The sequence below is a fragment of the Triticum aestivum genome, chromosome 5D, assembly GCF_018294505.1.
Source record: "Triticum aestivum cultivar Chinese Spring chromosome 5D, IWGSC CS RefSeq v2.1, whole genome shotgun sequence".
Taxonomy (NCBI): Eukaryota; Viridiplantae; Streptophyta; class Magnoliopsida; order Poales; family Poaceae; genus Triticum; species Triticum aestivum.
The window spans coordinates 398,666,366-398,738,454 of record NC_057808.1 but is presented as its reverse complement, the minus strand read 5'-3'; the positions used below and the strand labels follow the sequence as shown (position 1 = coordinate 398,738,454).

The window sequence follows — 72,089 nt, the reverse complement described above, 5'->3', positions numbered from 1 at the left end:
GGAAGTGACCGTGTAGGGATTGACAACCCCTTATCGCGTTGGTTACGAGGATTTATTTGTTTGTGTAGGTGCGAGGGACTCGCGCGTAGCCTCCTACTGGATTGATACCTTGGTTCTGAAAAACTGAGGGGAATACTTACGCTACTTTGATGCATCACCCTTTCCTCTTCAAGGGAAAACCAACGCAGTGCTCAAGAGGTAGCAGGTTCGCACGCTTAACGTTCTGTGACGATCGATATTATGAGTTTATGTGTTTTGATGTACCGAAGGTTTTTCCGAGTCCCGGATGTGATCACGGACATGACGAGGAGTCTCTAAATGGTCGAGACATAAAGATCGATATATTGGATGGCTATGTTTGGACATCGGAATGGTTGCGGGTGAGTTCAGACATTTATCGGAGTACCGGGAGGTTACCGGAACCCCCCGGGGAGTGTATGGGCCTTATTGGGCCTTAGTGTGAGAGAGGAGGCGTCGGCCTAGGAGGGGGCGCCCCCAAGCCCAATCCGAATTGGGAGGGGGCCGTGATACGTCTCCAACGTATCTACAAATTTTTATTGTTCCATGCTATTATATTATCTGTTTTGGATGTTTAATGGGCTTTACTAAGCACTTATATATTATTTTTGGGACTAACCTATTAACCGAAGGCCCAGTGCAAATTGTTGTTTTTTGCCTATTTCAGTGTTTCGCAGAAAAGGAATATCAAACGGAGTCCAAACGGAATGAAAACTTCGGGAGAGTTATTTTTGGAACAAACGTGATCCAGAGGACTTGGAGTGGACGTCAAGAAAGAAGCAAGGAGGCCACGAGGCAGGGATGCGCGCCTGCCCCCCTGGGCGCGCCCCCCCACCCTCGTGGGCCCCTCGCAGCTCCACCGACCTACTTCTTCCTCCTATATATACCCATGCACCCCGAAAACATCCAGGAGCACCACAAAACCCTATTTCCACCGCCGCAACCTTCTGTACCCGTGAGATCCCATCTTGGGGCCTTTTCCGGCACTCCGCCGGAGGGGGAATCGATCATGGAGGGCTTCTACATCAACACCATGGCCTCTCCGATGATGTGTGAGTAGTTTACCACAGACCTTCGGGTCCATAGTTATTAGCTAGATGGCTTCTTCTCTCTCTTTGGATCTCAATACAAAGTTCTCCTCAATTCTCCATGAGATCTATTCGATGTAATTCTTTTTGCGATGTGTTTGTCGAGATCTGATGAATTGTGGGTTTATGATCAAGATTATCTATGAACAATATTTGAATCTTCTCTGAATTCTTTTATGTATGATTGGTTATCTTTGCAAGTCTCTTCGAATTATCAGTTTGGTTTGGCGTACTAGATTGATCTTTCTTGCAATGGGAGAAGTGCTTAGCTTTGGGTTTGCGGTGTCCTTTCCCAGTGACAGCAGGGGCAGCAGTGCACGTATTGTATTGTTGCCATCGAGGATAAAAGATGGAGTTTATATCATATTGCTTGAGTTTATCCCTCTACATCATGTCATCTTGCCTAATGCGTTACTCTGTTCTTATGAACTTAATACTCTAGATGCATGCTGGATAGTGGTCGATGTGTGGAGTAATAGTAGTAGATGCAGAATCGTTTCGGTCTACTTGTCGCGGACCTGATGCCTATATACATGATCATGCCTAGATATTCTCATAATTATGCACTTTTCTATCAATTGCTCGACAGTACTTTGTTCACCCACCGTAATACTTATGCTATCTTGAGAGAAGCCACTAGTTAAACCTATGCCCCCGGGTTTATTTTCCATCATATAAGTTTCCAATCTATTTTTACTTTGCATTCTTTACTTTCAATTTATATCATAAAAATACCAAAAATATTTATCTTATTATCTCTATCAGATCTCACTTTTGCAAGTGGCCGTGAAGGGATTGACAACCCCTTTATCGCATTGGTTGCAAGGTTCTTATTTGTTTGTGCAGGTATAAGGCGACTTGTGTGTAACCTCCTACTGGATTGATACCTTGGTTCTTAAAAACTGAGGGAAATACTTTTGCTACTTTGCTGCATCACCCTTTCCTCTTCAAGGGAAAAACCAACGCAAGCTCAAGAGGTAGCAAGAAGGATTTCTGGCGCCGTTGCCGGGGAGGCTTACGCCAAGTCAAGTCAAGATTTGATCTCCCAGCATCTAGCCATCTCTGGCGCAGTTGCCAAGTCAAGTCAAGACATACCAAGTACCCATCACAACTCTTCTCCCTCGCATTACATTATTTGCCATTTGCCTCTTGTTGTCCTCTCCCCCACTTCACCTTTGCTTTTTCTTCGCCCTCCTTCCGTTCAATCTTGTGTTACCATGTGCCTTCTATTTGCTTGCATCTTTCCTTGCTAAAAATCTATTGATATGGATCCACTTAAAGTGTTCTACTTGGATCATCTTCGATCTATATGTGCTCGTGCTGAAACCCCAACTAGTTTAGTTGAGGGAAAATCTTTAGATGAACATGCTCATTTTGTGCGTCATCGTTTGTCTAAAAAGGGGAAGCTCTTATAGTATCAAATAAATAGTTTGCTATGCTATGCTTGGAATCTTTGTGAAATTTATGATTTTACTTGTTGCTCTAAGAACCCTAAAAAACACCTTCCCTACCTATGTGAGTTTAATGATAATGAAATCTTATCTTCTTATGGAAAGGGTGTTTATAGTTACTATGATATTGAACAAATTTAGGAATTTTTCTTTTTTAAGGGTGCTCATGAAGTTGCTTCTTTGATTGAAAAGTATGATATTACTCTCTACGAATCTGAAAATTCTGACATACTTAAATATTGCTATGAAAACTATGCTCATAATGTCTATGTCAAAGAATTTACTGAGAGAATGACCGTTGCTTTGGAAGAAAATAATGATATGCATGAATCTATAGATAATGATGATTCTGATGATTTGATTGAAATTTCCCTTGATGAACATGATGCTTGCTATTCTTGTGGCCATGATGCCAATATTTTTGAAGACGAATTTGCTATAGTTCCTTATGTTAAAATGAGATTGTTGCTATTGCACCCATACTTGATAGTTCCTTTGATGAAAAGCATGATTGCAATAATGTTATTATAAATTCTCTTGATGTCAATTGTGCTAATAATATGCAAAACCCTAAGCTTGGGGATGCTAGTTTTGCTATGACTACTATTTGTTGCAATGATCATGATTGGGGTGATTCTTCTTTTGATCTTGAAAATTTATTTAAGCCCCATGATGAATATGAGATTGATAATAGTGTTTGCAATATTATTGAAAGTGGGTTTGGAAGAGTGTCAACTTTAGATCCCACATATTTGGAGAATGTTCAATCTTATGAAATTTTTGATAAAAGTGGGTTTGGAGAGGTCATAACTTTAGTTAATGTTAATCCCACTATTTTGGAAGAGTGTCAACTTTGCATACATGTGGATCGTGTAAACAATATGTTTTGTGATAGCTATATTGTTGAATTTGCTTATGATCCTACATGTTATTATTATGAGAGAGGAAAATATGGTTGTAGAAATTTTCATGTTACTAAATTACCTCTCTTTATCTTGAGATTGCTATTGCTTCTTTCCGCTTCCTTGCATATGCTAGTTTTTGCTTGCCTTGATAATTTGCTTGCATATAAGATGCCTATGCATAGGAAGTATGTTAGACTTATATGTGTTTGTCACGTGTTTTATGATGCTCTATTTGTGCTTCAATTCTTGTCTTTCATGTGAGCATCATTGAAATCTCAATGCCTAGCTAGGGGTGTTAAACGATAGTGCTTGTTGGGAGGCAACCCAATTTTATTTTTGTATCTTTCTTTTTATTTCTATTTAGTAATAAATAATTCATCTAGCCTCTGTTTAGATGTGGTTTTGTGTTTTAATTAGTGTTTGTGCCAAGTAGAACCTTTGGGAAGACTTGGGTGAAGTCTTTATGATCTTGCTGTAAAAAACAGAAACTTTAGCGCTCACGAGATTAGCTACAACTTTTTACTGGAGAGTGATATTTAGTTGATTATTTTTTCAGATGATTAATAGACAAATTTCTCACGTCCAGAAATTTATTTTAGAATTTTTAGAGTTACAGAAGTATACGTTTGATACAGATTACTACAGAATGTTCTGTTTTTGACAGATTCTGTTTTTCGTGTGTTGTTTGCTTATTTTGATGAATCTATGGCTAGTATCGGAGGGTATAAACCATAGATAAGTTGGAATACAGTAGGTTTAACACCAATATAAATAAATAATGAGTTCATTACAGTACCTTATGATGGTGATTTGTTTTCTTATACTAACGGAGCTCATAAGATTTTCTGTTGAGTTTTGTGTTGTGAAGTTTTCAAGTTTTGGGTAAAGATTTGATGGATTATGGAATAAGGAGTGGAAAGACCCTAAGCTTGGGGATGCCCAAGGCACCCCAAGGTAAAATTCAAGGACAACCAAAAGCCTAAGCTTTGGGATGCCCCGGAAGGCATCCCCTCTTTCGTCTTCGTCTATCGGTAACTTTACTTGAGGCTATATTTTTATTCACCACATGATATGTGTTTTGCTTGGAGAGTCTTGTATGATTTGAGTCTTTGATTTTTATTTTACCACAATAATCCTTGCTGTACACACCTTTTGGGAGAGACACACATGAATCGGAATTCATTAGAATACTCTATGTGCTTCACTTATATCTTTCGAGCTAGATAATCTTGCTCTAGTGCTTCACTTATATCTTTTAGAGCACGGTGGTGGTTTTATTTTATAGAAATTATTGATCTCTCATGCTTCACTTATATTATTTTTATATTCTTTTATAACAGCATGGTAGTTTGCTTTGGCTATAAAATTAGTCCTAATATGATGAACATCCAAGATGGGTATAATAAAAACTATCATATAAAGTGCATTGAATACTATGAGAAGTTTGATACTTGATAATTGTTTTGAGATATGAAGATGGTGATATTAGAGTCATGCTAGTTGAGTAGTTGTGAATTTTACAAATACTTGTTCTAAAGTTTGTGATTCCCGTAGCATGTGAACCATTATGTGATGAAGTCGGAGCATGATTTATTTATTGATTGTCTTCCTTATGAGTGGCGATCGGGGACGAGCGATGGTCTTTTCCTACCAATCTATCCCCTAGGAGCATGCGCGTAGTACTTTGTTTCGATAACTAATAGATTTTTGCAATAAGTATATAAGTTCTTTATGACTAATGTTGAGTCCATGGATTATACGCACTCTCACCCTTCCACCATTGCTAGCCTCTCTAATACCGCGCACCTTTTGCCGGTATCATACACCCACCATATACCTTCCTCAAAACAGCCACCATACCTACCTATTATGGCATTTCCATAGCCATTCCGAGATATATTGCCATGCAACTTACCACCGTTCCATTTATTATGACATGCTTCATCATTGTCATATTGCTTTGCATGATCATGTAGTTGACATCGTATTTGTGGCAAAGCCACCATTCATAATTCTTTCATACATGTCACTCTTGATTCATTGCATATGCCGGTGCACCGCCGGAGGCATTCACATAGAGTCAAATTTTGTTTTAAGTATTGAGTTGTAAGTAAATAAAAGTGTGATGATCATCATTATTAGAGCATTGTCCCAAGTGAGGAAAGGGTGATGGAGACTATGATTCCCCCACAAGTCGGGATGAGACTCCGGACGAAAAGAAAAAAAGAAAGAAAAAAGAGGCCATAAAAAAGAGAGAGAAAAGGCCCAAATAAAAAAGAAAAAAAAAGAAAAAAAATGAGAGAAAAAGAGAGAAGGGACAATGTTACTATCCTTTTACCACACTTGTGCTTCAAAGTAGCACCATGATCTTCATGATAGAGAGTCTCCTATGTTGTCACTTTCATATACTAGTGGGAATTTTACATTATAGAACTTGGCTTGTATATTCCAATGATGGGCTTCCTCAAAATGCCCTAGGTCTTCATGATCAAGCGAGTTGGATGCACACCCACTTAGTTTCTTTTGTTGAGCTTTCATACACTTATAGCTCTAGTGCATCCGTTGCGTGGCAATCCCTAATCACTCACATTGATATCTATTGATGGGCATCTCCATAGCCCGTTGATACGCCTAGTTGATGTGAGACTATCTTCTCCTTTTTGTCTTCTCCACAACAACCATTCTATTCCACATATAGTGCTATTTCCATGGCTCACGCTCATGTATTGCGTGAAGATTGAAAAAGTTTGAGAACATCAAAAGTATGAAACAATTGCTTGGCTTGTCATCGGGGTTGTGCATGATTAAATACTTTGTGTGATGAAGATAGAGCATAGCCAGACTATATGATTTGTAGGGATAACTTTCTTTGGCCATGTTATTTTGAGAAGACATGATTGCTTTGTTAGTATGCTTGAAGTATTATTATTTTCATGTCAATATTAAACTTTTGTCTTGAATCTTTCGGATCTGAACATTCATGCCACAGTAAAGGAAATTACATTGAGAAATATGCTAGGTAGCATTCCACATCAAAAATTCTCTTTTTATCATTTACCTACTCGAGGACGAGAAGGAATTAAGCTTGGGGATGCTTGATACGTCTCCAACGTATCTATAATTTTTTATTGTTCCATGCTATTATATTATCTGTTTTGGATGTTTAATGGGCTTTACTAAGCACTTTTATATTATTTTTGGGACTAACCTATTAACCGAAGGCCCAGTGCAAATTGTTGTTTTTTTTGCCTTTTTCAGTGTTTCGCGGAAAAGGAATATCAAACGGAGTCCAAACGGAATGAAACCTTCGGGAGAGTTATTTTTGGAACAAACGTGATCCAGAGGACTTGGAGTGGACGTCAAGAAAGAAGCAAAAAGGCCACGAGGCAGGGAGGCGTGCCTGCCCCCCTAGGCGTGCCCCCCACCCTCGTGGGCCCCTCGCAGCTCCACCGACCTACTTCTTCCTCCTATATATATACCCATGTACCCCGAAAACATCCAGGAGCACCACAAAACCCTATTTCCACCACCGCAGCCTTATTAGCATAAAAATACCAAAAATATTTCTCTTATTATCTCTATCAGATCTCACTTTTGCAAGTGGCCGTGAAGGGATTGACAACCCCTTTATCGCGTTGGTTGCAAGGTTCTTATTTGTTTGTGCAGGTATAAGGCGATTTGTGTGTAACCTCCTCCTACTGGATTGATACATTGGTTCTCAAAAACTGACGGAAATACTTATGCTACTTTGCTGCATCATCCTTTCCTCTTCAAGGAAAAAACCAATGCAAGCTCAAGAGGTAGTAGGCCGGTCCCCTTTCCTTCCTCCCTCTCTCCTCCTTCCTTCCTCTCCTACTCCTACTTCGAAGGGGGGAATCCTACTCCCGGTGGGAGTAGGACTCCCCTAGGGCGCGCCATAGAGAGGGCCGGCCCTCCCCCTCCTCCACTCCGTTATATACGGGGGAGGGGGGCACCCCATAGACACACAAGTTGATCATTGTCTCAGCCGTGTGCGGTGCCCCCCTCCACCATAATCCACCTCGGTCATATCGTCGTAGTGCTTAGGCGAAGCCCTGCGCAGGTAGCTTCATCATCACTGTATCACGCCGTCGTGCTGATGAAGCTCTCCCTCGACACTCAGCTGGATAGAGAGTTCGTGGGACGTCACCGAGCTGAACGTGTGCAGATCACGGAGGTGTCATACTTTCGGTACTAGGATCAGTCGGATCGTGAAGACGTACGACTACATCAACCGCGTTGTCATAAAGCTTCCGCTTACGGTCTACAAGGGTACGTCGACTACACTATCCCCTCTCGTTGCTATGCATCACCATGATAGATCTTGCGTGTGCATAGGAATTTTTTTGAAATTACTGCGTTCCCCAACAGTAGCATCCGAGCCAGGTCTATGCATAGATGTTATATGCACGAATAGAACACAAATGAGTTGTGGGCGATAATAGTCATACTGCTTACCAGCATGTCATACTTTGATTCTGCGGTATTGTTGGATGAAGCGGCCCGGACCAACATTACGCGTATGCATACGCGAGACTGGTTCTACCGACGTGCTTCGCACACAGGTGGCTGGCGGGTGTCAGTTTCTCCAACTTTATTTGAATCGAGTGTGGCTACGCCTGGTCCTTGTTGAAGGTTAAAACAGCACACTTAGCGAAGAATCGTTGTGGTTTTGATGCGTAGGTAAGAACGGTTCTTGCTCAGCCCGTAGCAGCCACGTAAAACTTGCAACAACAAATTAGAGGACGTCTAACTTGTTTTTGCAGGGCATGTTGTGATGTGATATGGTCAAGACATGATGCTAAATTTTATTGTATGAGATGATCATGTTTTGTAACAAAGTTATCCGCAACTGGCAGGAGCCATATGGTTGTCGCTTTATTGTATGAAATGCAATCGCCATGTAATTGCTTTACTTTATCACTAAGCGGTAGCGATAGTCGTACAAGCAATATTTGGCGAGACGACAACGATGCTATGATGGAGATCAAGGTGTCGCGCCGGTGACGATGGTGATCATGACGGTGCTTTGGAGATGGAGATCAAAGGCACAAGATGATGATGGCCATATCATATCACTTATATTGATTGCATGTGATGTTTATCCTTTATGCATCTTATTTTGCTTAGTTCGGCGCTAGCATTATAAGATGATCTCTCACTAAATTTCAAGGTACAAGTGTTCTCCCTGAGTATGCACCATTGTGAAAGTTTGTTGTGCCGAGACACCACGTGATGATTGGGTGTGATATGCTCTACGTTCACATACAACGGGTGCAAGCCAGTTTTGCACACGCAGAATACTCGGGTTAAACTTGACGAGCCTAGCATATGCAGATATGGCCTCGGAACACTGAGACCGAAAGGTCGAGCGTGAATCATATAGTAGATATGATCAACATAGTGATGTTCACCATTGAAAGCTACTCCATCTCACGTTATGATTGGAAGCCTATATTTGGATATCGAAAGTGTTCCGGGTGAAATCGGGATTTTACCGGAGTACCGGGGGTTACCGGACCCCCCCTAGGGGGGGGTTAATGGGCCAAGATGGGCCTTAGTGGAGAAGAGGAGGGGCTGCCAGGGCAGGCCACGCGCCCCCTCCCCCTCTTGTCCGAATTGGACAAGGAGGGGGGGCGGCGCCCCCCTTTCCTTCCTCTCTCCCTCCTCCTTCCCCCTTCTCCTACTCCAACTAGGAAAGGAGGGAGTCCTACTCCCAGTGGGAGTAGGACTCCTCCCTGGCGCGCCTCCTCCTGGCCGGCCGCCTCTCCCCCCTTGCTCCTTTATATACGGGGGCAGGGGGCACCTCTAGACACAACAATTGATCCCTTGGATCTCTTAACCGTGTGCGGTGCCCCCCTCCACCATAGTCCACCTCGATAATATCGTAGCAGTGCTTAGGTGAAGCCCTGCGTTGGTAGAACATCATCATCGTCACCACGCCGTCATGCTGACGGAACTCTCCCTCAAAGCTCGGTTGGATCAGAGTTCGAGGGACGTCATCGAGCTGAACGTGTGTTGAACTCCGAGGTGCCGTACGTTCGGTACTTGATCGGTCTGATCGTGAAGACGTACGACTACATCAACCGCGTTGTGCTAACGCTTCCACTTTCGGTCTACGAGGGTACGTGGACAACACTCTCCCCTCTCATTGCTATGCATCACCATGATCCTTTGTGTGCGTAGGATTTTTTTGAAATTACTACGTTGCCCAACAAGCTGATGGCTACTCGATAGTTCAGTGTGCCATGCTTTACGGCTTAGAACTGGGACTTCAACGATGTTTTGAACGTCATGGAGCATATGAGATGTTCCAGGAATTGAACTTAATATTTCAAGCAAATGCCCGGATTGAGAGATATGAAGTCTCCAATAAGTTCTACAGCTGCAAAATGGAGGAGAATAGTTCTGTCAGTGAGCATATACTCAAAATGTCTAGGTATAACAATCACTTGATTCAACTGGGAGTTAATCTTCCTGATGATAGTGTCATTGATAGAATTCTTCAATCACTGCCACCAAGCTACAAGAGCTTCATGATGAACTATAATATGCAAGGGATGGATAAGACAATTCCCGAGCTCTTCGCAATGCTAAAGGTTGCGGAGGTAGAAATCAAGAAAGAGCATCAAGTGTTGATGGTCAACAAGACAACCAGTTTCAAGAAAAAAGGGTAAAGGGAAGAAGGGGAACTTCAAGAAGAACGGCAAGCAAGTTGCTGCTCAAGTGTAGAAGGCCAAGTCTGGACCTAAGCCTGAGACTGAGTGCTTCTACTACAAAGGGACTGGTCACTAGAAGCGGAACTGCCCCAAGTATTTGGCGGATAAGAAGGATGGCAAGGTGAACAAAGGTATATGTGATATACATGGTATTGATGTGTACCTTACTAATGCTCGCAGTAGTGCCTGGGTATTTGATACTGGTTCTGTTGCTAATATTTGCAACTCGAAATAGGGACTACGGATTAAGCGAAGATTGCCTAAGGACAAGGTGACGATGCGCGTGGGAAATGGTTCCAAAGTCGATGTGATCGCCGTCGGCACGCTACCTCTACATCTACCTTCGGGATTAGTTTTAGACCTGAATAATTGTTATTTGGTGCCAGCGTTGAGCATGAACATTATATCTGGAGCTTGTTTGATGCGAGATGATTATTCATTTAAATCTGAGAATAATGGTTGTTCTATTTATATGAGTAATATCTTTTATGGTCATGCACCCTTGAAGAGTGGTCTATTTTGTTGAATCTCGATAGTAGTGACACACATATTCATAATATTGAAGCCAAAAGATGCAGAGTTGATAATGATAGTGCAACTAATTTGTGGCACTGCCGTTTGGGTCATATTGGTGTAAAGCGCATGAAGAAACTCCATTCTGATGGACTTTTGGAATCACTTGGTACTTGCGAACCATGCCTGATGGGCAAGATGACTAAAACTCCGTTCTCCGGAACAATGGAGCGAGCAACAGATTGGTTGGAAATCATACATACTGATGTATGTGGTCCGATGAATATTGAGGCTCGCGGCGGGTATTGTTATTTTCTCACCTTCACAGATGATTTGAGCATATATGGGTATATCTACTTGATGAAACATAAGTCTGAAACATTTGAAAAGTTCAAAGAATTTCAGAGTGAAGTGGAAAATCATCGTAGCAAGAAAATAAAGTTTCTACGACCTGATCGTGGAGGAGAATATTTGAGTTACGAGTTTAGTCTTCATTTGAAACAATGCGGAATAGTTTCGCAAATCACGCCACCCGGAACACCACAACGTAATGGTGTGTCCGAACATTGTAACCGCACTTTATTAGATATGGTGCGATCTATGATGTCTCTTACTGATTTACCGCTATCGTTTTGGGGTTATGCTTTAGAGATGGTTGCATTCACGTTAAATAGGGCACCATCTAAATCCGTTGAGACGACACCTTATGAACTGTGGTTTGGCAAGAAACCCAAGTTGTCGTTTCTTAAAGTTTGGGGCTGCGATGCTTATGTGAAAAAGCTTCAACCTGATAAGCTCGAACCCAAATCGGAGAAATGGGTCTTCATAGGATACCCAAAGGAGACTGTTGGGTACACCTTCTATCACAGATCCGAAGGCAAGACATTCGTTGCTAAGAATGGATCCTTTCTAGAGAAGGAGTTTCTCTCAAAAGAAGTGAGTGGGAGGAAAGTAGAACTTGATGAGGTAAGTGTACCTGCTCCCTTATTGGAAAGTAGTTCATCACAGAAATCAGTTCCTGTGACTCCTACACCAATTAGTGAGGAAGCTAATGATGATGATCATATAACTTCATATCAAGTTACTACTGAACCTCATAGGTCAACCAGAGTAAGATCCGCACCAGAGTGGTACGGTAATCCAGTTCTGGAGGTCATGTTACTTGACCATGACGAACCTACGAACTATGAGGAAGCGATGATGAGCCCAGATTCCGCAAAATGGCTTGAGGCCATGAAATCTGAGATGGGATCCATCTATGAGAACAAAGTGTGGACTTTGGTTGACTTACCCGATGATCGGCAAGCCATCGAGAATAAATGGATCTTCAAGAAGAAGACTGACGCTGACGGTAATGTTACTGTCTACAAAGCTCGACTTGTTGTGAAAGGTTTTCGACAAGTTCAAGGAGTTGACTACGATGAGACTTTCCCACCCATAGCGATGCTTAAGTCCGTCTGAATCATGTTAGCAATTGCTGCATTTTATGATTATGAAATTTGGCAAATGGATGTAAAGACTGCATTCCTGAATGGATTTCTGGAAGAAGAGTTGTATATGATGCAACCTGAAGGTTTTATCAATCCAAAGGATGCTAACAAAGTGTGCAAGCTCCAGCGATCCATTTATGGACTGGTGCAAGCATCTCGGAGTTGGAATAAACGTTTTGATAGTGTGATCAAAGATTATGGTTTTATACAGACTTTCAGAGAAGCATGTATTTACAAGAAAGTGATTGGGAGCTCTGTAGCATTTCTAATATTATATGTGGATGACATATTGTTGATTGGAAATGATATAGAATTTCTGGATAGCATAAAAGGATACTTGAACAAGAGTTTTTCAATGAAAGACCTCGGTGAAGCTGCTTATATATTGGGCATCAAGATCTATAGAGAGATAGATCAAGATGCTTAATCGGACTTTCACAAAGCACATACCTTGATAAAGTTTTGAAAAAGTTCAAAATGGATCAAGCAAAGAAAGGGTTCTTGCCTGTGTTACAAGGTGTGAAGTTGAGTCAGACTCAATGCCCGACCACTGTAGAAGATAGAGAGAAAATGAAAATCATTCCCTATGCTTCAACCATAGGTTCTATCATGTATGCAATGCTGTGTACCAGACCTGATATGTGCCTTGCTATTAGTTTAGCAGGGAGGTACCAAAGTAATCCAGGAGTGGATCACTGGACAGCGGTCAAGAACATCCTGAAATACCTGAAAAGGACTAAGGATATGTTTCTCGTTTATGGAGGTGACAAAGAGCTCGTCGTAAATGGTTACGTCGATGCAAGCTTTGACACTCATCCGGATGACTCTAAGTCACAAACCGGATACGTGTTTATATTGAACAGTGGAGCTATCAGTTGGTGCAGTTCTAAGCAAAGCGTCGTGGCGGGGTCTACGTGTGAAGCGGAGTACATAGCTGCTTCGGAAGCAGCAAATGAAGGAGTCTAGATGAAGGAGTTCATATCTGATCAAGGTGTCATACCTGGTGCATCGGGTCCAATGAAAATCTTTTGTGACAATACTAGTGCAATTGCCTTGGCAAAGGAATCCAGATTTCACAAGAGAAGCAAGCACATCAAGAGATGCTAATATTCCATCCGCGATCAAGTCAAGGAGGGAGACATAGAGATTTGCAAGATACATACGGATCTGAATGTTGCAGACCCTTTGACTACGCCTCTCTCACGAGCAAAACATGATGAGCACCAAGACTCCATGGGTGTTAGAATCATTATTGTGTAATCTAGATTATTGACTCTAGTGCAAGTGGGAGACTGAAGGAAATATGCCCTAGAGGCAATAATAAAGTTGTTATTTATATTTCCATATATCATGGTAAATGTTTATTATTCATGCTAGAATTGTATTAACCGGAAACTTAGTACATGTGTGAATACATAGACAAACAGAGTGTCACTAGTATGCCTCCACTTGACTAGCTCGTTGAATCAAAGATGGTTAAGTTTCCTAGCAATAGACATGAGTTGTCATTTGATTAACGGGATCACATCATTGGAGGATGATGTGATTGACTTGACCCATTCCGTTAGCCTAGCACTTGATCCTTTAGTTTATTTGCTATTGCTTTCTTCATGACTTATATATGTTCCTATGACTATGAGATTATGCAACTCCCGAATACCGGAGGAACACTTAGTGTGCTACCAAACGTCACAATGTAATTGGGTGATTATAAAGGTGCTCTACATGTGTCTCTGATGGTGTTTGTTGAGTTGGCATAGATCGAGATTAGGATTTGTCACTCTGATTGTCAGAGAGGTATCTCTGGGCCCTCTCGGTAATGCACATCACTATAAGCCTTGCAAGCAATGTGACTAATAAGTTAGTTGCGGGGTGATGCATTATGGAACGAGTAAAGAGACTTGCCGGTAACGAGATTGAACTAGGTATTGAGATACCGATGATCGAATCTTAGGCAAGTAACATACCGATGACAAAGGGAACAACGTATGTTGTTATGCGGTTTGACCGATAAAGATCTTCGTAGAATATGTAGGAACCAATATGAGCATCCAGGTTCCGCTATTGGTTATTGACCGGAGATGAGTCTTGGTCATGTCTACATAGTTCTCGAACCCGTAGGGTCCGCACGGTTAACATTCTGTGACGATCGGTATTATGAGTTTATGTGTTTTGATGTACCGAAGGTTGTTCGGAGTCCTGGATGTGATCACGGACATGACGAGGAGTCTCGAAATGTTTGAGACATAAAGATCGATATATTGGATGGCTATGTTTGGACATCGGAATGGTTCCGGGTGAGTTCGGGCATTTACCGGAGTACCGGGAGGTTACCGGAACCCCTCGGGGAGTGTATGGGCCATAGTGGGCCTTAGTGGGAGAGAGGAGGAGGCGGCCTAGGAGGGGGCCAGGCCCCCCTTTCCTTCCTCCCTCTCTCCTCCTTCCTTCCTCTCCTACTCCTACTTGGAAGGGGGGGAATCCTACTCCCGGTGGGAGTAGGACTCCCATTGGGCGCGCCATAGAGAGGGCCGGCCCTCCCCCTCCTCCACTCCTTTATATACGGGGGAGGGGGCACCCCATAGACACACAAGTTGATCATTGTCTTAGCCGTGTGCGGTGCCCCCTCCACCATAATCCACCTCGGTCATATCGTCGTAGTGCTTAGGCGAAGCCCTGCGCCGGTAGCTTCATCATCACCGTCATCACGCCGTCGTGCTGACGAAGCTCTCCCTCGAACTCAGCTGGATCGAGAGTTTGTGGGACGTCACCGAGCTGAACGTGTGCAGATCGCGGAGGTGCTGTACTTTCGGTACTAGGATCGGTCGGATCGTGAAGATGTACGACTACATCAACCGCGTTGTCATAACGCTTCCGCTTACGGTCTACAAGGGTACGTGGACTACTTTCTCCCCTCTCGTTGCTATGCATCACCATGATAGATCTTACGTGTGCGTAGGAATTTTTTTGAAATTCCTGCGTTCCCCAACACTATCTAGGAGATGCATAGCAACAAGCGGGGAGAGTGTGTCTACGTACCCTCGTAGACCGAAAGCGGAAGAGTTATATCAACGCGGTTGATGTAGTCGTACGCCTTCACGATCCGACCGATCCTAGCACCGAACGTACGGCACCTCCGTGTTCAGCACACGTTCAGCTCGATGATGTCCCTCGTACTCTTGATCCAGTTGAGGTCGAGGGAGAGTTCCGTCAGCACGACGGCGTGGCGACGCTGATGATGAAGTTACCGGTCTAGGGCTTCGCCTAAGCACTACGACGATATGACCGAGGTGTGTAACTGTGGAGGAGGCACCGCACACGGCTAAGACAAATCTTGAGTGCTTTTGGGGTGCCCCCTGGCCACGTATATAAAGGAGGGGAGGGAAGAGGTGGCCGGCCCAAGGGGGGCGCGCCAGGTGTGCAGAATCCTACTAGGACTCCCTAGTCCAAGTAGGATTCCCCTTCTCTTTCCTACTCGGAGTAGGAGAGAAGGAAAGAGAGGGAGAGGGAGAAGGAAAAGGGGGGGCGCCCCACCCCTTGTCCAATTCGGTTTGGGCAGGAGGGGGAGGCGCGCGCCACCTCTTGGCCCTTCTCCCCTCTCTCCACTAAAGCCCAATAAGGCCCATTACTTCTCCCGGCGAATTCCCGTAACTCTCCGATACTCTGAAAAATACCCGAATCACTCGGAACCTTTCCGATATCCGAATATAGCCTTCCGATATATCAATCTTTACATCTCGACCATTTTGAGACTCCTCGTCATGTCCGTGATCTCAGCCGTGACTCCGAACAACCTTCGGTACATCAAATCACATAACTCATAATACAAATCGTCATCGAACGTTAAGCGTGCGGACCCTACTAGTTCGACAACTATGTAGACATGACCGAGACACATCTTCGGTCAATAACCAATAGCGGAACCTCGATGCTCATATTGGCTCCTACATATTCTACGAAGATCTTTATCGGTCAAACCGCATAACAACATACGTTGTTCCCTTTGTCATTGGTATGTTACTTGCCCGAGATTCGATCGTCGGTATCCTCATACCTAGTTCAATCTCATTACTGGCAAGTCTCTTTACTCGTTCCATAATGCATCATTCCGCTACTAACTCATTAGTCACAATGCTTGCAAGTCTTATAATGATGTGCATTACCGAGAGGGCCCAGAGATACCTCTCCTATACATGGAATGACAAATCCTAATCTCGATATATGCCAACTCAACAAACAACTTCGGAGACACCTGTAGAGCATCTTTATAATCACCCAGTTACGTTGTGACGTTTGATAGCACACAAAGTGTTCCTCCGGTATTCGGGAGTTGCATAATCTCATAGTCAGAGGAACATGTATAAGTCATGAAGAAAGCAGTAGCAATGAAAACTGAAACGATCATAATGCTAACCTAACGAATGGGTCTTGTCCATCACATCATTCTCTAATGATGTGATCCCGTTCATCAAATGACAACACATGTCTATGGCTAGGAAACTTAACCATCTTTGATTAACGAGCTAGTCAAGTAGAGGCATATTAGGGACACTCTGTTTGTCTATGTATTCACACATGTACTAAGTTTCCGGTTAATACAATTCTAGCATGAATAATAAACATTTATCATGAAATAAGGAAATAAAATAATAACTTTATTATTGCCTCTAGGGCATATTTCCTTCACTGTAGACTTTGCCGCTCCCTCTATGGTCTTAAACAGGCCCCTCGCGCCTGGTTTGAGCGCTTCGCATCTGTGGTGACTGCCGCTGGTTTCTTGCCCAGTGATCATGATCCCGCGTTTTTTGTTCACACGTCTCCTCGTGGCCGGACTCTTCTCCTCCTCTATGTTGATGACATGATCATCACTGGTGACGACTCTGACTACATTGCCTTTGTTAAGCCTCGCCTTCACGACCAGTTCCTCATGACTGATCTTGGCCCACTTCGCTATTTTCTTGGGATTGAGATCACCTCGCCCTCTGATGGCTTCTACATCTCCCAAGAAAAATATATTCAGGATCTTCTTGCTCGTGATGCTCTTGGTGATGAGCGCACAGTACGTTCAGCTTCGTGCCTCTGATGGTGAACCTCTTCCTAATCCCACTCGCTATCGTCACCTCGTTGGCAGCCTTGTCTACCTTGTTGTTACGCGCCCCGGCATCTCCTATCATGTCCACATCCTGAGTCAGTTTGTTTCAGCCCCCACCTCTGTCCACTATAGTCATCTCCTCCATGTTCTACGATATCTTCGTGGCACGATCTCTCAGCGCCTTTTCTTTCCCCGCTCCAGCTCTCTTGAGCTCCAGGCCTACTCTGATGCCACCTGGGCTAGTGATCCCTCTGATCGACGCTCGTTGTCTGCTTGCTGTGTCTTTCTTGGTGGCTCTCTTATTGCCTGGAAGACAAAGAAACAGACTGCAGTTTCTCGCTCGAGTACAGAGGCTGAGTTGCGAGCCATGGCTATGTTGACGACTGAGGTGATCTGTTTACGGTGGTTACTTGAGGATTTTGGTGTGTCTACTACTACCTCGACTCCCTTACTGTCAGACAGTACCGGTGCTATCAGTATTGCGCGTGACCCGGTGAAGCATGAGTTCACCAAGCACATCGGTGTGGATGCCCACTTTATGCGTGCTGCTGTGCAGGATCAGATTCTAACTCTTCAGTATGTGCCCTCTGAGTTACAGTTGGCGGACTTCTTCACGAAGGCACAGACTCGAGCGCAGCATGGTTTTCTTCTCTCCAAACTCAGTGTTGTTGATCCACCATGAGTTTGAGGGGGGGTGTTAGATGTGTATAGTCCCTTTTCGATACATCCCCATTGTATGAGGGGTTTCCTGCACTTGACCACACATGTATATGTAATGGCCTTTGGTCCTTAGTGAACACTAGTTGTTGATTCTCCAACAAATATCACCACAACCATTAGAACATGGTTTGTTGACAAAGGCGGAGGAAACATGTATGCTTAAACTGTTAAACATGACAGGATGGCCAAACAAAGATTCTTTGGTGTACACAATTGCAGGAGAAGAGAAGAGGAAGTTGTGAGGGGGAACTAAGCAATCCCACTGTACATAACCTCTAGGGTCAGTAAAAGATCATAAGTCCTGTTACTTTTCACATTTACGTCTGAAACAGATAAATAGAACTTCTTTAAATTGGGAAAATGCACTAGCTTCAACATTGAAGTAATATGAGTATTCTTGGTAGGGGCAGAAAAGAAGCTTGTTTTAACTAGGATAAAAGATTGAGAAGTGCAAAGAAACTGTAACCATACATAAATCTAGAAAGGGAACAAAAAAACCTGTGGCAACATCACTGTCGCGACTCACTTTGATCGATAAATGAGACATAAGAGAAGTACATAGAATGCTTACAAATTGGCAACTATCTTAAGCAAACAAGTAAAATAAGTGAAGAATGACTAGCAGCACCAAGGTTCAAGCTACCATGGCCTTCTCCTCTTTTATATACTCCCTCTATCCCAAAATTCTTGTCTTAGATTTGTCTAGATATGGATGTACCTAATACTAAAACATGTCTTGATACATCCGTATTTAGACAAATCTAAGACAATAATTTTAGGATGGAGAGAGTATCATTGAAAGCTCTAACCACACTTGCTGAAAGTCAAAAACCTTGTGACTTGCAGCCTACATCACAAGGCTATGCCTGAGCATTCAAATAACACCGTATGCCTACACAAGATATTATTATTGTTTCGCGGGGAACACAAGATATTAATTTTAATCATTTGTATGCGGTGTTATTAAAGTAAGATAAATATGGTAAAACTAATTAATAATATCTTATATGCCATGAGTATGTCACCCATCAGACAAAGCAGGGGAGACGACATTTCTAGAAGATTCTGAAGTCACTTCTTTACTGAGTTCACTCCATACTTCTCGGGCTGTGAATCGGTTCTTGGTCCGAATTGACATCCTGAAGTAACTCCCCTATTTAAGAAAACATGATTGAACACAATTATGAGTGCTCGAATGGAGCTGTAACAGAACATTACTAGAAAAATCAAGTGTCGGCACCGGCAGACCTGAAACCAACAAGGAATCAAGTGTCTCTCCTCCATCAGTCTTGATTCTTCTTTTCCTTTTCAAGCTTTCTGTGAGATCACCATCGCATGTTCTCGCAGCATATTCCCAACACTGAAGCAGACCAAAATTAAACTCCACATGTTCAGTCATGAGCAGTCAGAGACGACTCACGGGCCCCGCGACGAGATCATCGACGGTTACATCAAGACCCTCGCTCAGGTCGTCGGAAGGTATGCCCCGCCTCACCCTTGATGGGTTATGGATCATGTTACGAACCTACTTCTCTCAATACAGTACATGGGTACGGGATATAGCTCTCACTACTCCCTAGAGATTGTAAAGAGATAAGAGTTTACGATGGGAAGAGCACAGAATTCGGGGTAGAAAGAAGAAGCAGCAGCAGCAGCAAGGAGGAGGATGAGATACTCTCGTCTGATACGTGGGAAGGAAATAGCCGGAAGAGGAAGAAAGCCGAAGCCAAGTTCTATTCCCTTTTCCCGTGTGTGACTCGCTTCCTTACGTAGCAGCACCAGTTTGGTGCCCATGATCAGCATACTGCATTGATACATAGGGCCGGGTCAGGGCATCTCCAACGGCAACCTGCAATTTTTCTTCCTCATCTGACCGCGGGCAGGGGGACAAGGTCTGTGGATACGGATACGGGAGGCCGCCATCCAACCGTAGCTGTCAATGTATGTCCATCTCTGTTAAATTTAACCGCCAAATAACCATGGTTCCCTTTTAAAAACTGTGGTTAGTCGCTTTTTGTTTGGCAGAAGACTATTAATCCATGTGCCAGTGTAGTTTCCGCCAAAGCTAGCTACTTCCGCCACTGAACTAGCTTCCTTCCGCCAAATGGGCTTGGTCATTTTCAAACCCAAAAGGCCAAATCTATTTACAAAGCTTCCATCATTCCGCCAACGTGTGATAAAGAACCTTAATAGAAAACTAATCATCTTGTCAAATGCTAATCATATGGCAAGAAATAACCGTCCGCCAAATGCCCAAATATATTTGCAAAGCTTCCGCCAAATGCCCAAATACTAATCACCTTCCCTAATGCTAATCATATGGCAGGAAGTAACCTTCTGCCAAATGCCCAACTTTATTTGCAAAGCTTCCGCCAAATACCCAAATACTAATCTTCCGCCATTCGGACGAAGAGGGACGAAGAGGTGGGTGTGGCGACTTTTGGTTTGTCATGAGGATGTCCAGCCTCCTCCAACCCCCCCCCCCCCCCCCCTGCGCTTGTCTCCGTTTTGCGGGAGAAAGTACGTCCGAATTGTGCCGCAGACTGATACAAAATCACATTGGATGGCTTCCGTGGTCCGGACAGCGCGGTCCGGACGGATGCAGGCAGTTTGCCGGTCAGCGTTGGAGATGCCCTCATGACAGATCGGGATTGGAGAAGTATAAAATATGTATGTTACCTGTTTTGTGTCATTTTGTCATTTATACGATGCTTTGTATACATGTTCATTCAAGACTCACCTTTGTCATTTATGCTGATGGTGATTCTTACTTGAGGATCATGCTTACTATTAGATTTCATTAGACATCTGTTGCAGTTTTACCATTTTGTGATATTTTTGTTTGTCTCTCGCTACCATAGCGGCACATTCTTTCGAGGACAGGAACGGAGTTCTCCTTGATGTTTTGGTTGTCTCAAATATTATACAATGTGTTTCAGTAATTAATGTACTATTTATAACATATTTGTATGAACGTATCTCAAATCTGTCATATGTTCCAGTGAAGACGAAGCTAGGATGAAGATCTACTCTGTGTCAACTCAGCATTATTTTGCTTTTGGAGCTCTAGTATCCGAGGAAATCGCCAAAAAACTCAATGGTATTGGACATTACATGAAATTATTTGTATGCGATCTTTTTATGTAAGTGACTTCAAATTTTCTGGTTTTAAACTCATGCCACTAAATCATTAATTCAGAGTTGCCTAATGTCCGCTGGATTCTTCCTGATTCATACCCTGATGTCAAAAATAAGGTGTACGGAGGTAATGGCAATGTGCTTCCTATCTGATTAAGTATATCTTTCGCCGAAGTATTTTGAAATGGCTCCCGTAAAGATTTACATGTGCTTTAACTTGACTCCTTGAGATGGGAGCTTCAACTTGTTTTAATCTGTTGTAATCGACCGGGCAGTGACCGAGTTATCCGCCCAGAGGTTTGGGGAAGGTTAATTTGAGGGGCCCGATTGTGTATGCTCTTATCATAATAGTAATTGTGCAATATTTGGCACAATATTAATTGTATTGCAGATTAGTATTATGCAAGATATAAATAGTATGTTAATATTAGGTAGGATAAAGTTTCTTGGTTAATGCTCACGTTCATATTAGGCATATCATATTAATTAGAGAAGGGTGCTAACATATTTAGTGCTAAACATGTTTAACACTAAATATTGGAGCGACCGAGACCATTGGTCTGGGTTGGATAGTGAACGAGTGAGATTTGTTGAATCTCCGTAACTCGCTCTTTTTGTATTGGTATATAGATCAAGTGTTTTTTGCCTTTGACTCCTTGAGATGGCATCTTTAACTTGTTTTAATCTGTTGTCTTACTCTTCCCTGGATGATTTAGGATTGTGCACTATTTTCGGTTTCATCTATGTCCATATGGTAAGGATATCTGGGTGTATGTATTTTCTTGTATTTCGGAAAAGTTGTTCCTTACAACCCCAAATACCATGAGGAGTGGGTGAGAAACAATGACATTATGAATCGACATGGATTATGTAACTGTTACAAGTGGCGTCGCCACTTTGAAAGGAGAAGGGAGAACACACAAGGCGAGACTGCTAGCTCCACCAAGTTACCAGTCTCCCCCCCCCCCCCCCCCCACACACGTAATCCAAGCCACCAAGGCGGTAACTACCATGTGTCTACACCCAGATCTCACGTGCCTACGAGGGCAGGGGCGGCCAGGGAGGCACTACCAATAGAGAACACTCCTAGAAGAGCTTCCCCGTACGCAGGAAGTTATGCATATATTATCTATCCCTACTGGTCTCCTCAGACCTAGAATTACTACAAGCGTAGGTATGTTCTCATTTCTCTGTTCAAACAAATACATGGCCGATCACTCTTTCACATCGATCTAGAACTTTGTTATTTGTTGCCGAATTGTAATAGCAACATGCTCTCTTTGTGTTTGTTCTATCGGTTTACTTTTTTGTCATGTAATTATGTGTATACAGTGATACAAATGGGTTGGCATGTCCTGTTTTGCTCCAATTGTTTGTAGCAGAACTTGAACTTCAGGTTTTGGGAGTGGCTGATGTCCGAGCTCCTTTTGGCGTTTAAGCATTTTGGAATAACGATAAACAAGTGCATTCGTATTCACTCCATTTGTAGAAACAAATGTTGTTTCTAGAAACTACTTTTCTCTGCCCTTTCCCCTCGGCTCCATTGATTTGTGACTAGAGTTGTGTCAGCATTTATATGAAGGTGTTGTAGCGATTCTTGGTTTGTTCTAGGAGATCCAACCCATGTTTTCGCAATGGTTGATGGTTGAGTTATTGGCTTTACGCATTTGACTAGTCTTCATCCTAAACCAAGCTAGGTATTCAGGTTTTCCCTTGTTTGGGCCAAAATTGTATTGTTGACTATCCTATAGGCCTGCTAGCTAGCACAATGGAGGGGACTAAGGATGATTACCTGGAGCACCCCATCCCTTTTTATTTTTGCACCTCATGTTCTAGGGAATTTGGGACTAAAGGTGATTTAAACTTGGTGTAGTGACATTGTCAACATGGGTGTAGGCTATCTGATCTATGGGAACATGTGGGTTCTGAAGTGTTTTTGCGAATTTCTACCAATATCATCACATTAATTCTACTGGTAGATCATGGATGTTGGTGTGTCAAAAAATGTTCAGCCATTAGTTCACATCATGTTGTTGGTTAACTTAAGACATCTACTGCTTTCAATCTCTTAGCAATGTAGTGAATGTCATATGTTGAGTGTACAAAAAGTTTCATGTTCAAACGATGAAGTGAATGTCGCTTCGCCTCCAAATCTGTCATGTTCCCTTTCAAAACCATGATTCTTCCTTGAAGATGCTTCAGTTTCTAAGCAGCATGCATCCTGAATTTTGTGAAACCTTCTCAAATGTTTATAGTTTATTGAGGTTATATCATGACACCATGCCAAGTTCATACTTTTCAAACTTCGTTTGCATTAATTAAAATGGCAATAAGCTCCATGCTCGTGGTCCAAGTCTTCCCACACAAATGTTTGAAATTTCCTTTTGTTTTATAATTCCTAAACTTAGAATCAAGAACCTAAATATAATTTTTCAACCCATTGTTTTCATTATTTCATGTTTGTAGTTTAAATTTGAATTATATCTATTAAATACCTAGAAATCCATTAACGACTTCAAAATAGCAAAACGAACCCTGAAAATGCCAAATTTTAACATGGAGAATATAATGGTGAGTGTTGAAAATATTTTAGGGATTCTGAAACCGCAAGAATAGAAAAAATGTAGGTTGAAATGTAATGCTCATCTTCAATCCTATAGGATTTTGATTTGTTTAGTTGCATCACAAGAAAAGCAAAGGATTCTTTCAAAGAGGCCGGAGCTCCTAAAAATTCATATAGGATTCAATGCTATGAATCAAATAACCAAAATAGAAAAACTCCTAAGAATTCCAATCCTCCAAAATTGCCTTGGAAATCCTTTGAATCAAAGGAGGCTTCAAGGTCAAATGATGAAGAACCTGTCATTTCGCCAATTTTCATTTCTATTTTCTTAAATACCAAGTTAAGGTACCTTTGTCGTACCTTCAAATTTTTGAATCTAAAGCTTCTCTAGCCTTTTCCACACGTAACATATTACATTACATTTCTAACACCAAAATTTGGCATTTTTTGGAACCATTTGCTACTTCTAAGACATTAATTGTATTTCTAGACATTTGCCGAATACTTTCCAATTTGAACTACAAGTATATAAAAAAATGGGCTATAAATTCAAGCAAAACAAAATCATATTTAGGTACTAAAAGTCCCCAAATTTAAAAGTTTGATCTTGAGAATCCAAATGCACACATGCATCCCATTGTTTAAAAAAAATTAAACAGTGGACAAAACCGGTTCTGCCGTTGGTCTAGCTACTATTAGCCATGGTTGAAATGTACATGTTGCAAAATCTATGCAGGTTATTTTTTCTTCGACGAGTGTCACACTAGTCAAACCACACCAGTATACCAAGCCTTTTTTCTGGCGCACTCAAGAAAGGGGGGCTTTTGCTGAGTGCTCGAGAAAATAGGGAAACACTAACATTCAAAAGATCGACTTCGGTCGCGTCATCCTCTGCCTCGCGCGCGACACTTGTTCATGTGGGCCCACCACTGTTTATCTCCTTCGCGCGTTATTTTCATGCGAGAGCTCTCATCCAGCAGTTTTGTTATTCCCCTATTTCCATTTGCTCGATTAACACGATTGATGCACATGTTCGTATCGCGTACCACCATCGAACACCACCTCTATAGCATGTTCTAGCATGGTGCTGCAAGCTCCACCAACAAACCAGTCTTGCAGATGCCACTGCTGGAAAAGAAAATGGTTGTCGGTGTTGCAAGCTAGGTGACACGTGGTCACTTTAGAGAGCGTCGCCGGAGGCTGCTTCAGCAGATTGCTGCTGCATGGAAGTTGCTCAGAGATGCTAGAGTGGAATCTAGTGTTGCAAGGTCCTACTCCGTTCCACTGGCCGATGGTCGTGCCGGTGTTGCAAACATTCTGTACACAGCGCGACATGGGTCATGTTGCAATTGGCGTGCGCAACATGGCTCATGTTGCAAAAGGGGTTCAGATAATAAGGTGATGAACGAGCACAAATGTGTTTCCCAAACGCAACTTGGGTCATGTTGCAACCGGCGAGTGCAACATGGAGCATGTTGCAAACCCAGCGGGTCGCAGTGAATGAATAACACGTCTAGATTGGGCACCTGTCCACGCAGGATCCAACGGCTCTGGAGGTGGCCGATTCGATCCACACTTTAATCGTCCGACATGTAGCACGCATCATCGATAAAACACACTCGCTAAACCCATCAATTTCAGTAGTGATGAATTGTGCTACGCGTTGGCTGACTGGTATTTTGCAAAGATCAGACGAGCAACAAGCCGTTGGATCTAGTGACCGACAACTATTGGATATGTGCCATGTCTACCAGCTGATGAGTGTTTGCAACAGGATCCATGTTGCACTCAAAGGTTTGCAACATGTCCCATGTTGCGCTCGGAGATTTACAACATGCGTTATTTGCATATGAGCCATGTTGCACTTGGAGGTTTGCAACATGACGCACGTTGCGGTCTGAGGTTTGCAACAAGGCCTTTGCAGCACACCGTCCTGAGCTCGCCGGGGTTGGGGCGTCGCTTGCAACAGTCTCAGAGTGGCATCCGACAGCTTGCAACACCATCGTTGGTGGCCATAGGGGTTAGACCCGTGAAAGCATAGGGAGGCGCCGCTTGCAGCATAGAAGTTCTACTGACATAGCTTCACTAGGTTCCGGTTGAGGGGGGGTGTCCCTTATCGTAAATATGAACTGTCGGCAGACCTGAAACCAAGGAATCAAGTGTCTCTCATCCATCGGTCCTGATTCTTCTATTCTTTTTCGAGTTTTCTGTGAGATCATCATCGCCGCTCTTTTAGCTTGTATCATATTCCCAACAATGAAGCAGAACAAAAAAAAGCTCCAAATGCGTTCAGTCATAACCAGTAATGAAAACGGCACCTGATTCAACTTTGCACATTGTGTAAGGGCGGACCAAGATGGTGGCGTGTACCCAAAATTTAAGGGTGGAGATGGGAAGAGTGCGGGCGGTGGAGAAGACTGACTGTCCGCGGTGAAGCCGGCAGCTCCAGCCTCTAGAGCACGGCGCGGACTGCAGCAGAGAATTTAGAGCGGCGTTGGGATTGGGAAGGGTGGAAGTCCATGAGCGAGAGCGGCAACTTAGACTAGCCACAATGGGTAGTAACATAGAGTAGTAACATGCCCATGTTACTACTCTATGTTACTACCTCTATAGTGGGGAGTAACATATGTGTGGTAACATGCAACACTTTATTTATTATGCTATAGACTCATCTTGTCTTGATATGTGTGATGTTACTCATACTAGTAGTAACTAGCTATGTTACTACATGACTCTCTTTCTTCACTTATTGCTTGTCACATCATCTATTTTATCTAGATATGTGTGATGTTACTACTTATGTTACTCCCATTGTGGGTAGTCTTAGAGAAAAGAGACGAACGCCTCTCCAAAGGCCGCACTGAGAGGTACTTCCTCCGTTTCTTTTTAGTTTGCATATAATATTTGGTCAAAGTTAAACTTTGTATAGTTTGACTAGCTTTGTAGGAAAAGATACTTCCTCCATTTCAAAATATAGTGCGCCCGCGCTTTCCGAGGTCCGATTTTGACCATAAATTTAACCTACGAGACCGACTGCGGCAGGAGAAAAAATTATATAATTGAAAGCTTCTTTTGAACACGAATTCATTGGTATAACTTTTGTTCCCGCCACAGTCGGTCTCGTTGGTTAAATTTATGGTCAAAGTTGAAGCACGGGAATAGAGGAAGCACTATATTTTGGAACGGAGGGAGTATTTGTTGGGAATCGTAGCATAATTTTAAAATTTTCCTACGCTCACCAAGATGCATCTATGGAGTCTACTAGCAACGAGGGGAAAGGAGTGCATCTACATACCCTTGTAGATCGCGAGCGGAAGCGTTCCAATGAACGTGGATGACGGAGTCGTACTCGCCGTGATCCAAATCACCGATGACCGAGTGCCGAACGGACGGCACCTCCGCGTTCAACACACGTACGGTGCAGCGACGTCTCCTCCTTCTTGATCCAGCAAGGGGGAAGGAGAGGTTGATGGAGATCCAGCAGCATGACGGCGTGGTGGTGGATGTAGCGGGTCTCCTGCAGGGCTTCGCCGAGCTTCTGCGAGAGAGAGAGAGGTGTTGCAGGGGAGGACGGAGGCGCCCAAGGCTGTAGTTTTCTGCCCTCCCTCCCCCCCCCTTTATATAGGCCCCCTGGGGGGGCGCCGGCCCTAGAGATGAGATCCAAAGGGGGGGCGGCGGCCACAAGGGGGGAAGGGGTTGCCTTGCCCCCCAAGGCAAGGGGGAACTCCCCCCTAGGGTTCCCAACCCTAGGCGCATGGGGGGAAGGCCCAAGGTGGGCGCCCCAGCCCACTAAGGGCTGGTTCCCTTCCACTTTCAGCCCACGGGGCCCTCTGGGATAGGTGGCCCCACCCGGTGGACCCCCGGGACCCTTCCGGTGGTCCCGGTACAATACCGGTAACCCCCGAAACTTTCCCAGTAGCCGAAACTGGACTTCCTATATATAATTCTTCACCTCCGGACCATTCCGGAACCTCTCGTGACGTCCGGGATCTCATCCGGGACTCCGAACAACTTTCGGGTCTCCGCATACATATATCTCTACAACCCTAGCGTCACCGAACCTTAAGTGTGTAGACCCTACGGGTTCGGGAGACATGCAGACATGACCGAGACGCCTCTCCGGTCAATAACCAACAGCGGGATCTGGATACCCATGTTGGCTCCCACATGTTCCAAGATGATCTCATCGGATGAACCACGGTGTCGAGGATTCAATCAATCCCGTATGCAATTCCCTTTGTCAATCGGTATGTTACTTGCCCGAGATTCGATCGTCGGTATCCCAATACCTTGTTCAATCTCGTTACCGGCAAGTCTCTTTACTCGTACCGCAATGCATGATCCCGTGACTAACGCCTTAGTCACATTGAGCTCATTATGATGATGCATTACCGAGTGGGCGCAGAGATACCTCTCCGTCACACGGAGTGACAAATCCCAGTCTCGATCCGTGCCAACCCAACAGACACTTTCGGAGATACCCGTAGTGCACCTTTATAGTCACCCAGTTACGTTGTGACGTTTGGCACACCCAAAGCACTCCTACGGTATCCGGGAGTTGCACGATCTCATGGTCTAAGGAAAAGATACTTGACATTGGAAAAGCTCTAGCAAACCAAACTACACGATCTTTTATGCTATGCTTAGGATTGGGTCTTGTCCATCACATCATTCTCCTAATGATGTGATCCCGTTATCAATGACATCCAATGTCCATAGCCAGGAAACCATGACTATCTGTTGATCAACGAGCTAGTCAACTAGAGGCTTACTAGGGACACGTTGTGGTCTATTTATTCACACATGTATTACGATTTCCGGACAATACAATTATAGCATGAACAATAGACAATTACCATGAACAAAGAAATATAATAATAACCATTTATTATTGCCTCTATGGCATATTTCCAACAGTCTCCCACTTGCACTAGAGTCAATAATCTATTTACATTGTGATGAATCGAACACCCATTGCGTCCTGGTGTTGATCATGTTTTGCCCTAGGGAGAGGTTTAGTCAACGGATCTGCTACATTCAGGTCCGTATGTACTTTACAAATATCTATGTCTCCATTTTGAACACTTTCACGAATGGAGTTGAAGCGACGCTTGATATGCCTGGTCTTCCTGTGAAACCTGGGCTCCTTCGCAAGGGCAATAGCTCCAGTGTTGTCACAGAAGAGAGTCATCGGGCCCGACGCATTGGGAATCACCCCTAGGTCGGTAATGAACTCCTTCATCCAGACTGCTTCCTGTGCTGCCTCCGAGGCTGCCATGTACTCCGCTTCACATGTAGATCCCGCCACGACGCTTTGCTTGCAACTGCACCAGCTTACTGCTCCTCCATTCAAAATATACACGTATCCAGTCTGTGACTTCGAGTCATCCAGATCTGTGTCGAAGCTAGCGTCGACGTAACCCTTTACGACGAGCTCTTCGTCACCTCCATAAACGAGAAACATATCCTTAGTCCTTTTCAGGTACTTCAGGATATTCTTGACCGCTGTCCAGTGTTCCATGCCGGGATTACTTTGGTACCTTCCTACCAAACTTACGGCAAGGTTTACATCAGGTCTGGTACACAGCATGGCATACATAATAGACCGTATGGCCGAGGCATAGGGGATGACACTCATCTTTTCTATATCTTCTGCCGTGGTTGGGCATTGAGCCGTGCTCAATTGCACACCTTGCAATACAGGCAAGAACCCCTTCTTGGACTGATCCATATTGAACTTCTTCAATATCTTGTCAAGGTATGTACTTTGTGAAAGACCAATGAGGCGTCTTGATCTATCTCTATAGATCTTGATGCCTAATATATAAGCAGCTTCTCCAAGGTCCTTCATTGAAAAACACTTATTCAAATAGGCCTTTATACTTTCCAAGAATTCTATATCATTTCCCATCAATAGTATGTCATCCACATATAATATGAGAAATGCTACAGAGCTCCCACTCACTTTCTTGTAAACACAGGCTTCTCCATAAGTCTGTGTGAACCCAAACGCTTTGATCATCTCATCAAAGCGAATGTTCCAACTCCGAGATGCTTGCACCAGCCCATAGATTGAGCGCTGGAGCTTGCATACTTTGTTAGCACTCTTAGGATCGACAAAACCTTCCGGCTGCATCATATACAACTCTTCCTTAAGGAAGCCATTAAGGAATGCCGTTTTGACGTCCATCTGCCATATCTCATAATCATAGTATGCGGCAATTGCTAACATGATTCGGACGGACTTCAGCTTCGCTACGGGTGAGAAAGTCTCATCGTAGTCAACCCCTTGAACTTGTCGATAACCCTTAGCGACAAGTCGAGCTAGATGGTCACATTACCATCTGCGTCCGTCTTCTTCTTAAAGATCCATTTGTTTTCTATGGCTCGCCGCTCTTCGGGCAAGTCAGTCAAAGTCCATACTTTGTTTTCATACATGGATTCTATCTCGGATTTCATGGCTTCTAGCCATTTGTCGGAATCCGGGCCCGCCATCGCTTCTTCATAGTTCGAAGGTTCACCGTTGTCTAACAACATGATTTCCAGGACAGGGTTGCCATACCACTCTGGTGCGGAACGTGTCCTTGTGGACCTACGAAGTTCAGTAACTTGATCCGAAGCTTCATGATAATCATCATTAACTTCCTCCCCAGTCGGTGTAGGCACCACAGGAACATTTTCCCGCGCTGCGCTAACTTTCCGGTTCGGAAGGGGTGACTATCACCTCATCAAGTTCCACTTTCCTCCCACTCAATTCTTTCGAGAGAAACTCCTTCTCCAGAAAGGACCCGTTCTTGGCAACGAAGATCTTGCCCTCGGATCTGAGGTAGAAGGTATACCCAATAGTTTCCTTAGGGTATCCTATGAAGACGCATTTTTCCGACTTGGGTTCGAGCTTTTCAGGTTGAAGTTTCTTGACATAAGCATCGCATCCCCAAACTTTTAGAAACGACAGCTTAGGTTTCTTCCCAAACCATAATTCATACGGTGTCGTCTCAACGGATTTCGACGGAGCCCTATTTAAAGTGAATGTGGCAGTCTCTAAAGCATAGCCCCAAAATGAGAGCGGTAAATCAGTAAGAGACATCATAGATCGCACCATATCCAATAGAGTGCGATTACGACGTTCGGACACACCGTTTCTCTGAGGTGTTCCAGGCGGCGTGAGTTGTGAAACTATTCCACATTTCCTTAAGCGTGTACCAAATTCGTGACTTAAATATTCTCCACCACGATCTAATCGTAAGAATTTTATTTTCTTGTCACGTTGATTCTCGACTTCACTCTGAAATTCCTTGAACTTTTCAAAGGTTTCAGACTTGTGTTTCATTAGGTAGACATACCCATATCTACTTAAATCATCAGTGAGAGTGAGAACATAACGATATCCTCCGCGAGCCTCAACACTCATTGGACCGCACACATCGGTATGTATGATTTCCAATAAGTTGGTTGCTCGCTCCATTGTTCCGGAAAACGGAGTCTTGGTCATATTACCCATGAGGCATGGTTCGCACGTGTCAAATGATTCGTAATCAAGAGACTCCAAAAGTCCATCTGCATGGAGCTTCTTCATGCGCTTGACACCAATGTGACCAAGGCGGCAGTGCCACAAGTATGTGGGACTATCGTTATCAACTTTACATCTTTTGGTATTCACACTATGAACATGTGTAACATCACGTTCGAGATTCATCAAAAATAAACCATTGACCAGCGGGGCATGACCATAAAACATATCTCTCAAATAAACAGAACAACCATTATTCTCGGATTTAAATGAGTAGCCATCTCGAATTAAACGAGATCCAGATACAATGTTCATGCTCAAAGCTGGCACTAAATAACAATTATTGAGGTTTAAAACTAATCCCATGGGTAGATGCAGAGGTAGCGTGCCGACGGCGATCACATCGACCTTGGAACCATTCCCGACGCGCATCGTCACCTCGTCCTTCGTCAGTCTCCGTTTATTCCGTAGTTCCTGTTTTGAGTTACAAATATGAGCAACCGCACCGGTATCAAATACCCAGGAGCTACTACAACTGGTAAGGTACACATCAATTACATGTATATCACATATACCTTTGGTGTTGTCGGCCTTCTTCTTGTCCGCTATGTATTTGGGGCAGTTCCGCTTCCAGTGACCACTTCCCTTGCAATAAAAGCACTCAGTCTCGGGCTTGGGTCCATTCTTCGACTTCTTCCCAGTAACTGGTTTACCGGGCACGGCAACTCCCTTGCCGTCCTTCTTGAAGTTCTTCTTACCCTTGCCCTTCTTGAACTTAGTGGTTTTATTCACCATCAACACTTGATGTTCTTTTCTGATCTCCCCTTCCGCTGATTTCAGCATTGAGTATACCTCGGGAATGGTCTTTTCCATCCCCTGCATATTGTAGTTCATCACAAAGCTCTTGTAGCTTGGTGGAAGCGACTGGAGGATTCTGTCAATGACCGCGTCATCCGGGAGATTAACTCCCAGCTGAGACAAGCGGTTGTGCAACCCAGACATTCTGAGTATGTGCTCACTAACAGAACTGTTCTCCTCCATTTTACAGCTGAAGAACTTGTCGGAGACATCATATCTCTCGACCCGGGCATGAGCTTGAAAAACCAGTTTCAGCTCCTCGAACATCTCGTATGCTCCATGTTTCTCAAAACGCTTTTGGAGACCCGGTTCTAAGCTGTAAAGCATGCCGCATTGAACGAGGGAGTAATCATCAGCACGTGATTGCCAAGCGTTCATAACGTCTTGGTTCTCTGGGATTGGTGCTTCACCTAGCGGTGCTTCTAAGACATAATCTTTCTTGGCTACTATGAGGATGAGCCTTAGGTTCCGGACCCAGTCCGTATAGTTGCTGCCATCATCTTTCAGCTTGGTTTTCTCTAGGAACGCGTTGAAATTGAGGACAACGTTGGCCATTTGATCTATAATACATAGTGTAAAGATTTTAGACTAAGTTCATGATAATTAAGTTCATCTAATCAAATTATTTAATGAACTCCCACTCAGATAGACATCCCTCTAGTTATCTAAGTGAAACAGGATCCGAATTCAACTAGGCCGTGTCCGATCATCACGTGAGACAGACTAGTCAAGATCGGTGAACATCTCCATGTTGATCGTATCTTCTATACGACTCATGCTCGACCTTTCGGTCCTCCGTGTTCCGAGGCCATGTCTGTACATGCTAGGCTCGTCAAGTCAACCTAAGTGTATTGCGTGTGTTCCGAGGCCATGTCTGTACATGCTAGGCTCGTCAACACCCGTTGTATTCGAACGTTAGAATCTATCACACCCGATCATCATGTGGTGCTTCGAAACAACGAACCTTCGCAACGGTGCACAGTTAGGGTGAACACTTTCTTGAAATTATTATATGGGATCATCTTACTTACTACCGTCGTTCTAAGCAAATAAGATGCAAAAACATGATAAACATCACATGCAATCAAATAGTGACATGATATGGCCAATATCATTATGCTCCTTTGATCTCCATCTTCGGGGCACCATGATCATCTTCGTCACCGGCATGACACCATGATCTCCATCATCATGATCTCCATCATTGTGTCTTCATGAAGTCGTCACGCCAATGATTACTTCTACTTCTATGGCAAACGCGTTTAGCAACAAAGTAAAGTAAATTACATGGCGTTATTCAATGACACGCAGGTCATACAAAATAATAAAGACAACTCCTATGGCTCCTGCCGGTTGTCATACTCATCGACATGCAAGTCGTGATTCCTATTACAAGAATATGATCAATCTCATACATCACATATATCATTCATCACATCTTCTGGCCATATCACATCACATAGCACTTGCTGCAAAAACAAGTTAGACGTCCTCTAATTGTTGTTGCAAGTTTTTACGTGGTTTGTAGGTTTCTAGCAAGAACGTTTTCTTACCTACGTATGACCACAACGTGATTTGCCAATTTCTACTTACCCTTCATAAGGACCCTTTTCACCGAATCCGTTCCGACTAAAGTAGGAGAGACAGACACCCGCTAGCCACCTTATGCAACTAGTGCATGTCAGTCGGTGGAACCTGTCTCACGTAAGTGTACGTGTAAGGTCGGTCCGGGCCGCTTCATCCTACAATGCCGCCGAAACAAGAAACGACTAGTAGCGGCAAGAAGAATTGGCAAACTCAACGCCCACAACTGCTTTGTGTTCTACTCGTGCATAGTGACTACGCATAGGCCTGGCTCATGATGCCACTGTTGGGAATCGTAGCATAATTTTAAAATTTTCCTATGCTCACCAAGATGCATCTATGGAGTCTACTAGCAACGAGGGGAAAGGAGTGCATCTACATACCCTTGTAGATCGCGAGCGGAAGCGTTCCAATGAACGTGGATGACGGAGTCGTACTCGCCGTGATCCAAATCACCGATGACCGAGTGCCGAACGGACGGCACCTCCGCGTTCAACACACGTACGGTGCAGCGACGTCTCCTCCTTCTTGATCCAGCAAGAGGGAAGGAGAGGTTGATGGAGATCCAGCAGCACGACGGCGTGGTGGTGGATGTAGCGGGTCTCCTGCAGGGCTTCGCCGAGCTTCTGCGAGAGAGAGAGAGGTGTTGCAGGGGAGGAGGGAGGCGCCCAAGGCTGTAGTTTTCTGCCCTCCCTCCCCCCCCCCTTATATAGGCCCCCTGGGGGGGCGCCGGCCCTGGAGATGAGATCCAAAGGGGGGCGGCGGCCACAAGGGGGGAAGGCGTTGCCTTGCCCCCCAAGGCAAGGGGGAACTCCCCCTCCCCTAGGGTTCCCAACCCTAGGCGCATGGGGGGAAGGCCCAAGGGGGGCGCCCCAGCCCACTAAGGGCTGGTTCCCTTCCACTTTCAGCCCACGGGGCCCTCCGGGATAGGTGGCCCCACCCGGTGGACCCCCGGGACCCTTCCGGTGGTCCCGGTACAATACCGGTAACCCCCGAAACTTTCCCGGTAGCCGAAACTGGACTTCCTATATATAATTCTTCACCTCCGGACCATTTCGGAACCTCTCGTGACGTCCGGGATCTCATCCGGGACTCCGAACAACTTTCGGGTTTCCGCATACATATATCTCTACAACCCTAGCGTCACCGAACCTTAAGTGTGTAGACCCTACGGGTTCGGGAGACATGCAGACATGACCGAGACGCCTCTCCGGTCAATAACCAACAGCGGGATCTGGATACCCATGTTGGCTCCCACATGTTCCACGATGATCTCATCGGATGAACCACGGTGTCGAGGATTCAATCAATCCCGTATGCAATTCCCTTTGTCAATCGGTATGTTACTTGCCTGAGATTCGATCGTCGGTATCCCAATACCTTGTTCAATCTCGTTACCGGCAAGTCTCTTTACTCGTACCGCAATGCATGATCCCGTGACTAACGCCTTAGTCACATTGAGCTCATTATGATGATGCATTACCGAGTGGGCGCAGAGATACCTCTCCGTCACACGGAGTGACAAATCCCAGTCTCGATCCGTGCCAACCCAACAGACACTTTCGGAGATACCCGTAGTGCACCTTTATAGTCACCCAGTTACGTTGTGACGTTTGGCACACCCAGAGCACTCCTACGGTATCCGGGAGTTGCACGATCTCATGGTCTAAGGAAAAGATACTTGACATTGGAAAAGCTCTAGCAAACCAAACTACACGATCTTTTATGCTATGCTTAGGATTGGGTCTTGTCCATCACATCATTCTCCTAATGATGTGATCCCGTTATCAATGACATCCAATGTCCATAGCCAGGAAACCATGACTATCTGTTGATCAACGAGCTAGTCAACTAGAGGCTTACTAGGGACACGTTGTGGTCTATTTATTCACACATGTATTACGATTTTCGGACAATACAATTATAGCATGAACAATAGACAATTACCATGAACAAAGAAATATAATAATAACCATTTATTATTGCCTCTAGGGCATATTTCCAACAGTATTAATATTCACACTATGAAATCAATATTATTATATGCATGATGAAATTAATTTTCATTACATATAACTTTTGTATTGTAGATGTTGGTATTTTTTTTCTATAAAATTAGTCAAACTTTATAAAATTTGACTTTGACTAAATCTTATATGCAGACTAAAAAACAAAACGGTACACACGAGAGTCAGAGGACTCATGGACCCCTCTATAAATCGCGCACGCTCTCCTTAAACCCTTACTAAAGCCATAAAAAACGGTAATGATATCTCTCGAACGTTCAGGAGTTAAGCATGGCAACCCGAACGGGTTTAGATGGCAAGTTTAGTTTGCGTGAGACTAGGGAAACATGGCAATTTTCTGATAGAAAAACGAAAAAGGACAAAGTTGCCATCCCCTATCAACTAAAGTTGCCATCCCCTATGAACTAAAGTTGCCATATAAAAACGTTCGGGACGAAATGCTCAAAATCCGAACGTTCGGGAGTTATTGGATTCCTAAAAAACTTACTAAACCCCGTCGTCCCTCTCGACCCTATTTCCCCACGGACACGCTAGGGTTTTCCACCATGGCGGCGTCGGCGTCGCGTGCGCTCCTCCTCTCTAGGCTCTCATCCCTCCCAGCTGCCGCCTCTCGCTTCCTCCGCCCGCTCGCCTCTGCAGGGACCTTCCTCTCAGCGGCGCTGGTCCCGTCCCCGGCCGCGGCGCCCGGGGCGCTGTCAGGCCGCGATATCTGAAGATTATCATTCAGTTAACTATGGCAATTCCGGCACGTACCAGTTCAGACAATCCAACGGCCCAGGAGACTCTTCAAGCTACCTTCATCGTCAGCCGTTGGATCTACTTTCCGTTACTGTTACTTTTCGTGTGTCTCTGTCTACAGCGAGGCATCCACCTACTTAACAGCCGGGTTGTGGCTGAGATGGGCATTGAATCTTGCAGAATTCCCTTCGAGGATGAACCCTAAACTCATACGGCACAGCCGATAGATATATAAAACCCAGATCGGGACCTCCTTCCTCATAATTCTCTGAAATTAGTCCATACAAATTGCCTTCCTGTACCTGTAGATCAACTAGGACCTGACAAATTGGTATTCAGAGCAGTGGTTCCTCGGTAGCTTCCGATCGGATCTCAAATTTTTTTCCAGAGAGGAAAGAACACCCACCCAATTCCCTCCCTGTGTTGTGTGGTGATGGCGGGCGGCGATCGACGCGAGCAGTGAGGGTGTTCCTTCGCTGCGACGTCAGGCGACGGCGGATCCAGGGCGACGCAGGTGGCGGTGATCGTTTGGGTGTAGATCAGTAGAGCAGGAGTGGTTGTGTTGGATCACTTCCAGCACGGTAAAATCCCACGTCCTTCGCTGATCCGTGCACCTTGGGAGGCGCGGAGCTTTGGCGGCGGTAGGATCTGGGGCAGAGAGGCTGGTTGCCGCATCTGCGGTGGTAAAATTCCCCCTCTCTTCTCTGGATCAAGGTGATGGGTCGCTCGAAGGCAGTCGATGAGGCCGAGTGGCAGGAAGTTCTCTCGATCCGCGACGAGTTTGGTGCAGTTCAACAGGAAAATGCAGCGATGCGAACAGATGTGTCCAAATTACAAGAAAATGTTCAGTCGATCAGTTCCAAACAAGGTGAAATAGCTCTGCAATTTGGAGGTATAGAAAAGGCTGTGTTAGATCTGGGAAAACAGTTGTCCACAATGAGTTCAGTCTTACAGAAATTGGTGGCTCCATCGGGGCCTGGAACTAGAGCTGAGAAACAACCTGAAGCTGACACTGTCGTTAGATCACAACGTTGCAACAACAACAACAACAGGACAGGCCACCTAGCAGAACTGAACAGTTGAGAAAACAGTTAGAAGCAGAAAAGGAAAAGACTAGACACTTAGAGGAGTTACAAATGCAGCAGTTACCTCCAATCAGAACAAGCCGACCTGCAGCACCACCTGGATTTAAAGCTCATGCTAATTTGGAAACAACAAGTGCCATTGGAACACCAATAACACAGAGAAGGGGAGGCCAAACACCTGTTTTCCAACAGTATCAGCAACCAGCTCGAGACAGACAATTGTGGCAGGGTTATTTCAGAACTTATGAGCAGGATATGCAGGCTCAGTTCATGAAAGCAATGACAAAAGGTCCGCGGATGGATTTTCCTCGATTCTCTGGTGAAGATCCTGTTGGCTGGATTCGACAGTGTAACAAATACTTCCAAATGGCAGCAGCACCTGAAGAATACAAAGTGTCACTCTCTCAAATGTACATGACAGGAGATGCTGATGTATGGTTGAGGAGGTCTGGTTTTCTTAAGAAACAATTGTCCTGGCAGGAATTTGGTAAAGAAATCATCAAAAGATTTTCTGCTCAAGGCTCTTATGATCTCACTGAAAAATTTACTTCTCTGAAACAAGGAAGCACTTCAGTGTCAGAGTACACCAAGTTGTTTGAGGATTTAATGGCTGAACTACAGGAGGAAAATCCTACATTATCAGAACCTTGGTTTATAAAGTGCTATGTTAATGGGATGAGAGATGGAATTAAGTACCAGTTGAGACTTCTTAGACCCACTTCCCTGACTGATGCCTACTGTTTGGCAAAAGAAATTGAACCTTGTCACCCTCCTCCAGTGACAACTGTTAAGAAATCAACAACTCCTTATAACAACTATTGGCAGAAAAATGTAGTGCCTACATCAGGGAAACAGGTGGTCAACACTGCAACAGTCCCAACAACTAGTAACACAAAGAGCACTGAACATGTGAACAGTCAAATTCAGAAAATCAGAAAAGCTGGTGAATGTTGGAGGTGTGGAGACAAATGGGTCCATGGCCATAAATGCACTCTAGTTCCTAATGTGCACATGTTACATCAAGAAATGGAAGAAAATGGTCCATATGAGACAGATAATGACCAACAAGAAGTAATAGAGGAAGGAACAGAACAACGGGAGCAAGCTATGTTTATCTCTGCACATGCTATGGGCCCGCAGATTGCTGTACAATCTCCTACAGTAATAGTGCATGTAAATGGAAAAAGAGCAGTAGCACTATTAGACTCAGGAAGTTCAACCTCTTTCATCAGTGAGCAGTTTGCTATCAAATCAAACTGTCAATTACTTCCTGTCAGGCCTAAAAAAGTTTCTGTAGCTGGAGGGGGCCTGCTGCTTTCTACTGCTGTAGTTCCCAATTGTGCCTTTCAGTTAGCCAAGTTGAAGTTGGAACACTCTTTCAGAATTCTAAATCTCCCTAGTCATGATATGATTTTAGGCTATGATTGGTTTTCACTGGTCAGTCCTGTGGCTTTTGATGTACCTCACAAGCAGTTCAGCCTCACTCTCCAAGGTAAAACAACAGTAACAACTGCAGTTTATAATTCCAGTGAGGACATTTTGGAGATACCAGCAGAACAAGTCAATAAGCTTTTGGACAAAGGTGTGGAAACTTTTCTGCTCCAAATTCACAATATAGTGGCCCAAACTCCTGATAAGCATTGCATTCCAGCTGCAATAAGCAACTTGCTACTGGAATATAAGGATGTTTTTGCAGAACCAACAACCTTACCTCCAAAAAGGGAATTAGATCATAAAATTCCCTTGATGCCAGGGGTTGAACCACCCCATGTCAGACCATATAGAGTACCTCATCACCAAAAAGAAGAAATGGAGAAGAAAATTAAGCATCTACTGGATAATAAACTCATAAGAAATAGCCAGAGTCCTTATGCAGCCCCTGTTCTCCTGGTTAAAAAGAAAGACAGTACTATGAGACTTTGTACTGATTTCAGAAGGCTCAACACTGTAACAGTGAAGAATAAATTCCCTATACCAGTAATTGAGGATTTGCTGGATGAGTTGCATGGAGCAAAGGTCTTCTCTAAGATTGACTTAAGGTCTGGATACCACCAGATAAGGATGGACCCTGCAGACATTCATAAAATTGCATTCATAACCTTTCTGGGGCACTATGAATATTTGGTAATGCCCTTTGGATTATCTAATGCACCAGCAACTTTTCAAGCTCTAATGAATCTTCTATTTGCTAAGTACAACAGAAAGTTTGTACTAGTATTCTTTGATGATACCCTAGTATTTAGCAATACTATAGAAGAGCATGTGGAACATTTAAAGCAAGTGCTGCAAATCTTGAGAGAAAACCAGTTATTTGCAAAGATGTCCAAATGTGCATTTGCAGTTCCTCAGGTGGAATATTTGGGTCATGTGGTTTCTGGTGAAGGACTAGCTACTGAACCCAACAAGATCAAAGCAATTGTAGATTGGCCTACACCCACTGACATCACTAAATTGAGAAGTTTCTTGAGTTTAGCTGGTTACTACAGGAGGTTCATCAAAGATTATGGGACAATTTGCAGACCATTGCATGATGCTCTTAAAAAAGGGAAATTCCTATGGACAGCTGACCAAGATACAGCTTTCAGAAATTTGCAACAAGCTCTGGTTACAGCTCCAGTTCTAGCTCTGCCCAATTTCAATGTTCCTTTCACATTGGAAACTGATGCATCTGGCTATGGCATTGGGGCTATACTTATGCAAGAGGGCAGACCATTGGCATACTACAGCTCTTCCCTCTATCCCAGAAATGCTGCCCTATCTACCTATGAGAAAGAAGCTTTAGCAATCTTGGAAGCTTTAAAGAAATGGAGGCACTATCTTCTGGGCAACTCTGTAATCATCAAAACTGATCAGCAGTCCTTGAAGTTCATTACTGATCAAAAGATTACAGAAGGAATACAATACAAATTAATGATGAAATTGCTGGAATTCAATTTCACAATTCAGTACAAAAAGGGCATTACAAACAGGGTGGCCGATGCTCTGTCCAGAGTACTTCCTAAATGCATGTCCATGTCAAAAGTTACTCCTGAGTGGGCCAAAGAACTACTCATCAGTTATCAAACTGACACAGACACAAAGAAATTGCAAGAAAAGTTACTGTTGCAATCTCCTGAGGACAAATCTGATTATACTATACATGCTGGTATTATCAGATTTAAAGGGAAGATTCTGGTGGGAAATGACAGTAAATTGAGGGAAAGACTGATTGCTGCCCTACATAATTCACCTGTGGGAGGACACTCAGGTATGAGAGCCACTTACCAGAGAGTAAAAGGAATTTTCTACTGGCCAGGTCTTAAACAAGCAGTGGAATATTTCATAGCTACTTGTCCAATCTGCCAGAGAGCTAAGCATGAGAATTGCTTACAGCCAGGACTTCTAGATCCCTTGCCAGTAGCTGATATGGCATGGCAGCATATATCCATGGATTTCATAGAAGGTCTACCAACTTCTCAAGGAAAAGATGTGATATTAGTGGTAGTTGACAGGTCACCAAATACTCTCATTTCATACCACTCTCACATCCTTACACAGTTCAGAGTGTAGCTCAAGCATTTGTAGATAACATTATCAAACTCCATGGCCCTCCAACACTTATTATATCTGATAGAGACAGAATCTTTAGAAGCCAACTGTGGAGAGACATCTTTGCTGCATACAAAAGTGAACTGAGGTATAGTTCAGCCTATCACCCACAAACTGATGGCCAAACAGAGAGGATCAATCAGTGCTTGGAAACCTATTTGAGGTGTATGACTACTCAAGAGCCAAAGAAGTGGTTAGCTTGGTTGCCACTAGCTGAATATTGGTACAACACCAGCTACCATACAGCATTGAAGATGAGCCCTTTTCAAGCATTATATGGATTTCCTCCTCCATTGATTGCTAAACTAGCAATTCCTGGACCTGATAATGAGGAGGCACAGGACTTCTTAACAGCCAAGCAGAACATGTTGCACCAACTGAAAGAGAACTTACTTCAACCTCAAAATAGAATGAAGAAGTATGCTGATTTAAAAAGAGTGGAAAGAAAATTTGAAGTGGGAGATCTGGTATATCTTAAGACGGCACCATACAGACTGGCAGCATTTGGATTCAGAGGAGCACTGAAACTCCATAACAAATACTATGGTCCATTCTTGGTTATTCAGAAAATTGGCAACAATGCTTATAAGTTGCAATTTCCAGCAGATGTGCAAATGCACCCAGTCTTCCATGTTAGTCAGTTAAAGAAGCACTTGGGTCACAAATCCATTCCTAGCCCACACCTGCCTATGGTGAATGCAGATGGCACCATTAAAACAGAGCCAGCTCAAGTCTTGGAGGTCAGGCAAGTTCCCCGTAAAAACATGCCGGTGGTGCAGTGGCTTATTCAATGGGCAAATATGACCGCCGAAGAAGCAACTTGGGAAGATGCGGAGTTCATCAAGCACACCTTCCCCGCGTTCTTTCGAAGCACGACTGAAGCTTGGAGAACCTACAACACTACGCCGTGAGGACACGACGGTTCTTCAGGAGGGGGTAATGTCAGGCCGCGATATCTGAAGATTATCATTCAGTTAACTGTGGCAATTCCGGCACGTACCGGTTCAGACAATCCAACGGCCCAGGAGACTCTTCAAGCTACCTTCATCGTCAGCCGTTGGATCTACTTTCCGTTACTGTTACTTTTCGTGTGTCTCTGTCTACAGCGAGGCATCCACCTACTTAACAGCCGGGTTGTGGCTGAGATGGGCATTGAATCTTGCAGAATTCCCTTCGAGGATGAACCCTAAACTCATACAGCACAGCCGATAGATATATAAAACCCAGATCGGGACCTCCTTCCTCGTAATTCTCTGAAATTAGTCCATACAAATCGCATTCCTGTACCTCTAGATCAACTAGGACCTGACAGGCGCCAGCCAGGAGGTTCACGACGCAGCCCAGCAGCCCGCGAACTCGGCCTCCAACTGCAGCAACCGTGCCCCCGAGGAGACGATCCCCGGGTGCGACTATGAGTATGAGCACTGGATGGTCATCATGGAGGGCCCCCCAGGAGACGCCAGCAACCCCGACATCCACCGTAACGAGATCATCGACGGCTACATCAAGACCCTCGCTCAGGTCGTCGGAATGTATGCTGCCCCCTCACCTCACCCTTGATGGGTTAGTGGATCAGGATTGGATCAGTATGATAAAGTCATTTATGTACTATTTATAACATATCTGTATCTCAAATCTATCCTATGTATGTCGTTCCAGTGAAGACAAAGCAAGGATGAAGATCTACTCTGTGTCAACTAGGCATTATTTTTCTTTTGGTGCCCTATACTATCTGACGAACTCGCCGGCAAACTCAGAGGTATATTGATCATTACATGAAATTCGTGTATGTATGTGATCTTTTTATGAAGGTGACTTCAAATGATCTTGTGTTAAATGCCACTAATTTATTATTTTCAGAGTTGCCTAAGGTCCGTTGGGTTCTTCCTGGTTCATACGTGGATGTAAGAAATAAGGACTATGGAGGTAATGATTATGTACTATCTGACTGAATATTCACTATAATAATTTGAAATGGTTGTTGCTTTTCCCCTCACTAGGTAACAGATTTACCACTTTGTGTGGTACTATATGATGTTGTGTTATGAGTTATGACTATCTCAGTTGCAGGTTCCAGATCTAGGAATTTTGAGAAAATTTCCTGTAGCACATGCTTTTAGGAATTGTATTCTTACTCAAAAGGCTTAAGATTGTTATCCTGTCAGATTTTTTTTCATTTATTAATTAATGATCATCATTGGTATCTTATTTGTGCTGCTAATTGCTTCTGTACCCATCTGTATTATAGTTAAGCATTTAACTGTTTAGTGATGAAAATCTCACTATTGTTATCATGTAGAGTTTTCTAGTATTTGAGTGTAGACTGCTCTTTGTATCTTCATTCCTACAGTATATAGTAAAGGATGTCACCAGTATGTAAGATATCTATTCAACTGACAGAAATGGTGATTGGTGACAACTTTGTTATGCTTTAATTGAAATAGGAGCTTATGTTGGCCCCTATAACTTTTTGGCAGACTACCAACCACAAACTTCTGTCTTTTGATGAAACCTGAATATAACACAGTACACTCAAAATTGATATGAGAGCTATATGACAGCGCTTCTGTAGTTGCTAGTTTTTGTTTAAAATATACTCCCTCCGTCCCATAATATAAGAGCGTCGTTCTGATATAAGACCGTTTTTGACACTACATTAGTGTCAAAATGCTCTTATATTATGGGACGGAGGGAGTACATCTTCCTCCTAGTGGTATGAATGATATTTGGCTGCAGTTTTCATTATTATTTATCATACCACTATATCGTAAAATCAAGTGCTTTGTGCAAGATGATTTATCGTTCCAGTGTTTGTCATTCTGTCCTGGCATTTTGAGCCCCTTGAGGTGACACTTTCAACATTTTAACCTGCCATGTCTTCCCTGGATTATTGGAGCTTGTGCACTTTTTCAGTTTCCATCCCTGTCCATATGTAAGGAGAGTGTATCTGATGCCTTCTCTTGTATTTCAGGAGAACCATTTATAGATGGACAAGCTGTTCCTTACGACCCCAAATACCATGAGGTGTGGGTGAGATACAGTAAAATTGGCATCTAGTGTCCTCATAGGCGTCCCAACTTTAACACACAGTCCTACCGGAGCGCGCCTGATCCACCAAGCTACCAATGCAGCGGTAACTAAAACAACGCCGCCCCACCTGCTTACGAAGGCAGGGACAGGCCAGGGAGGCATTACCAATAGAGAACAATGCTAGAAGATTGCCGGTAGGAAAGTTAGTACGGGTTTTTTTGCATATATTCTCTATCCATACCAGTGTTCTGAGAAATAGAATTACTAAAGCTTAGGCAAGTGCTCTCCTTTTTCTCTCTTTGTTGAAATAAATACAGTGTTGAGTAAGTTATTCGTATGGCGCCAGGATAAACAAGTGCCTCATGGTGCCAGGGTTATTTTTTTTCCTGCCGTACTGTTTAGCAGCAAGTTCTCTGTGCCATTCCTGATTAGAGTGTGTCACTGCATTTATGTGAAGGTGCTGTAGTGATTCTTGCTGTTGATGTTTGTTCTGGGAGATCCAGCCCATGTTTCACCATCGTTTTGTTCTTCCATCCCAAACCAAGCCAAGCTGCCAGGGTGTTCCATGGCTTAGGCTATTGTGCTTGTATGTATCCAAATTGTGTTGTTGATTGTCCTGTGGGCCTGCTGGCTGCCCTGGACAATGATCTTGTCTTGGCCATCGGGAGCACCCCATCCGTTTCAATTTCTTCACCCCAGTCATCCGAGTCTGCTATCATGGTTCTAGGGGCAGCTGTGAGATTATCAGTTTGAGTGTAGCTATCCCTCTGATCTGATCTACGCGATCAGGTGGCTTTCTGAAGTGTGTGATTCACGGTTGCATGACTCTGCGCGTCTTTGCGAGTTACTACTAGTGTCACTACATCATTTCTACCGGTAGATCATGGGTGTTGGTGTGTTGAAAATTGGTTGGGTGTTGGCTCACATCGCGTTGCCGTCCACTGCTCCATCGGTTCCGTTTCAAGTTTTTGCAATGCAGTTTCAACGGTGGCCTCTTCTCAGTTCTCACCAAGGGGGGAAACAGCCTGCAATGCAACAGGTGTGCGTATTCAAAAGTGGTGCCATAACGCAGAGGAGGCTACTCCACAGGTCAGAAAGGGCCCAACACTTTTTGTAAGCACGTTCATTCAACATGAATAATCTAGGGGGAACTTCATATATAGTGATGCATGGGTACAAACAAATGTCTTGTGCCGGTTCAACAGTTACATTCCTTGGCCAGACGCGAAGCAACACATTTCTGCTGTCTTCCCAATGGTTTTACGACACAAGCTTCTCCGATGCACGCAAATATTTTCTTGAAGGTGGTTAAACTAACTACAGCAGCTCACTTCTTGCCACGCCCCTTGTCGGGCTTCTTTGTCCTCTTGGATTTCTTCTTGCTCTTCTGCTTCTGCGCCGCCTTTGTTGAAGTCGAGGCAGCTTCTCCTGTGCCAGCCCTCTCATCATCTGGGCAAGCTTTGAATACGCAGTCTGTGGGCAGTTTCAGGAGGCAGAGCCTGGGGTCTTTCCCCTCGCGCCTCTCATCCTGGCATTGGCGACAACCATCCGTGCATGACCCTGAACCAATCACAAGGCGGATGACCTGCTGCAGTGTCTTCCCAGCACCTTCCCACTTCGAGTATAGATCATCCACCGCTTTTTTGTCCGTCCTGTGAATTTTCACGCGCGCAAGTGGTAAGGTAAATTTTTCACAAGACACGTCTTGCACTACTAGAAAGGTGGTACATATCATGCAGAAAAGAGAGGATGTTATTACTCATACATGCCTATCAATTACAATACATCGCATAACAATCTAGATAAAGTTGGCCCCAAATTAACACTTGCTTACCTGTCAGGAAGTTTTTCGAACTCACTGCAGATGTGCTTGATCTCTTCCAGATAGTGTTCATCAAGCTCTTTATCAACCAATGCTAGAACGCCTGTTTCCAGCCATGGAAGGGCATCTCTAAGAAATTGAATGACAACCCTTGCATCTTTCTGCAGAAATTAGCTGTTAGGATTACTTGGCACCTGCCAACAATGGGACAAACTGGAAGACAACAAAATAAGCATTATTATAACATATGAAACTCACCTGGCCTTGCTCATCGCGTAGAAAAGTATCAAGCTTCTTCCAGAGAGTGTCAAAGATACCAGTTGAATCTGTCTTTCTCGAACCCTCTACCTTTAATACCTCTACAGGCACAAGGACACCAGTTGATTTTTTCTTTCTCGAACTGATTCCTATCTTTACTAACTCTACATTCACAGGAATGTTTCCAGAAATAACATTTTTTAACTTGCTACCATTAGAATTTTCTGGCAATGGAATCTCTTGCTTTACAGAACTTGGTTCCTCAGGACGCTTGCTACCATCAGATTTTTCTGGCAATGGAGTCTCTTGCTTCACAGAACTTGGTTCTTCAGGACGCTTGCTACCATCAGATTTTTCTGGCAATGGAGTCTCTTGCTTCACAGAACTTGGTTCTTCAAGACGCAGAAGAGCCATTATCTTCGGAACATCATGCAAATCCTCCTTGCTTATCATATAGGTTTTCAGGTTTCGACATATTACTGGGCTTTTGGGTGAGCCAATAACTACCATATGATCTCCGATTGAGGCAAGTGCATCAGCAAGCACTCTTATGAAGTTGCTCGGTGTGTGAGACCTCATTTTCAAAGCATCCTGAATCTTCTTAGAGAACTCCAAAGGTAAATCCTTGAAGACTTCATTCCTCACAAGGTTACGTGTGACCTCATAGCACTTCCCCAGAGAAAGAGTAAGGATCAGAGGATAAAGTGTAACAACTAGTCTCAGGAGGACTGCTCTGTATGAAGTACTGGAAGGACATGAAGTCTTATCTACCCATTCCTGGAGCATATGCTTGGTCGTCAAGATAGTAATAATTGTCTCGTATATGAAACGGCCTGATAAGTGTGCCAAACCATGAAGATCAGAATCTGGGCTTGACTTAGATACCTGGCAGGTGTCAATGAAAGCCTTGCTGGTACGGCACTCCAGCATATTGACCAACAGAGATTTCGTGCAGCACATAAAATCATTCTGTACTAATAAGCATGATGAAGCCAAGAAACCAAGGCACTCCATAAGACCCACATAGCATCCTGGGGATATGTAGTCTAGTTCATCCTTCCACTTCACACTTAAGGTAAACTCAAGAGCAAGCTTAAAGTTGAAGATCAAGGAGGATCTATCACGACCACTGTCAAGAAATCTCTTGAAATATCGGAAAAACCCTGCCCACTCAGAATTATTGCCCAGGTACTGTAATAGTCTTGAAAGTAGCGCTTCATCCAATTGTGCTGCATGAAGCAGAAGCATGGTTGTTCTCCCAAGATGCCCATAAGTCAATTTTTTATTTGCTGGGCGAAGATTTGCACTAAGAGAATCAGCAATCAATCCATATGCAGCTGGTGAGTCAAGTACACGCGAGAGGCTCCCCTTTGTCCCATCTCTCCACACAAGAAAAACTAGTTCAAAGAATCGACGCCCACAGAGAACAAAAAAGCTTCTTAACTTCATGGAACCTTTTGGCATGCTGAACTGTGGTTCTTCCAAAAACTTAGCTATCTCATGTATGATAAGGACAGTTCTCACCAGGGTATACCAAGATGCCGGCTTTGGAGAAATTTGAACAATTGACTCCAACTTCTTAAGTACACTGAAACCAACAGAAGACAGCTCATTCATCCAGAAACACTGAGCACATGAATGACACTCGGAGGCACCCAATAAACATCTGTTGCCGTCTTGCTGCAAAGAATTCCTGCCAGCGTTAGAAAGCCAACTTGCATTCATGTTCAGCACCACATATCTGTCACCTTCACCATCTTTTCTCAATCCGAAGTACTTGGCAAAAAGATCTTCATACACAACTGCATAGTCATTTAATTCTGGACCATCGGTGTGGCAAAGATGAGATAGTACTTTGATTATGATCGACTTCCAGTGATTCCAGGCATAAAACAGAGTTTGGGGTGACATCTGGTTAGAGGCCAGCATATCATTACAGCTATTTTCATCTTCAGATCCTGGCCCTAATTCTATCTTGTATCCAGAGGCTCGAGACTGCAGATGAACATCAAGGATCGAACGGGAAGCAACAAGTTCAACTAACAAGTTTGCACATTTTCTGCCCTCAAGCAAAGTGCAATTCAAACTGGAAAGAGACTTATTCACATCCGACAGTGCATCAGCTTCCACGCAAACAAAGCAGTAGAAGCACTCAGAGACCTTTTTTGCCAACTCTTTGGCTTTTGCAAGAAACTGTGCCTTCTCTGCATATCTTTTGGGAGGCCACCCTCTACTATTTGAAGACCACAAGGAACCCACAATGATATGGAGGAGGAGAAGCCGTGTTGCATCCTCAAACAAATCTGCCTTCTCGAGTATGTCTACCTCCAGTAAGACATCTCCTTTATGCTTTGCTATTCCTGCAGCTTCTAGGAAATTACCCATTTCCATCTCTAAACTCAACAGTTCATCAATAAGATTTCTAGAATTTAGGAACACCCGTACATGATCCATAGAGCTGAAAGCTTTAACAAAGGGCATCATATTCTTTATGTCACCACGCTCAAAATAATGTTGAGCACAATTATCCAGATACTTCGTTCTGATTGCAGAAACCTCCAAGGATTTTGAATTCTCAAGTGAATGTTCCTCCTCTAACTGTTGCAGAAACTGCAAGCCCAGATTGTATAATTGTTTTCCTTTTGAGCACATGGAGAAACACTTGGTGTAACATTTAGCTTTCAAAAACATTTCAGCTGCCTCCGACCAGCATTCAGCCCTAGCAAAACAGTCACCAGCTTCCTCAAGTCTAGAAATACCACATTTTTGCGTATAGACCATACCTATGGCAATGCAAGGAACACAATGTTTAGTCAGAGTGTCAGACAGAGCTAAAAATTATCCATATCAAAGCTAAAAATTAGCATGTCTGCAATTTATGGAGGGATTTCATTTCGAATAAATGTTTTGAAATCTGATGACATTTACTTATATGGCAACTCTTTAAGAACAAACTGTCATTTGTAAAACGTTATGGAATGATGAGATCTCAAAAGTATGGATACAGCTTGGGAACTACGGAGAGTTAGCAGACCTGCTTTTTTGTAGTCACCTAATTTGATATAGCAAGTAGCAGCTTTCTCATGCATGCCTATGGACTCGTAAATTTCTGATGCTGTTTCCAATGAAGCCTTGCCCAACTCCAAATTTTTTGAGATGACAAGGTCAGCGGTCGCTACAAGTCCAGCAGCTCTTGCCCACTTCTCTCTGTGTGCATCACCGGCCTTTTCGAAACACATAGTAGCCATTTCGAATTGCCCCTCATTGAATAACTACAAAAGGAAAAGAGAGAGAACTTGTGGATGGAATAACAATGGTAAAAGAGAAGAACAGAAAAACTGTAAGTAGGTATGCGCCGTGACCCGACTAACAAAGAATTTGTGTGCATAGAACAACTGTGAGACAAAAAAAAAACATGAATTTCACAAGATTAAGAACATGCAAAAAAAATCACTCAGTAGGCAACATAATGCATAGCATGGTAACTAAAATTGGCTTTCCAGACCAAACAAGCAAAGATCACCAACCTTGGTTCCCCGTAGCCTCCAATCATCACTGCTGCTCCCTGTCTGCATTGCCTGAATGAGGGTAGAATCAAGTGATCTAACTTCTACAATACACAACTTCTTCCAGTAGTCAAACATTGGTCGACAGTAATCATCTGTATTTTCACTTATCCAGAGTCTTTGCCTAGTGCGTGTGATTGCAACATAGAGTTGCTTCAGCTCTGAACAGAGAAGATAATGCTTGCTTCTGTCAAAACCAGGATGAGAGATCTGCTCCGAGTGTGCTATAATATCTTTATCTTCCATGTAGCCGTAGAGAACTCTCCATTTGTTTCTTAAAGGCGACGAACCAAAGAAGTTGTACAACAGCACATCCTAGAAAATATCTCAGAAGTGAGTATACTTGACATTTTGAAACAGCACGTTTTACAGTTAAAATATTTTGCAAAATGAACACAGATGAAACTGAATATATAGGCCCATACCTGAAACTCAAGGCCCTTACATTCAACAATAGTCAAAACAAGAGCTTGTTTACCAACAAGATCAGTAATTTGTTTTTTGGTAGCATCATCACGAACTAATATGACTTGCTCAGCACCAAACCCATGCAGGTTACCATGTTTACTTTTGCTTTCTCCAAAAATGGTCATAATTGCATTCTCATCATTATCAGACTCCAGCAGCACAGGAGCTTCTCCATGTACAAGTCCAGTCTCTGGATTAAGCTTGTCAACACTTGACGGGAAAAAGAAGTACAGAAGGCTCATGATACTTTGTGCCATACGGAGGATGCCACAATGTGTGCGGAAATTCTGTGATAGTTGGAACATATCTGAGAGATGGACTCTTTTCCCATGTTTAAGTCCTTCATTAGACGCTTCAGTTTCTGCGAGGAATGCAGTATAAAAAAGTGAACGGATATCTTCAAACCTGAAATCTATACCCCTTGCTATAGTCTGTGCAGTGTCACCAGCAAAAAGGAAGCCTTCCTTGATGTTCATACAGACATACTTAAGAAGTGCTATTTGTGTCATGGTGAGATCCTGCACCTCATCTATGTAAACAAAATCCACCATATCTCCATTGTAGCCCTCAGATACAAGACTGCTGTGAAGACTATTTACGAAATCTGACAAATCAAACTCCCTGGCAGTGCATTTCATACTCTCATATTCAAGGAATATATCATAAATTCTATCTCTCATCTCATTGTTCAAAGATGAAATTCTTTTATCAGCGAGCATCACATAATCTTGTCTGTCCAGTTTCCCAGTATAAGGCCTGCTTGCTTGATATGCGCCCTTTATATGAGAAATTATTTCAGTGAAGACAGTGGACGCAGCAATTTTTTTTGTCAGGTCTGCATTAAAACGAGGCCAGTAGGAAGTAGCAAATTTTTCATAGGTAACTTCCTTCAATTCAATAAAAGTATGCACTGCACGAGATCTTGAATGGCCTCTCTCAAAGCTAGACTTCATTTCACCATAAAACGCATCAAAAAAAGATGTCTGGCATGTTCCATCAAGCATCATCAAAAACTTACGGTATGTTATAGTAAGAGGATAGTGCCCGTGAGGTAGATCACAAAAACTGTCAGGAATTTCTGTAAACTCTTCCAGGTCATCCATGATGTCATGCATGTGAAGAATGCTAGACTGGTCAGAGACATCACCGGTGCCAAATCTGTAAAGGGTTGAAATAAATTGGAATTAATACAAGGATTATTGTTGGTACAAAACATAAAAGAAGCAAAGCGAGTATCTTCATAAGAAATCATTGAACCCACTTGCAATGTATAATTTCACAAAAGAGCACCAAGCATGGCTCAGTTGGCTAGTCATGTGAGTGGCTGAGTGCACGCCTAGCCCAGCAGCATTCAAGGCCTACCCTCACTACCTCTAACAGAAAGAAGTATAGTGGGAAAAAAAATTGAGCCAACTCATGCACACATTTCTGTCCACTTAAATAGTCCTATAAAAATAATTTCCAAAATGGTGTAAACATATGTAATACTTTTAAATAGGGGTTTCAATTCAACCGACTTACCTTTTAAGTCTGCAGATGTGATCTTTTATGGCTGAACATAGCTTTGGGCTTACAGTGATAAATACTTGTTTCACAGAACTTTCTCCTCCATTCTTTGTTGACATAATATTATTGTCATCTACCCCTGATAAATCAGCTCCATCCAAATTTAAACCTTGGGATGCAATCAATGACTGTTGCTCGTTTTGAATCAGTTTCATTGTCAGTACAGTGGTTTTTCCAGTGCCTGACCTCCCAAGTATAAAACTAGTGAGCGGGAATTGGATTATCACCTTCTCTTCATCCGTCAGCTCAAAGGGGACGTCGATTTCAGACCCATCAGTAGCTGTCAGCAAATGCTTTGCCATTCCAGATGATAAAGAGTAGAATTTCATCAGCAGGAAGCTTTCACTAACTTTTGAATTCTCCATGCCATATGATGTATCCACGGGATCATGCTCTTCATGAGCATCAGCTTTGCAATCCTTGTTATAGCGGATAATATCATGCACAATATCCCAAACCATAGGAACCTCCAGTTTCCTGTTATCCACAACAAAAAGGAGGGCAAAGATTAGAAGAATGTCTTCAGGCAATTCATTTGTAGGCATGAACTATTTACAGACAGTTCATCTCTGTAAGTATCAGAGGTATAAAAAATCTAAGAAACCTGATTATAGCCCATTAACAACAAAAAAACTCATACCCTTGTGCCTGCACTCTCCTGCAATGATCCAGGTAATCATCCGTGTACATGGAGAATAGATTCTCGAGGCGTTGAACAGTCCTTGCAACATTTTGCTGTGACAGTAGGTCCCAAATTCTTATTATCTGGGAATACGTTCTTTCAGTTTTCTCAATGTCAGTACTCCAAACAAGATACAAGTCCCAGACCTTGTATACTTTTACAAGATGAGAAACACCAGGCATATCAAGGTTCTTGACTGTTGTCCTCCAACCATCTCCAAGTTTGATAAGCTTTTGGAGTACTTCCTTCCTGAGCTGTGGTGATTTTAGTTTGGTGAAAGACTTTCTAAACTCGTCGCTAAGAATGACCTGTCGAATACATGAATACAAAAGATGGAACATGAGAAAGAATGTATACAAGAAAAATGAACATTGTGTACTTCAAGAAAATTAGGAGCTTCACAAAGTAGCACATGTCCTGAAAATCTTATTTACAAACCTCTCACAATCCAATTGCAGAGCAACCAGCCTAGCAGAGACAAGTGAACCACATACATGACTCCAAAAAGTAAAAAACTGATCTATCATGAACACAAACAAAATCACACTATAAAGGAACTGTATATTCAGTAAACCCTAACTACCTGACAACAAGCATGAGTCTCATAAAACAAATGCATATACATGTGGTTTGCATTCTGGGTAATTTAAGTGCAGCCACATATTAGAAAACAAGAAAGTAGTTCAAAGCCAACCTGGCTGAAACCATGGTACTTGCCTTCCATCTGGTATTGCTGAAAACCGCTGAATCAGCACTAAGAAGATCCTCAAGTTCATCAAGCTCTTGTTTTAGTTGCAAAACCAACTTACAGATGGTTGCGTCATTAGTGGCACTGAAAATACATTTACGTCTCTCCGCATCAGCAACAAGGTCTGTCCATTCAGTCCCACTTTTATTAAGTGTATGAGCATTCCCAACAATCCAAAGACAGTGCCTGTATGAATAAAGCATCCATCAGATAATTTATATCATCAGTCTGACATACTTTGAACAGCAATAAAACAAGGGACCGCAAAAAAAAATTGATGCACACCTTGCTCTAGTAAGAGCAACATTTGTTCTTCGATTATCAGCAAGAAATCCAACAACTCCTCTCCCGCTGGATCTAACAGTTGATAGTATTATTATATCATCCTCTTCTCCCTGGAAACCATCAATGGACTTCACTCGCACATGAAAGCCATCACATGTATCATATTTTTGGCCAAGTCGATTTTTAATTGCATCAACTTGAGCGTTATATGGAGAGACCACACCGATGTTGAGCCCTTGGTCTGTCCTTTTCCAAGCTGCAGAAAAAACTTAGGTGGTACGCTTACTGATCATTACGGATCAATTATTTGACAAGGCTATTGAAAGAATGTTCTTCAACAAATTTAAATTGATTCTGTATCACCAAATCATTGACATATCATTGCTTTTCAACTACGAAGTCCGATGATAATAGAAGTTACTAAGGCGGGTCCAGGCAATGGCCAAACAACTCTGATAGAGCATAATGCTTCATCTTTCATGTCATCTATCTAATGCTCTCTTTTTTCAAAATAAAAATACATTGTTTACCGAACAGGGCAGTAGAATTGAAATCTAATAAAGTCGGGTTGATGCAATTAACCATATCAAGAGAACACATAGAAAACTGGACTCTCAAACATACACTATTGTGGTGAACACCTTTCTACCAATGAAGGTTATGCAGTATGCAATACAAGAACGGCAGATCACGTCAGCTTCTAAAGATCCCATGCCCAAGTAGCTTCTTAAAAAATAACTAGAAAGGATATTAAGGTTAAAGAAAGGATAGAGTTCAGCTTAGACATACATTTAAAGATGGTATGGATTAGGTGCAAAACAACAGCAACTTCAACCATGTTTCTGCGACTGTTTCCCATGCCCTCTGTGTCTTCCCTTCCATCAGTGAGATTTATAAACGTGTAGCTCCCAAAAGGGAGGCATGTGTAATCCTTATTATAACTAGGAGACAGGACATTGGGACCATCTAAAATCTTCCTCTCATAAAACTGAGCATTTGGAAATAAGCTGATACAAGGATTCATGCGATACTGTATATTCAGCAAATGCTTATCAAATTTGAGCACAACCAATCTCCCAAATAAACTTGTCGCAAATCCAGCTTCTTTGCATACCTAGAGACAACCAATGGAAGTAAGTAAGATTATCGAAAACAGATAAATAACAATGAAACATAAAAGAAAGATATGGCCGTCACATTTTTTATTCTTAGCATTTCAGTATCATAAGTTTATCTTGTTGATAAATGTTCCAATGACTAACAAATGAATTCAGACAATATAAAGAGGGTGAGGCAAACCCTTACTTTGCTTTTAACCATTGCACTCAGCTGGCAGTCATCTCCTACCAAAACAACATGTTTTAACCTATGCAGACGTAGTGGGATCACCAATTCACACTCCCGCACTTGAGCAGCCTCATCAACAATTAATACTTCGAGGGGTGCAATCTCCATGTGATGTAACCGATAAGAGCTAGAGGTAGTACAGAAAAGAAGTGTTGCATTACGTATGCAGTAGGTCTGGACCCAGTTTTTGTTTACTCCAGTGGGTAAATTAAGCGAGTGTAGCAGATCCTTTAGCAATTTAAGGCATGAAGACCTTGCTCCATCCAGTTCCTTTTCAATAGAAGACATAGGTTGTGCACAAACAGAGTTTTCAGTTGACAGGCAACCAAGTCCCCTTTTTAAGCCCTCATCAGTCAAGTCTACGTTGCACAGAAGAGCACCAAATTTTTCCAGCATATGAAGCAATGTAGATATATTTATGGCACTGTCACGAGAAAAGCACCTCCCAGGAAGGTGAACCCACAAATTCATGATGCATCTTTTCAGAGCTACTGCTATCACGTCAAATTGCTTCTTTACAAAGTCCAAAAAGCACACTGGATCAATTTTGCCATCATCCTCAAGAAGCATATCATACCGTGAAGCAGAGTCTTCAAAAAAGGATATCATTGAAGCTATTCTGTAGTTCCATCCAGACGACGATGAAAAGCATTCCACAAGTTCATTGACACGAAAATCTAAGAAAACTTCCTGAAGATCCTCTGTGATGTCCATGTTAGACCAGCTTCCAAATAACAAAATATCTCCAAGAGAAAAAGGTAGACCAATATTGTCAGTGTGCTCACTGAAATCCTTCAAGTTTTCAAGGAAACGAGTGCAAACTCCAACAACAGCAACATTTGTGGGACCACAAGTAAGAGTTCTGCATTTCAAACACGCCAAGACCCACAGTAAAGCGCTAACCGTCTTGGTTTTTCCAGTGCCTGGTGGACCCCATATAAGCTTCATGAGGTTCACATGCCCACATTGTACAGCTGAGATGACAGATTCAATAGCATCCACTTGTGATTGATTAAGCATAACCGACAGCAATTGCTCTGTGAAAGAAGCCAAAGGGCCCCCATCCTGCTTAGCACACATACCGCAAATATCCTCACCCTGAAACAGAGCAGACAAAGAGGAGCTCAAAAGGTTAGGTGCCATACTAATTTATACTGGTAATGAAAATGGCAAGTAAAACTAAAACACGAGTATGCATGTCATATTACCAGATTTTGGGGGGCTAAGAGCGACTTGATTATTGTGAAATTGTCATTCATGTGTGCATCAAAGGTAAGTGCTTTCCATATACGTATGTTTGTGGTGATATTATTGAGAAATATTGCATGTTTGAGTTTGTTCAAGTCTTCTTCCAAATCAATATTCTTTTCAACTTTGACTCTGAAGCCCTTCTGGTATTCATCATCCATAGAAACCTCAGTAACCATTGCGAAGCAATGTGTGACACCATGGCGGTTTAAGTCCTCTGCAGCTTCAGGTTTTATGCTAGACAAAATAAAGATGTCACCATTCCTGGCAGAATAAGCCCCAGTAGAGAAACCAGCATCATTGTCCCAAAAGTCCACATCCATAAAGTATGATCCCGACTTTCCTGCTACCTCCATGGAAAGTATTTTCGACGAGGGTGCTTGACTGATGAGTTCAAGGCATGAGCACAGATCTGACCTTGTTTCTTCAATCAGAGGCACACGGTACGATGCAAGATAGTGATCAAGTGACTTGAAGTTGCAGGGAATAGTCTCAACCTAAAAACAAAAGAGGTCATTTCCAAATGAAAAATAATTATAGCTAGCAAAAGATGATTCTCCTACAGTTCCTTGAGCACACAACAAATGGCATGTAAACAGAAGAGCTATATGATCAATGTCATCTACTGCAAGAATAAGCAAGGATCAGTACATGGCTCATATCACAAGGAGGTTGCTGTACTCAGCTATAGAAATTGTTTTCCATAGCAAGACAGTTTGTAATTTCTGCCACCAAATTGTACAACATCACGCATACATATCATTACGATACATGACTTACGCACCTATCATGTTCCAACAGCGACCTATCATGTTCCAACAGCGGTTTGAAACTTACAGTGTATTATCTAATAATAAAGTTTTTTGGAGACACTTGACAAATGGTGGTCACATGATGAAATTAGTATGTCATCGTTTTCTACAACAACGTGCACCTCCAACAGTAACATAAGAACCATTCTCTAAAAATAGAATCATGTAATTAGCCCGAATCAGTCCCAAATGGCAGCAACGGACAACAGCAACATGCAATTTCCTGAAATCCAACTGTTTCTGAAAGAAAAAAATCCTGAAATCCAACAGTTAGCGTGCAACAATTATGTGCGTTGCCACTTGCGATCAGACAACAATCCTGAAATCCAATAGTTGTGTCATCATTTTCTACAGCACCTATCTGCCACCAAATAAAGTTCTTTGGAGGCACTTAACAAATGGTGGTCACAAAATGAAATTAGTGTGTCATCGTTTTCTACAGCAATGTGCACCTCCATCATCAGTAACATAAGAACCATTCTCTAAAAAAAGAACCATGGCATTAGCCCGAATCAGTCACAGATGGCAGCAACAAGCAACGGCAACATGTAATTTCCTGAAATCCAACAATTTCTGAAAAAAAAACCTGAAATCCAACAGTTAGCGTGCAACAGTTACGTGCGTTGCCACTTGCCATCAGACGACAGTCCAGAAATGGCACTCAGCGCATGCTAATTAATTGCAGTTACAGTTCCATGACACGTGGACAGAAACCCCCTCTAAACCCTAGCGCGCGGACCACACACACCATCATCTGGAACATCCAACAGCTGACCAGCTTCGATTACACACAAAAGGCAGCGCTCTAAACGCGATAAACCGAGAAAATCACCAGATTCAAACCTAACGCGCATACGGAGCATACGCCTCCCTCGTCCGGAGTCCGTGCCATGCGCACAGATTCGACCGAAAAAACAACCGAAATAAAAGGGTCGAGCCCGCACAAATCATCATCATCCGGAGGCGGAGCAAGGGAGGGAGGGAGGGATAGATGGATGGCGCACGGAGAGCACCACGGCACGTACCTTCCCCCTGTAGAGGTCGTCGTCGTTGATCTCCTGGAGCGACCAGGAGAGCACCACGTCCTCCAAATCCGTCTCCCCCATGGCTTCCCCCCTCCGTCTCGCGCGTCGTCCTGGCCGCTCACGCGCGAGCACCTGAGCAGGCAGGCGGCATTTGGGAGGAGAGGGAGGAGGAATGGAAGCAAAGGGGGTTGGTTTGTGGCCTTGGCCGTCTGGAGGGAGGAGGGAGGAGTCGCTTGTGGTCAGTCAATGCAGAAAAGCAGAGCAGATGAGCGATCAATGGGATGGCAGGGGAGGGGAGAGGGGATCAGACGATCAATATGGTACTGCGCAGAAATCTTTTGCTTGCGGGAGAGGAAGAGAGAGGATGGCAGCCTTTTGGGGCGGTGTCTTGGAATTCGGGCCCTTTTTCACGGGGTTGGTAAAGAGAGGAGGGTGGCAGCCAGCCGCGGTGAACAGTGCCAGAGCTAGACTAGAGAGCGCCGTGGTGCTACGGCTACAGTAAAAATGCGATGGTAAAAAGTACTAGTACGGGTACACTGTCTCTCCTCTCTTGTCTTTGGTCGCACACAGTCCTTGTGACTCTCTCGCTGCCAACGTGTTTTTTCTTAAAAACACCTCTGCTGCGTGATTTTCTTTTTTGAGTATGAATTAGTTACTAAAACGTCATTACAATCGTTCATAACAGCAGACGCCCGCGCAGGGCGGGAAATTATTAAAAAGAAACGAAAATCATCAGATCTATCATCAAAACTAAATTTAGCAATCTCATGTGATACTGAATTGGTCCTTCTATTTATTTTTGACAACTTGAAGTTTCCCAGAAGCCTGATGATGCCATCCGCTTCCTTCTTGAGGTCAACGAGCAGGGATCTGTCACAATTTTCATTTGCAAGAAAAGAAGTCACAAACACACAATCAGTTTCCAAAATAATAGGCATGTTAAGAGAAATACCAATATAAAGCCCAGCAAGGCATGCTCGAAGCTCCGCTTCATCCACACCAGAGTATAACCCAATGAAGTCCCAAGATGAGACAATGATATCACACGTACAGCTCCTGGGCGTCACCCAAACGCTCGCGGCACTTAAACTCTCCACAAAATTGCATCAACATTGATCTTGACGTGGCCAGAAGGAGGTGACTACCACACCTCTTTGGATCTCACATTAGTATTACTTGCACCAAAACCAGCCACCACCTCCTTTCCTTTGTAATTGGTGACTACCTTATTTGTAGGCTGACACGGCGAAAAGGAAGACCAGGAGCTTTCTAGAAACATAGCAGATCCTGTAACGGGTTCTTTTCCTTTTCTAAAAATCAAATCATTCCTCAAATGTCAAGCTCACCAGAAAGGAAACAAGATGCGCTCCCTTTGCGAACAGCTTAACTGGTCTAATAAAATAAGTAACCAGTCCGGCCCTAAATAATTGAAAGCCTCTTCCCCTGGCAAATTCCAAACTTTCCTCAACGCCAACCGAAATGCACGAGCCTTGGGGCAAGAAACAAGAGCATGGAAAGTGCTCTCATTCTCAACCCCGCAGATAGAGCAAGTACGAATGGTAGCTTGATAATGTAAAACTCTATTAACATAAACCGCCAGGATATCATCTGGAAGGCCAACATCCCACAAAAGATTAGAATTTTTGGAACGTGTTCTCTTTTGATCCCAAAAATTAGGGCAACTCCAATGCACGATCCCAAACGGACGTCCGTTTTGCCCGGATCTCGTCCGTTTGAGGATGGCAATGGGGTGTCATCCGCCCGTTTTTCACGATGCGCCGGACATGTGCCCAGAGCGCGCGGCGCATCTTGGCCGCATCTTATATTTTCATCAATGATTTTTTGATACATTGGAGTACATTCAAAAATTCTTTACTAGAATAGTGATGACCCACAAGTATATGGGATCAATTGTAGCCTTTTCGATAAGTAAGAGTGTCGAACCCAATGAGGATCAGAAGGAAATGACAAGTGGTTTTCAACAAGGTAATGTCTGCAAGCACTGAAATTGTAAGTAACAGAGTAGTTTGATAGCAAGATAATTTGTAACGAGCAAGTAATGATAGTAGTAACAAAAGTGCAGCAAGGTAGCCAAATCCTTTTGAGGCAAAGGATAGGCCAAAACGGTCTCTTATAATAAGCAAAGCGTTCTTGAGGGTACACGGGAATTTCATCTAGTCACTTTCATCATGTTGGTTCGATTTGTGTTCGCTACTTTGATAATTTGATATGTGGGTGGATCGGTGCTTAGGTGTTGTTCTTACTTGAACAAGCCTCCTACTTATGATTAACCCCCTCGCAAGTATACGAAACTACGAGAAAAGTATTAAGAATAAATTCTAACCATAGCATTAAATTTTTGGATCCAATCGCTCCCTTACGGAATAGCGCATAAACTAGGGTTTAAGCTTCTGTCACTCTCGCAACCCATCATCTAATAACTACTCCACAATGCATTCCCTTAGGCCCAAATATGGTGAAGTGTCATGTAGTCGACGTTCACATGACACCACTAAGGGAATAACAACATACATACTATCAAAATATCGAACACATATCAAGTTCACATGATTACTTGCAACATGATTTCTCCCGTGACCTCAAGAACAAAAGTAACTACTCACAAATGATAATCATGCTCAAGATCAGAGGGGTATTAAATAGCATATTAGATCTAAACATATAATCTTCCACCAAATAAACCATATAGTAATCAACTACAAGATGTAATCAACACTACTAGTCACCCACAAGCACCAATCTATAGTTCCGGTACAAAGATTGAACACAAGAGATGAACTAGGGTTTGAGAGGAGATGGTGTTGTTGAAGATGTTGATGGAGATTGCCCTCTCTAAGATGGGAGAGTTGTTGGTGATGATGATGACGTTGATTTCCCCCTCCGGGAGGGAAGTTCCCCCGGCGGAATCGCTCCACCGGAGGGCAAAAGTGCTCCTGCCCAAGTTCCGCCTCGAGACGGCGGCGCTCCGTCCCGAAAGTCCTCTCCTTATTTTTTTCTATGTCAAAATGACTTATATACCAGAAGATGGGCACCGGAGGTGGGCCGAGGGGAGCACAATCCACCAGAGCGTGCTTGGGCTCCCTGGTGCGCCCAGGTGGGTTGTGCCCACCTGGTGGCCCCCCTCTGGTACTTATTGGCTCCAATATTCCTCATTTATTCCATAAAAATTTCCCGTGAAGTTTCAGCTTATTTGGAGTTGTGCAGAATAGGTGGCCTGACGTAGCTTTTCCAGGTCCAGATTTCCAGCTGCCGGAATTCTCCCTCTTTGTGTGTACCTTGCATATTATGAGAGGAAAGGCATTAGAATTACTCCAAAAAGCCTTATTATGCATAAAAACATTGTAAATAACAGTAGGTAAACATGATGCAAAATGGACGTATCAACTCCCCCAAGCATAGACCTCGCTTGTCCTCAAGCGAAAACCGAAATCGAAAAACATGTCCACATGCTTAGAGAGAGAGGTGTCGATAAAAACAAAATACGGACATAGAAGCATCATGTGAATTATTATAACAGCAACAAACTTAAACATAGAACTTTTATCATAGAACTTTTATCATATACTTCTCATGAATAAGTAGCAATTCATCACATTATTGAAGTATAAAGCATAAACTCTATTAGAAACCAACAAACTATGTTTTCAGTCAACTTTGCAACTACAATTCATCATCTTTTTAGGAAGGGTCACATATCGGAGCCTTTAGGCAAGTCCACATACTCAACCATCATATAGTCTTCTACGATTGCTAACACTCACCGCATACACATGAGCAAAACGTTTCAACCGGATACATAGAAAGATAGGGGCTTATAATTTCGCCTCCCAACGTATTCACCTCAAGGGTGATGTCAACAATAATAACTCATGCTACCCATATTCAACTGGACATATGTGCCTAGATCTTTCCTCACCACATGATGCTTGCCAAGGAGAAAAAAAATAAAAAGGAATAGAGAAAAACTTTGACTCTTGCATAAAAGTAAATACATAAAGTAAAAGATAGGCCCTTCACAGAGGGAAGCAGAGGTTGCCATGCGTTTATTTGTTTGTATGCTCAACCCCTTAGTGCAAAAGAACGTCATGTTATATTTCCTCTTGTGATGGCAACCTTTATTGCCTTATTCTTTACCATCACAAGTTCGTACAACGCTCAATTTTTCTCTTACACTAAATGATCTCACACTTTTAGAAGCAATTTTTATTGCCTTATTGCACCGATGACAACTTACTTGAAGGATCTTACTCAATCCTTAGGTAGGTAATAAGATTTAGGTTTAAGGGTTTTTGGATGCACAAGTAGTATCTCTACTTAGTGCGGAATTTTTGGCTAGCAAAGATGGGGGGCAAGCACCACATGTTAAAGAATCTATGATAATATAACTTCTATGTGAATATGAACAAACATAAATCATTACATTGTCTTCCTTGTCCAAGGTCAACAATTTTGGCATATAATATTTTGATGGGGGCTCACAATCACAAAAGATTTCCAGGATAGTGTATTTGTATGTGAATCTTCTCTTTCCTTATTAATTCTTTCATGAGTTGCATCATTGACCAATGCTATGTTTGTCAATCTCTAATAAAATTTTCTACTTATACTTTTCCTTATGTGGTGTCATTACCTACCATAAGATTAGCACATGATCTTTTTCATTTATTTCCTTTTTTTATTGGAACATGAAAGTAAAGAAAGCAAAAATTCAAGCTAAACTTTATTATATATCTCGCACACGATTACAAAGATAGATCACTAAGCAAACTCTCAAAAAGAAAGGACTGAACTAAACTTTTATTCATCTAAAGCAAAAGATCAAACTAAAATAAGTAAAAGCAAAAGATAGTGGGGGTGATACGATACCGGGGCACCTCCCCCAAGCTTGGCAGAAGCCAAGGGGAGTGCCCATACCCGATACTCAATTTTCTTTGGGTGATGAAGAAGGAAGTGGTGATGATATAACTCCCAATATATCCATGAGTGCCTCCTTCATGCTTTGAATCTCACGAAGGGCTTTATGTCGCAGCTCCATGTTTTTCTCCACTTCGGCCATAATATGCTTATTGTCCGGCCCCCAAGAACTTGCTCCTGCATCACTTTCTCTTGGACAAGATATGTCCCAATTGGACGGTATGTGCACACGAGAAGTATTTTCGAATCCATAATTGTGAATCAAATTGTGAAAATTGTTACGATGTAACCTGTGTAAGGGCCTTCTTGGTGGGAGTTCTTATAGGACTTCAAGGTTCTCTTGATTGTTTGATGATCTTATGGCCCGGTGAGGGTTAGGACGAGTGGAGATGCCAGCCAATGTGCCCCTCTCGGAAGCCGGAAAGTGAACTCCAGAAGAGTTTTCTTCATCCTCCTCCATGGCAACCTCCTAAACTCCTTCTCTCCTTAGCTCTCCCTGTGGCAACCAAGCATCGCCTGTTGGGAAACGTAGCATGCAATTTCCAAAAAATTCCTACGGTCACACAAGATCTATCTAGGAGATGCATAGCAACAAGAGGGGGAGAGTGTATCCACGTATCCTCGTAGACCGAAAGCGGAAGCGTTAGGTTAACGCGGTTGATGTGGTCGAACGTCTTCACGATCCAACCGATCTAGTACCGAACTTACGACACCACCGAGTTCAGCACACATTCAGCTCGATGACGTCCCTCGAACTCTTTATCCAGCAGAGGGTCGAGGGAGAGTTTTGTCAGCACGACGGCGTGGCGACGGTGATGGTGATGTGATCTACGCAGGGCTTCGCCTAAGCACTACGACGCTATGACTGGAGGAGTAAACTGTGGAGGGGGGCACCGCACATGGCTAAGAGAACAACTGATGTCCTTTGGGGTGCCCTCCTGCCCCCGTATATAAAGGAGGGGAGGAGGAGGCCGGCCACCAAGGGGGCGCGCCAAGGGGGGTGATAACCCACAAGTATAGGGGATCGCAACAGTTTTCGAGGGTAGAGTATTCAACCCAAATTTATTGATTCGACACAAGGGGAGCCAAAGAATATTCTCAAGTATTAGCAGTTGCGTTGTCAATTCAACCGCACCTGGATAACTTAATATCCGCAGCAAAGTATTTAGTAGCAAAGTAGTATGGAAGTAACGGTAACAGTAGCAAAAGTAACGGTAGCAGTTTTGTAGTAATTGTAACAGTGGCAACAGTAAAGTAACTAAGCAAAGAGCAATATGTGGAAAGCTTGTAGGCATTGGATCGGTGATGGAGAATTATGCCGGATGCGATTCCTCATGCAATAGTTATAACATAGGGTGACACAGAACTAGCTCCAGATCATGAATGTAATGTAGGCATGTATTCCGAATATAGTCATACGTGCTTATGGAAAAGAACTTGCATGACATCTTTTGTCCTACCCTCCCGTGGCAGCGGGGTCCTATTGGAAACTAAGGGATATTAAGGCCTCCTTTTAATAGAGTACCGGACCAAAGCATTAACACTTAGTGAATACATGAACTCCTCAAACTACGGTCATCACCAGGAGTGGTCCCGATTATTGTCACTTCGGGGTTGCCGGATCATAACACATAGTAGGTGACTATAGACTTGCAAGATAGGATCAAGAACTCACATATATTCATGAAAACATAATAGGTTCGGATCTGAAATCATGGCGGTCGGGCCCTAGTGACAAGCATTAAGCATAGCAAAGTCATAGCAACATCAATCTCAGAACATAGTGGATACTAGGGATCAAACCCTAACAAAACTAACTCGATTACATGGTAAATCTCATCCAACCCATCACCGTCCAGCAAGCCTACGATGGAATTACTCACGCACGGCGGTGAGCATCATGAAATTGGTGATGGAGGAAGGTTGATGATGATGATGGCGACGGATTCCTCTCTTCGGAGCCACGAACGGACTCCAGATCAGCACTCCCGAGAGAGATTAGGGCTCGGCGGCGGCTCCGTATCGTAAAACGCGATGAATCCTTCTCTCTGATTTTTTTTCTCCCCGAACGTGAATTATAGAGTTGGAGTTGTGGTCGGTGGAGCACCAGGGGCCCACGAGGCAGGCGGGCGCGCCCCCACCCTCGTGGACAGGGTGTGGGCCCCCTGGCCTTGATTCTTTCGCCAATATTTTTTATTAATTCCAAAAATATTCTCCGTGAAGTTTCAGGTCATTCCGAGAACTTTTTTTCTGCACAAAAATAACACCATGGCAATTCTGCTGAAAACAGCGCCAGTCCGGGTTAGTTCCATTCAAATCATGCAAGTTAGAGTCCAAAACAAGGGCAAAAGCGTTTGGAAAAGTAGATATAATGGAGACGTATCAACTCCCCCAAGCTTAAACCATTGCTTGTCCTCAAGCAATTCAGTTGACAAACTGAAAGTGATAAAGAAAAACTTTTACAAACTCTGTTTGCTCTTGTTGTTGCAAATATGTAAAGCGAGCATTCAAGTTTTCAGCAAAGATTATGAACTAACCATATTCACAATAACATTTAGGTCTCATGTTTACTCATATCAATGGCATAATCAACTAGCGAGCAATAATAATAAATCTCGGATGACAGCACTTTCTCAAAACAATCATAATATGATATAACAAGATGGTATCTCGCTAGCCCTTTCTGAGACCGCAAAATATAAATGTAGAGCACCTCTGAAGATCAAGGATTGACTAAACATTGTAATTCATGGTAAAAGAGATCCAATCATAGTCATACTCAATATAAATTAATAGTAATGGATGCAAATGACAGCAGTGCTCTCCAACTGGTGCTTTTTAATAAGAGGATGATGACTCAACATAAAAGTAAATAGATAGGCCCTTCGCAGAGGGAAGCAGGGATTTGTAGAGGTGCCAGAGCTCGATTTTGATCAATAATATTTTGAGCGGCATACTTTCATTCTCAACATAACAACCGAGAGATCTCGATATCTTCCATGCTACACACATTATAGGCGGTTCCCAAACAGAATGGTAAAGTTTATACTCCCCCACCACCAACAAGCATCAATCCATGGCTGGCCCGAAACAACGGGTGCCTCCAACTAACAACAGTCCTAGGGGAGTTTTATTTGCAATTATTTTGATTTGATTTGAGCATGGGACTGGGCATCCTGGTGACCAGCCATTTTCTCGTTAGTGAGGAGCGGAGTCCACTCCTCTTGAGAATAACCCGCCTAACATGGAAGATACAGACAACCCTAGTTGATACATGAGCTATTCGAGCATACAAAATAGAATTTTATTTGAAGGTTTAGAGTTTGGCACATACAAATTTACTTGGAACAGCAGGTAGATACCGCATATAGGAATGTATGGTGGACTCATATGGAATAACTTTGGGGTTTATGGAAGTGGATGCACAAGCAGTATTCCCGCTTAGTACAAGTGAAGGCTAGAAAAAGACTGGGAAGCAACCAACTAGAGAGCGACAACAGTCATGAACATGCATTAAAATTAATAAACATTGAGTGCAAGCATGAGTAGGATATAATCCACCATGAACATAAATATCGTGGAGGCTATGTTGATTTTGTTTCAACTACATGTGTGAACATGTGCCAAGTCAAGTCCATCGAATCGTTCAAAGGAGGATACCACCCTATCATACCACATCACAACCATTTTAATAGCATGTTGGCACGCAAGGTAAACCATTATAAACTCCTAGCTAATTAAGCATGGCATGAGCAACTATAATCTCTAATTGTCATTGCAAACATGTTTCATTCATAATAGGCTGAATCAGGAACGATGAACTAATCATATTTACAAAAACAAGAGAGGTCGAGTTCATACCAGCTTCTCTCATCTCAATCAGTCCATCTTATATCGTCATTATTGCCTTTCACTTGCATGACCAAACGGTGTGAATAATAATAGTGCACGTGCATTGGACTAAGCTGGAATCTTCGAGCATTTAATACAAGGGAGAAGACAAGGTAATATGGGCTCTTGGTTAAATCAACAATAATGCATATAAGAGCCACTTCAACATTTTCATTATGGTCTTCTCCTCTCGACCCCCAAAGAAAAGAAATAGAATAACACTATTTACACGGGAAAGCTCCCAACAAGCAAAAGAAGAACATGAAATCTTTTTGGGTTTTCTTTTAATTATTACTACTACAGGCATGGAAAGTAAACTAGCTAAAAGCTACAACTAAATTTTTTGCTTTTTCTTAAGGTTCTTCAAAAGAAGAAGGCGAGAAAAAGAAAATAAACTAGCATGGATATTACAGTGAAAAAGTATGAGCACCGACAACTAGAATGAGTGTGTGAACATGAATGTAATGTCAGTGCGAAATACGTACTCCCCCAAGCTTAGGCTTTTGGCCTAAGTTGGTTTATGCCCATGGATCAAAGTTGTAGCTGGGGCCGTACTGAGAAGGATCCTCGGGGTGCCACTGGTTGGCGATCTCCTCCGGATCCCACCGGTAAACAGACTGACGATGAGGATCAAGTTGTGGCTCCGGCTCCGGCTCTGGAGCTGGTGTGAGGTTCCGGTAGGAATGAATGGCCTCCGGCAGAACAAGATACTTGCCTGAAGATAAGTTAAACAAAGAAGGAGCAGGCAAAGTAATAGTCTCAAAGTAATTTTTATCAAATATCAGTCTATAGTTAAGCATCTTTTTCTTATTCTTAACAATAAAATCATGTGCTACCATACTCTTATAGTCTAGAAAAACAAGAGGCAACAACTTTTCTTCTTTCTCATAATGCCTAATAGGTATGTTAAAGTGTGCAGTGAGGCGCGAGGCGAAGATACCTCCCAAGATGGGACCCTTCGTACGGTTCAGATTTAACCGCTTGGCAACAATAGCGCCTAGACTAAAAGTGTTACCACGAAACAAGGCATGGCACAAAATAACAATATTAGGGGCACTAAGGTTTCCATAGTTCCCGCGACCAATTAAACATCTACTAGCAAATATTGCAAAGTAACGCAGAACAGGAAAGTGTATGCTAGTAATTCTTGCATTGGAAACTTTCCTTGTTTCCCCTACAACAATCATATCAATAAACCCTTCCACATCATTACGATGTGGTTCCTCTATGCTGCCCGTGAAGGGTATCTTACAGACCCGACAGAAATCAAATAGTGACATCTTCTTAAACTCATCATATAAATAAAAATCCACCGAAGGTGGTGATCTCCTAGCATGGAAATGAAAATTTTGCACAAAAATATTAGTGAGTAGGAGATACTGTTCACGTTGGTCGCGGAGGAAGTCGGTGAGGCCCGCATTCTCAGCCAAATAATAAAAATCATCATGAATCCCGGCTACCCTCAAGAAATCATCACAAGGCCATTCACACGGCCGAACCTCCGCGGTGCGAGGGAGATTATATTGGGCCTTTTATCCTCTTCACTTTGCTTATCTTTTGAGCTTCGGCTCGAAGAGCCCCTAAAAAATCTCTTCATCAATTTCTGAAAATTTCTGAAATTTTTAGTAACTTAAAATAAAAGTGAACCAAACTCAACAAAATTGATAGCAACTACTCCCACAAGTGCCTAGAGACTATATCATGCATTAGAACTACTTGGGACCATATAAATTTGACATGCAAGCTCAAGAACAGGGTCACCTAGGCAGCAAAAAATTGCAATGAATAAAGCACTAGAACAAAAACTAATTGGACCATTGGAGGAGTCACATACCGAAGAACAATCCCCCAAAGCAGCTTTGTGAGTGGAGCTTTGAGCGAGGCGATCGAAAATCGCAACAAGATGAGCTAGAACTCATGCTTGAGCTGGTTGGTGATTTTTTTGGGAGGAAGAAGGAGTGTGTGGGTGCAGGAATAAGTGGAGGGGGGCCACCAGGGGCCCATGAGGCAGGGGGTGCGCCCAGGGGGTGGGCGCGCCCTGGACCCTCGTGGCCAGGTGCTTTCTCCCCCTGATGTGTTCTGAGTGCCAGATATTCTCAAATATTCTAGAAAAAAGCATATTTCATTTTCAGGGCATTTGGAGAACTTTTATTTTTGGGGTATTTTTTATTGCAAGGATAATTCAGAAAACCGACAGAAAATACTATTTTTGTTTTATTTAGTCTAAATAACAGAAAGTAGAAGGAGGGTACACAAGGTTGTGCTTTCTAACTTCATCCATCTCATGCTCATCAAAAAGGAATCCACTAACAAGGTTGATCAAGTCTTGTTAACAAACTCTTTTCGAATAACATGGAACCGGAGAAATTTCGAATAACACTATGTTACCTCAACGGGGATATGCACACCTCCAACAATAAGAATATCATATCTCTTCTTGACAGTAGGAAGATGAAATTCAAAACCTCCAGTAGTAATAGTTGAAATTTTTCCAATAGAATTGATACTGTGGACTAGGAGTTGTTTCCTCGGAAAGTGTACCGTGTGCTCATTACCATTAACATGAAAAGTGACATTGCCTTTGTTGCAATCAATAACAGCCCCTGCAGTATTCAAAAAGGGTCTACCAAGGATAATCGACATACTATTGTCCTCGGGAATATCAAGAATAACAAGGTCCGTTAAAATAGTAACGTTTGCAACCACAACAGGCACATCCTCACAAATACCGACAGGTATAGCAGTTGATTTATCGACCATTTGCAAAGATATTTTAGTAGGTGTCAACTTATTCAAATCAAGTCTACGATATAAAGAGAGAGGCATAACACTAACACCGGCTCCAAGATCACATAAAGCAGTTCTAACATAATTTCTTTTAGTGGAGTATGGTATAGTTGGTACTCCTGGATCTCCAAGTTTCTTTGGTATTCCACCTTTAAAGGTATAATTAGCAAGCATGGTGGAAATTTCAGCTTCCGGTATCTTTCTTTTATTTGTGATAATATCTTTCATGTACTTAGCATAAGGATTCATTTTAAGCATATCAGTCAAACGCATACGCAAAAAGATAGGTCTAATCATTTCAGCAAAGCGCTCAAAGTCCTCATCATCCTTTTTCTTGGATGGTTTAGGAGGAAAAGGCATGGGTTTCCGAACCCATGGTTCTCTTTCTTTACCGTGCTTCCTAGCAACAAAGTCTCTCTTATCATAATGTTGATTCTTTGATTGTGGGTTATCAAGATCAACAACAGGTTCAATTTCTACATCATTATTATTACTAGGTTGAGCATCAACATGAACATCATCATTAACATTATCACTAGGTTCATGTTCATCACCAGATTGTGTTTCAGCATCAGAAATAGAAATATCATTGGGATTCTCAGGTGTTTCAACAACAGGTTCACTAGAAGCATGCAAAGTCCTATCATTTTTCTTTTTCTTCTTCTTAGAAGGACTAGGTGTATCAACATTAGTTCTCTGATAATCCTGCTCAATTCTCTTAGGGTGGCCCTTAGGATACAAAGGTTCCTGAGTCATTTTACCCCCTCTAGTCATAACTCTAACAACATTATCATTTTTCTTATTATTTAATTCATTGAGCAAATCATTTTGAGCTTTAAGCACTTGTTCTACTTGAGTAGTAACCATAGAAGCATGTTTACTAATGAGTTTAAGTTCACCTTTAACTCTAGACATATAATCACTCAAGTGTTCAATCATATAAGCATTACGTTTCAATTGTCTACCAACATAAGCATTGAAGTTTTCTTGTTTGACAATAAAATTATCAAACTCATTTAAGCATTGGCTAGAAGACTTATAACGAGGAATATCACCTTCATAAAATCTATAGAGAGAATTTACCTTTACTACCTGTGTCGGGTTATCAAGACCACGTATTTCTTCAACAGGTGGCAAATTAAGACCATGTATTTCTTCAATAGGAGGTAAATTCTTAACATCTTCAGCTTTAATACCCTTTTCTTTCATAGATTTCTTTGCCTCTTGCATATCTTCATGACTGAGAAATAGAATACCTCTCTTCTTCGGAGTTGGCTTAGGAGTTGGTTCAGGAAGTGTCCAATTATTTTCATTAGTCAACATATTCACTACAGAAAAAGACACATCCGTGACATTTTGGGCCGAATGAAGAAAAATTCTGTCATACTTATGACACTTCTATGACGATAATTGTGACAAAACCCGGTATCATCATAGATGTGGTGGGCTCCTACTTCTATGACAAAAAATCATGACAGAGAATGGGCTTTTCGTCCTGGGCGGGCCGGAGACGCAGCTGCATGACATTCTTTGGGCCGTCCATGACGAAAAAACCGTGGTAGAAGCGAGGGCGAGGAAAATATCGAGGTGCTCCCGGTTACGGTGGGTGTTCGGGGCCGAGCGATGTGCGTTTCTCTAGTACACGCACGCATGTGGGTGCGAGGCATTGGGCTCTAACTGAACCCGAGCGAGGCGTTGGGCTCTAACTGAACCCGAGCAATTGCACTGCAGGCTACGCGTTACTGAACCCGAGCGATCGATCGATGGCTGTTAAATGAACTCGATCGAGCGATTCCTTCGCTACTGCTGCTAACTGAAGCCGATCGATGCTGCCTCTGGATGAACAATGAGCGTTGCTGGGGGGGTTTGGATGAAGAGTTCCTGGTGGGGGTGGATGAACAGGACCCCGTGGTGTTGCCTTTGGATGAACAGGACCCCGATCGATCGAGCCGGTTGGGGCTGGATGAACAAGACCCCATGGAGGGCTGGATGAACAAGACCACCCCATCGAGGGCTGGATGAATAGTAGACGGTGGAGGGCTGGATGAACAGTAGCCCGTGGAGGGGTGGTTGAATAGGAGCCCGTGGAGAGGGCTGGTTGAACAGTAGCCGGTGGAGTAGCGCGCGGTGGAGGCTGGATGAACAGGAGCACATGGATGAACAGTCACAGGTGGAGGCTGGAGGAGGTCGACGGTGGATGAACAACAGCCCGTGGAGGCTGGAGCGGGTCGACGGTGGAGATGAACAGTATCCCGTGGAGTCCCGTTTTGCGGTACGCCACACCCCTCCCGATGAACAGGACCCCCGTTTCGACCGTCGCGCTCCAACACAAGTCCGTTTCCTCCGTTTTGCGGTACGCCACACCCCTCCCGATGAACAGGACCCCCGTTTCGACCGTAGGAGGTCCATTTCCTCCGTTTTGCGGTACGCCAGACCCCTCCCGATGAACAGGATCCCGTTTCGACTGTGGCCGGTCGAACACAAGGCCGTTTATCATTCTGTGGTACGCCAGGCCTT

At 43.2% G+C, this 72,089-nt stretch overlaps 1 protein-coding gene and 1 long non-coding RNA gene across 3 annotated transcripts; one reads left to right on the top strand and one right to left on the bottom strand.

The window, feature by feature from the left end:
* The first annotated feature begins 42,274 nt into the window (after positions 1-42,274).
* On the top strand, positions 42,275-44,405 carry LOC123125127 (uncharacterized). Its single transcript, XR_006461288.1, has 4 exons — positions 42,275-42,665; positions 42,762-42,861; positions 42,963-43,028; positions 44,074-44,405. It is a non-coding gene; the product is annotated as an uncharacterized lncRNA (long non-coding RNA).
* An 853-nt stretch (positions 44,406-45,258) lies between these two features.
* On the bottom strand, positions 45,259-58,328 carry LOC123122096 (uncharacterized). 2 transcript variants are annotated; one of them, XM_044542233.1, is made up of 14 exons: positions 57,960-58,328; positions 56,083-56,619; positions 54,833-55,972; positions 54,317-54,641; positions 53,528-53,795; positions 53,212-53,428; positions 52,453-52,802; positions 51,768-52,289; positions 50,204-51,404; positions 49,740-50,093; positions 49,247-49,484; positions 46,213-48,995; positions 45,967-46,115; positions 45,259-45,784 (listed from the first exon to the last, which is right to left on the bottom strand). In XM_044542233.1, exons 1-14 carry the CDS (start codon positions 58,038-58,040, stop codon positions 45,460-45,462), a joined length of 8,490 nt encoding a protein of 2,829 aa, XP_044398168.1. In that variant the 5' UTR covers positions 58,041-58,328; the 3' UTR covers positions 45,259-45,459. The 2 variants fall into 2 exon arrangements, with proteins under 2 accessions (XP_044398168.1, XP_044398169.1); XM_044542234.1 differs by having other exon boundaries at positions 53,528-53,783.
* Positions 58,329-72,089: the final 13,761 nt, after the last annotated feature.

Bases quoted from the DNA above. Each gene is read 5' to 3' on its own strand.
- LOC123122096 (XM_044542233.1), bottom strand. From the start codon at position 58,040: ATGGGGGAGACGGATTTGGAGGACGTGGTGCTCTCCTGGTCGCTCCAG. The intron at 51,405-51,767 runs GTAAGTCGGTTG...AACCCTTTACAG, and splicing joins CACATCTGCAGACTTAAAAG to ATTTGGCACCGGTGATGTCT. The intron at 49,485-49,739 runs GTTGGTGATCTT...TTCCTTTTGTAG, and splicing joins GGAGGCTACGGGGAACCAAG to TTATTCAATGAGGGGCAATT.